Source organism: Dromiciops gliroides, chromosome 1 (assembly GCF_019393635.1).
Source record: "Dromiciops gliroides isolate mDroGli1 chromosome 1, mDroGli1.pri, whole genome shotgun sequence".
NCBI lineage: Eukaryota > Metazoa > Chordata > Mammalia > Microbiotheria > Microbiotheriidae > Dromiciops > Dromiciops gliroides.
The window spans coordinates 286399969-286472057 of record NC_057861.1 but is presented as its reverse complement, the minus strand read 5'-3'; the positions used below and the strand labels follow the sequence as shown (position 1 = coordinate 286472057).

General features: G+C 37.1%; 1 protein-coding gene across 1 annotated transcript; it reads right to left on the bottom strand.

Moving 5' to 3' along the window:
- Positions 1 to 19855: 19855 nt before the first annotated feature.
- On the bottom strand, positions 19856 to 52118 carry GDAP1 (ganglioside induced differentiation associated protein 1). Its single transcript, XM_043976285.1, has 6 exons — positions 49771 to 52118; positions 48738 to 48930; positions 28762 to 28935; positions 26734 to 26828; positions 25144 to 25258; positions 19856 to 23577 (listed from the first exon to the last, which is right to left on the bottom strand). Exons 1-6 carry the CDS (start codon positions 49882 to 49884, stop codon positions 23195 to 23197), a joined length of 1074 nt encoding a protein of 357 aa, XP_043832220.1. The 5' UTR covers positions 49885 to 52118; the 3' UTR covers positions 19856 to 23194.
- Between the last annotated feature and the right edge of the window lie 19971 nt (positions 52119 to 72089).

The following is a 72089-nucleotide window of genomic DNA, read 5'->3' as shown; positions in this document are numbered from 1 at the left end:
ATCAGATTGACTAATATGACAAAAAAGGAAAATATTGGATATTGGAGGGGAAGTGGGAAAACTAGGACACTAATGCATTGTTGGTAAATTGATCCAACCATTCAGAGAACAATTTGGAACTACCCAAGGGGCCATAAAACTGTGCATATGCTTTGATCCAGCAATACCACTGCTAGGTCTCTATCCCAAAGGCATATCAAAAAAGGGAAAAGGACCCATTTTTACAAAAATATTTATAGCTGCTTTTTTGTGGTGGCTAAGGACTGGAAGTCAAAGGGATGTCCTTCAACTGGGGAATGGCTAAACAGGCTGTCATATATGATTGCAATGGAATATTACTGTTCTATAAGAAATGACAAGCAGGATGATTTCAGAAAAACCTGGAAAGATTTACATGAACTGATGCATAGTGAAGTGAACAGAACCAGAAGAATGTTGTACACAGTAACAACAATATTGTTTGTTAATGAATTGTGAATGACTTAGCTATTCTCAGCAATACAATGATCCAAGACAATCCCAAATGACTTATGATGAAGCATACTATCCCCCCTCCAAAGAAACAACTGATATTGATTGAATACAGACTGAAGCATGCTATTTCTCACTTTTTTTTCTTTTATTCAAGTTGGCAAACAGAATTTACTGAGAACTGATTGAATTCTTTTTAGTTTTCTTTCCCCAGACCAATGAATTGCCTGGGGCTTACCAAACTTTGTCAATTCTAGCCTCTGATTACCAGCTTAGTAGGAAAGAAAGAAAAGAAAGGAAAGAAAGAAAAGAAGGAAGGAAGGAAGGAAGGAAGGAAGGAAGGAAGGAAGGAAGGAAGGAAGGAAGGAAGGAAGGAAGGAAGGAAGGAAGGAAGGAAGGAAGGAAGGAAAGAAAGAAAGGTGAAAGAAAACATTTCTGAGGAGGAATAGGTAAAAAGATAGAGTAAATGTCATGGGAAGGGAGTGGGCTGGATGGAAATATTTATGATGATTGATTATAATGACAAAACATATGGCACCTACTTTGCTGGGCTTTTATGAAGAAAATTTTCTGTCAAGCTTAAGGTACTATATACAGGTTATGATGAACAGGACATTGTCAGAAAAACCTGGAAAGACCTACATGAACTGAAGCAGAGTGAAATGTACTGTATACAAAATAACAGTAATACTGGGAGATGATCTTCTGGGAAGCATGTGGTTATTTCTAGCAAAGCAATGATCCAATATAACCCTGAAAGACTTATGAAGATTGCAGCCCATCTGCAGAGAAAGAACTGATAGTATCTGAAAACAGAAGGAGGGGCAGCTAGATGGCGCAGTAGATAGAGCACTGGTCCTGGAGTCAGGAGTACCTGAGTTCAAATCTGGCCTCAGACACTTAACACTTACTAGCTGTGTGACCCTGGGCAAGTCACTTAACCCCAACTGCCTCACTAAAAAAAAAAAAAAACAGATGGAAACACATTTTAAAAGACGTTTTTTCTTTTCCTCTTTGACAATTCCTTAATCTGAAGTTTTGGGGTTTTTGACTATTTTCTCACAACTAGCTAATATGGGATTTTTTCCATGACTACTCATGTATAATTTATTTTTAATTGTTTGAGTTCTTGTGGGTGAGGGGTGCAAATGGAGGGGGGAAAGAGAAGTTAGAACACAAAGTTTTTTTAAAATTGATTTTTAAATTTTGTTTGTACATATATTTTGGAAAATAAAATTCTATTCAAAATAAATAAAATGAAGAATGAAAAATATTTATAGTAAAAACAGTTGTCCAGTTAGCAATGTCTACTTTGAGAAATATTTTGTGCATATCTACTAGATAAAATTTAAACCCTAGCTACTAAGAGAAAAGTTAAAATAAAATAATTTTTAAAGTTATCTCCTCTGCCCCAATTAAAGACCTTAATTTTGTTATATTGATTGCTTTAATAGTTTTCAGATTGACAGTCTTCTTTTATAAAATGACTAATATGGAAATGTTTTATATAATTCACACATGTAGCCTTTATCTGATTGCTTACCATCTCAGGGAGGAAAAGAAGGAGGAGAGGAAAGGGGGGGAAGAGAGGGAATGGAGAAAGAAGGGGAAGGGGGGAAGAAGGGGAAGGGAGTAGAAGGGGAAGGGGGAAAGAAGGGGAAGGTGGAAAAGGGGAAAGGGGGAAGAAGGGACTAAGGAAATTTGGAACTCAAAACTTTAAATTAAAATGTACAAAAGAAAAATTTTTAAATAACGAGAATTTAAAAAGTATTGATTATAATTGCTATTCAGTTGTGTCTTACTTTTTATGACCCCATTTTGGGATTTTCTTGGCAAAGATACTTGAGTAGTTTGCCATTTCCTTCTCTAGCTCATTTTATAGATGAACAAACTGAGGCAGAATTAAGTGACTTGCCCAGGGTCACACAGCTAGTAAGTGCCTGAGACCAGATTTGACACACTTCCCTTATTATATCCAATACTCTAGTTTTTTAAAGTTTCTTTTTCTTATATATTGTAGACTGCTCACAACCATCATGTACCCCTTCATTCCTAATAGTGTGATACTCAGAGACCCTTATGTTCCTTTAATTGTATCCTTTTATCAACACCATTAGAACATTGCTATGTTTTTTAAGATGAGCCTTTGATTCTGAGAGGAGCACAGGGTCATTAAAGGAGTTTTACAATTTCTTAAAGGCAGTCCAGCTCATCCACTTCCTGCCATTTAATTCAATAGTGATTTAAAGTTAATACTGATATTAACTACATGTATTGGTTAATATCCAATGTATTTTAGAACTCACTGCTTACATCCTTAGCTAGCTAATATTAACACCCAACATTTGACTATGGTTAATACTCAAATAATAATCAGAATAAATCTGTTACCACCCTTATTGTTTTTATTAGCTTACTGTTTTATTTCATGAAATTGTTAAAGATAATATTTAGAACATATGTATACATACACATTTATATATCTATATATGTATGCATAATATTTAATAATGCAAAATATCAATACAGCTGTGATCCCATCAATGTAAGTATTCTCTTGACTAGTCTGGCGTATAATCCAACCACATCATCTCACTCTGTGTGATTCCTGTCAATATTATCCTAGTGATTCAGTACAAGGGAATCATCCAATGTGTAGGAGGCTTTCCTCTAGATCTTTCTACATGTTTGGGGCATTAGTGTACTGTTTTGACTCCATTCCCACTCTTGTCACATTACTGACACACAATATTTGATTAGAAAAGAATCATAAATTTCCTTAGCCCTTATATCAGAGGTGTCAAACATCCACCCTGTGGGTCTATGCTAGCAAAACTTGCCAATAAGGCCAGAATCAGATTAAAACCTATTTGTGAAATATTTGATAAAATAAATAAAAAATACAATACAATATAATGTTAATTTGTTGTTTTCTATTTCAATATGTTGCTTACGGATCTGTTTCTATGTGAGTTTGATTCTATTGCCTTACACCACTTCTCGGGTTTAGTCCATAACTAGAAATACGCTATAAGGAGATCACTATGTTTCTGTCCATTGGGTTTGGCTCATTAACAGATTTTTTTTCCCCCACAGAGATTATGGTAGTGGTGATCCAAGATTCCTAACCATAGGATCACTAAGTAAAAATGGGGGAGGAGTAATTGATTAACCAACATTTGGGAATCGTGGAAATCATTCACAGTTTTCTAAATTCCATACTCAGCTCTTTGTACATGTGCAGTACCTACCCCAGGTAAACATATTGCTATACTAACCAATTGGATTTGTCATCCAAATACACATCATAGTCTAGACAATAATTACTTTTTATCCATTTGGGTTTTCCTGGATAGATTGTTAGTCTGATCTCTTTTCAGGAATCATGGCCCTGTAATATTCTAGAATTTGATATAATTTGAATGATATAATTCATAAATAGGAGCTGTGTATTTCTACAAGATCTGGAATGAAAATGCAAAACACGGCATGATCTTTAGTCTATTTGAAGACTCAGGCATAAATTTGTTAAAATAGTATCTAAATATAATATTTAATCTGAGATATATACCTCTGTGTCCACTGTTACTTAGATATTTATAAAGTTTTATTGAATTTTTGTAGTGAAATCTGAAACCAAATGAAACCTTCCTGTTGTGGAGTTTATTTCTAGAGGATTGGGGTTTTGCTGCAAAGCCCATGTGTGGTTCACAGAAAATGTTGGTAAAGCTTAGTCAACTTTTGGAAAACCTGGATTGAATTTCAAACAATTAGAGACACAAGAATGAATGTGTTTTATTTACTCTAGACCAAATTCTGTGGTTTTGAATTTAGACTTGAACAATTGGGGTTTAATTTCCATTTGCCTGGGAAAAACATGACTTCCTGGTGGAAAGAAATGGCCTGAAGGAAACAACTTCCACTTTGGAAAAATATAAAAATTGTCCTGTTTGGAATCTGGATCCAATACAGGAATATTAGAAATGGGACTTAAAGAAATTTAAAGAAAGTATATAATATTATATTTTTACCATTAATCAATGCTGTCCTCATTAATTAACATTCTTAGATTCAAAGGCCATGTCTATATAGACACAATCTGATTTGAAAGAGAGAAATTGATTTAATTCAAACAATTGGCTATTTTGAACCAACTCATTGAATTCAGTTAAACAAAATTATTTCAAAAGCAATCCATTAATAACCAACTGTTTGACTGAATTCAGTGGGTACCTTTTAAAATAAGTAGTTCCTGTGAGATGGAGGATAAATGGAAATATTATCTTCATTTCAAAGAGTTAAAAAGGGAAACTTAATGTTGTATGTCAAATTTATTCATGCTATAATTAAAGGCCAGCTTTACAGTTTTGTACCCCAAGAGGGATGATTCAGATGCCAGATCCAATTAAGAAGTTGGCTAAACAATCAAAGCTAAATAAATCTAATTCAATTCAATTAATGTTTATAGAATGTCTATTTATACAAGAAATTGTACCAAGCACTATGAGATGTAAAAAAAAAAAAAAAGGACTGAGATATGGTTTGGTCTCTCAAAGAGATTACAATCCATCAGGTGAAACAATACAGAAGCAGAAATCACTTCTGGCTGGGAAAACAGTAAAGTTTACATAGAGAAGATGATACTTAGAATGAGTAGGAATTAAGCAAGAGAATATAATCTTTTTGAGATCAAAGGATTCAGGTTCTGTTTTTTATCTTCACATCCATAACATTAAGCACAGTGCTTTATGCAAATTAAATGCTTAATTAGTATTTTGTTAGTTAAATTCAGATAAAGAGGAAAATAATGTCAAAGTTGGGAAAATAGAAAACAGAAGATAGAGGAAAAGAATAGTCACTAATGGGTGGGGGTAGAGAGCTAAGAAAACATGTTGAAATGGAAAAGAGAAGTTTGAAAAAGGAAGAAGCAACTTTTAGTGAAGGTACTTGAGTAGGAAAGTACTTAACATATTCAGGAAATAAGATAGTTCAGTCTATCTGGGCTAAACAAAATGTATAAGGAAATGATTAGCTATTAAGCTAGAAAGGGAGACTGAGGGTCAAACATTGGAGGTCTTGAATGCCATGCTAAAAAAGTTGGTTTTTACTTAGCAGACAATAAGGAAACATCAAAGTTTTTTGTTTTTGTTTTTGTTTTTGTTTTTTTAGTGAAGCAATTGGGGTTAAGTGACTTGCCAGGGTCACACAGCTAGTAAGTGTTAAGTGTCTGAGGCCGGATTTGAACTCAGGTACTCCTGACTCCAGGGCCAGTGCTCTATCCACTGCACCATCTAGCTGCCCCCATCAAAGTTTTTTTAACATTTAAATTTAATCATATTAACTTAAAGACTATTGCTAGGATAGTAAAGACATTATAGGATGAATTGAAGGGAGGAGATACTAGAGAAAGGAAGAAAAATTAGGAAACTGTTAGAGTAGTACCCCAAAAGGTGATAATAGAACTCTTGCGATTGGCAGCAGGAATAAAAAAGAGACACATGAAAGACATTAGCCAATTAGTCTTAATAGAACTGAGTGGATCACTGGAAATGTCAGAGAAGGTTGAAGAAAGAGTGGAAGCAGATGCCAAGATTTCAAGCATGATTACTGACTTATAAGTCAGCTAATGACATAAAGAACTAAAAGAGAAGATTCAGGAGAAGGAGCTCATTTGGGGGAACATATAATAAACTTAATTTGGGGTTGGTTGAATGAGGCAATCATGGAACATACAGATGAATACATCCAACCAGAAGTCTATCAGATATGGCAATTAGGGGATAACTTTTTTTTAAAGTTGCTTCAACATAGTAGTGGATCCAAAGCCAAATTCAAAGATGAAAGAGACAGAAAAGATAATTATGAAACAAAGTCCAGGAGTAACTGGAAAATAACAGAATCAAGGGCACTATTAATTCTCTGTTTTTAACAGAAATTCTCTGAAAGATGAAGAAGAAAGAATTACTCAAATAGGAAAAAAAGTAGAATTTTTAAAATAGAAGAGCCTTCAGAGAGATGACTTTATTATTTCAGTCAAATAGGAGGCAAGGTCATGTACTGAAAGTGAGTAGGGACCGAATGGAGTTGGGAGGCTTGAAAGTGGAAAATGTTTGCAACAGCTGCTATGTGAAATGTGATAAGATGTTACTATCTATATATGTGGAAATTAAAGTTGTGTCGAAATAAAAAATATCAATAGAAAGAAGATATTTTTCAAAGTCAGAACCAGTCAGTATACCTTGAAATGAATTTCTCCAGCAATGTCCAATAGCATAGGTGAAATAAAGACAACAAATAGTGGGGTTACTCCAGACTAAGTATTGGTAGGTATGTCAATGGTCAAGAAGAGGATAGTAGGCTACTATAAAGGGCATTATTGAATTGCCTGAATTGCCAGGTCCAGGCTAGGTGGGGAGAAAAAATGAAAGTCAGAGAGACCTAATTGAATGGGAAAAGATGATTCCAAGAACTAGAGGTTGAGATGAGGACAAAGATCAGATCTGGTAGGAGTTTCAGGGTGTGGGAGTTATGGAAGAATAGGATGTTGTGGTCAGAGGGGTCAATTTTGTAGCTGGAGATCTTGGAGGAGGAATGGAACAGTTCCAAGTGAACTGACATTTTTATTTGTGGGCTCATGTTTTTCTTTTTGGAGTTGTGATGGTTGTCATTGGAAGACTTCATGGAAGAAGTGAGTTTTCAGGAAGAAGTTCTAAGAGGAGAGTAGCTGGTGGACTGGCAGAAAAGAAGAAAAGAAACTATTCCAATCACAAGATACAGTGTAGAAAAAACGGCATAGATAGGTTTGTCACCAGAGGTAATACGTGAATTGATTAAGATCTAGATCTGGGCAAGGTGAAGGAAGAGAATTAGGACAGGAATTAAATGACAAGATTCCCCTCATTGCTCACATAAGACTTTTTTGCTGTAAAAACACATTTTAAAATTAAGGATGGAAATATTTGTAAAAATTCAAAAACAGTTTATTAAACCCAAGCCTTTTGAAATCAATGCTATTCAAAGTACAGCCAGATTCCTCTCTCCCAAGAGAGAAAATGAGATTTTGAGAGATGAGTTTTGGACTAACCTGAATTGCAATTTGAGTAGGATGCATTTGGAATGAGCCCAGTTCAGCTCTCAAGCCAATGTAGTCTGGTTTTTTAATAAACCTGAACTGGGTTAAGGATCGAGATGAAAACCACAAGAAACCTGCAAACAGGTGAAATTCAGCAGTTGGTATTTATTGGAATTGATCTCCAGAATTTAGGTCATGCTTATTAAGGTATTGCAATGAGTCTGTTTAAAAAGAGTTTGTGAACTCCCAGGAAAACAAAATAACATATGTAACAGTGTTCAAATTAATTTGAAAACAATATTGTAAAGAAATTTAGGCTGATTTTAGGTTTAGCAAACTGATCAACAAGTTCTACCAACTTTCTGAATCTAAATTCATTTACAAGGAAATTGAAAGTGAGAGTGTTTTGAATGTTTTTACCCCATTAGAAGCCCATGAATTCTAAGTTTTCTATCAAATATGTGGGTATAAATTCTAGTGCTAGTGCCATGTGTAAAGCTGACTACCTTCTAAAACATAGAAGCTCTAGATAGGATTTCTTAAACTTTTTCTACTCAACCCCTTTTCACCCAAGAAATTTTTACACAACCCCAGGTATATAGGTATATAAAATAGGCATACATAACCTTTTAATATTGCTAAATTTTTGCCACCCCCAAATTCAGTTACACAATCCCACATGGGGTCACAACTCACATTTTAAGAAGCTTTGCTCCAGATTGCACTAGGAGAAAGGGAAAGGGAGAGGTGAAATGAGGTAAAAATATCTCACATAAAAGAAGCAAGAAAATGTTTATGGAGTGGAGGCAAAGATGGGGGAGGAGTGGGACAGTGAATGAGCCTTAAACTCATCAGAATTAGTTCAAAGAGGGAATAACATACACACTCAAGTGGGTATAGTAATATATCTTGCCCTGCAGGGAAGTGGTAGGGGAAGGGGATAAGGGGGGGGGGAGGTGAAGAAAGGGAGGGCAGATGGGGGGGCAGTCAGAAGCAAAACACTTTTGAGGAGGGATAGGGTAAAAGAAGATAGAAAATAGAGTAAATATCATGGGGAGTGAATAGGATGGAGGGAAACAGTTACCAATAGTAACTGAGGGGAAAAAATTTGAAGCGGAGGCAAGAGCAATGTAAAATGAGGATGATGATAAGGATGATGATGAAAGTACTTACTTTGTTGGGCTATCGTGAAGAAAATTCTGTGTCAGGTATAAGGTACTATATAAATGTTAGCTATTATTGTTGTTGCAATAATCAACCTCATGGGAGTTTTGTAAGGAAATCTCCCTTTAAATTATTATCTAAATGTAGTTTACTATTTTTAAAAAATGGTGAGCAGGATGCTATCAGAAAAATCTGGAAAGACTTACATGAGCTGGATGCAAAGTGAAATTTACTGTATACAAAATAACAGCAAAATTGTAAGATGATCTGCTGCAAATGACTTAGTTATTCTCAGCAATGCAATGATCCAAGACAACTCTGAAGGACTTATGAAAAATACAATCCATCTACAGAAAAAGAACTGATGGTATCTGAATACAGATGGAAGTATATTCTTTTGTTGTTAGTTCCTTTTTCTAAAGTTTTTTGTCTGATATGTTTTGCACGACTGCACATGTATAACTTATATTGAATTGCTTGAGTTCTTAAGGAGGGTAGGAAGGGAGAAAGAGAATTTGGAACACAAAGTTTTTTTTTAATTGATGTTACAATTTGTTTTTTGTTTGTACGGTGGGGAAAAATTCTAAATAAATGAATTTTAAAGAAGCAGCTTTGCTTTAGACCAGGGATTCTTAAGGTTTTGGGGGGTTCACAGACCCCTTTTGCAATCCAGTAAAGCTTCTGGACACTTTCTCAAAATGATGTTTTAAATGTATAAAATAAAATATATAGGATTCTGAGGGAAATATGGGTATTAAAACACTTTTAAAATACAAAATTCATAAATGCCAAGTTAAGATCCCCTGCCCATGATAGAGATTCAATTCAGTGGAAAAAACAGAAAATTAATAAACTACAATCAGATAGACATCAAATGTTTGTTGATGATGGAAAAAGAGATGTGACAACCTGTTCTCCTGACAAGTTAACACAATCATAATATTTGTTTGGAAGAATTTTGGAGAATGAAAACGTTGCAATTTCCCATTACTCCCTGGATGGCACTGTGAAACCCATTTTATTTATTTTTTTAATGCTCATACACTCACTTTTTTAAACTGATTTTCTTAAAGTCCTAAGCACACTGCCTCAGTATGATCAGGGTCAAAAAGCAGGTGTCAAGAATCAAATTAGAGTCCCCTACCTTGACAGCAAGGTTAGTATTCAGATGTAAACACTGAAATAAAATGCAAGAATCAATACATTTTATTATTAGGTTGAATTTATTAGTTTCATCCATCCCATAAGCCTCTCGTGAGTCTGGGACTCAGAGCTCCCAGCACAATTATAGGCACGTTAGTTACTTAATAAATAATAAATACTTCTTTATATCTAAAAAATAGGTCTAAAAAGAGGCATGACTCCATAGATCTATTGCATATATTCACCAGGAGAATTAAACATACAGGAAATTAAGTAGACTCCAAAGAGTAGATGCTCAATTTGTTGTTGTCATTTAGGACCATAGGATCAGAGATCTGGACTTAGAAAGGCACTCAGATGCCATTTAAAAAACTGAGGCCCCTTTATGTGGTGGCAAGGAATTGGAAGTTGAGGGGATGCCCATCAATTGGGGAATGGCTGGACAAGTTGTGGTATATGAATACAATGGAATACTATTGTGCTGTAAGAACCGATGAGCAAGAGGAGTTCAGAGAAACCTGGAGTGTCTTGCGTGGGCTGATGATGAGTGAGATGAGCAGAACCAGAAGAACATTGTACACAGTATCATCAACATTGAGTGTTGATCTACTGTGATGGACTATATTCTTCTCACCAATGCAATGGTAAAGAAGAGTTCCAGGGAACTCATGATAGAAGAGGATCTCCAAATCCAGGAAAAAAAAAAAAAAAAGAACTGTGGAGTATAGATGCTGAATGGACCATACTATTTCTTTTTTTTTTTTGGTGCTGATGTTTTTCTATTTTGAGGTTTTTCATCATTGCTCTGATTTTTCTCTTACAACATGACTAATACAGAAATATGTTTAATGTTATTATGTGTATATGTATATAAGCTATATCAGATTACCTGCTGTCTAGGGGAGGGGGCAGGGAGGGGATGGAGGGAGAAAAATCTGAAATTGGAAAGCTTGTATAAATAAAAGTTGAGAACTATCTTTACATGTAACGGGGGGAAAATAAAATACTTTATTAATTAAAAATTAAATAAATAAATGCTAAGAACAAACCAAAAAAAAAACTGAGGCCCAAAGAAAATAATCAATCAATGAACAAGCATTTATTAAGCATCTACCAGGCACTGTGCTGAGCTGGTACTATGAAAACAAAAATTAAACCCTCCCTACCTTCAAGGAACTTACTTTCTAATGAGAGATACAATATATACACCAAAAAACTATAAATAAAATAACTAAATGGATACAAGTCAGTTTTCAGAGGAAGGGTACTAATCACAAAAGAGACTCAGGAGAAGTTCACATAAAAGGTGGAATTTGATCTTAGCATTGAAGGAAATTAGAGATTTCAAGGGATAGTACAAAGGAGAGAGTACATTCCAGGTATGGGGAGGGGAAAGAGCCAGTGCAAAAGCCCAGAGATAGAAGATGAATGGCATGTCAAAGGAACAGCAAATAGGCCAGAATAGCTAGACTGTAGAGTGTATAGAGAGGAATGATGTGTAAGAAGATTGGGTAAGTAGGAAGGGGTCCACTTGTGACGAGCTTTAAATGCCAGTGGACTGTATCCTAAAGGCTGGAGGAATGAATGCTAAAGGCAACTCAGAATCACTAGGAGTTGATTGAGTAAGAGGATGACACAGTCAGACCCGTACGTTAGGAAAATCACCTTTGTGGCAGTGTGGAGGATGAGTAGAGGCTATTTGCAGCAGTCTAGGCAAGAGGTGATAAGGACCTGAACTAGGATAGTGTCTGTGTGTGAGAGATGTTGTGGAGACAGATTTGGTAACTGATTGAATGAGTTGAAGATGATGCCAAAGTCGTAGATCTGGGTAAGAGAAAGGATTGTGATGCTTTTGATCACACCCCCAAATGCTTTCAGTTATTTGACCAAGTTCAAATGGGCAGTAAGTATCGAAGGTGATACTTGAACCAAAGTCCTAGCACCAAGAAAGGTCCACTATACTACTGGTCATAAGAAGAGTCAACAAAAGGATGCACCAAGAGATAGAATAATATTCTAATATCTGTTAATAACTGGACATTTTTTAAAACAATGCAAGCATCATCAGAAAAGAGTTTTAAAGAGCTCACTAGTAATACAGAAATGTTGGTAATGCAAGCATATCTTATTTATATTAAACAGGTTATATGTAAATATACCATCCTTGCCATGTTGCCACAGGTATACGTCAAGCTAAATCTGAGTCAGAAAGGACTTCAGAGGCCATTTAGTGATGTGGCATAAAGAACACTGGGTTTGGAGTCAAGGAATCTGGCTTTTAATCTGGCCTCAGTACTCCCACATGACCCCCAATTCCCTACCTTGACCAATAATTTGTTGAGTGAACAGTTAATTTTTCCTCCATAATAATTCTTCACCTTTCAAACCCTAATAGAACTACAACCAACTCTTATTTGCCCACAAGAGCTCCAAGTCCCTACAAGTACACTGACAGAAGAAAGGGACTTTGAAAAATATATCTATGAAAATACATATGTGAAAAGAACCTATAAGTTCTAGAATGTATACAGCAGCTTTCTTTCTGGTGGTAAAGAACTGGAAATTGTAGGGATGCCCATCAATTGTAGAATGGCTGAACAAGTTGTGGTATATGATTGTGATGGAATGCTGCTATGCTATAAGAAAGGATGAACTCAGTGATTTTTAAAAAACATGGAAATACTTGCATAAAATAATGAAGAGTAAAAAAATAATAATACTAAAATAATGAAGAGTGAAATGAGTAGAACCAAGAGAACACTGTATACAGTAACAATAATATTGTTTTAAGAATGACTTTGAGTGAATAAGTTATTTTGTCTATTATAAATACTCAAATTAACCATAAAGGACATATGAAGAAAGATGTCATCTGCATCCAGAGAAAGAACTTATAAATAGAAGTATGTATTGAATAATTTTATATATATAAATACCTATTTGTATCTAATGAAAACAATCTCTAGGGAAGGGGGAGGAAAGAAAAAATTTACATAATAATTCTGTATATTTGAAAGGAATAGCAAGTTATACATACTAGATTTGCTGTTTCATGTTCAATCATCCTTGATATTCTACTATGTTATGGAAATGCTTGTTTTATTCCATAAATTTAAAATATTTTTTAAATATATATATATCCATATATGTGTGTGTGTACATATATCCATATATGTGTGTGTGTGTGTGTGTGCGCACACGCGTATGTATGCATTTGGGTGTTCAGGGAGGACTAGCACCTCTGGTATAAGGTCTTGGCAAATCCTTTTCAGGGCTGCTCATTCACTTTAGATATACATCTGTCACCCAACTTTCACCTGTGACCCCAAGAAGCTGTAGCATGTGCAGTGACCACACCCTGGTAAAACCATCTGGGCAGCCAGGCTAAACCAGATTGAGGATAACTGACGAGTCCCAAACCCTTCAATGACTTAGGGGGATGTCTACCCCCAAGCATGTGAAGACTTCCCCCAACAGAATGGAAAGATGAGAGCAATTTGTTCCAATAGTCATGAAGTTAGCTTAGAACTTGGTCAGACATTGAAGATGCCGTGATCATCCACTACATCGCAGGCCATCACCAGTCATCTTGCCACTGGACTTTGATGACTCTGGAAGAGAGAGTGAGGCTGACAACATTATGCAACTCTGTCTCACTTAAATCCAATTAATGTGCAAGTCAAAACATTACCCTATGAGGTCATTTGCCCTCTTTTAAATGAGGGACAAACCACAGTATCTTCAACTGTCAGATCAGGGAATTAGACTGAAAGATGTGTATTTTTCCTTTCAGCTCTGATCCTATGATGTCATGTGACATTGTTTAAAAAGTGCTTGGCTACCTCACCACAGTAGACCTGCATGGTGAGCACAGCGGAAAGTAGGACAGCAGAGATCTTTTGATGCTTGTAAAATCATCAGTGAAATGGCTAGATATGGAGAGGTCAGATGCCATGAGACCATAATCCCTGTAGCAAGTACACCTCTAAGGAAAGGAAACTAGTATCAGAAGAAAATATCAGATAAGTCCAATAGATTTTTTTGCCAGTAAACAAAAATGAAGTTTCCTAGCCTATAGTTTACTAACTCCACTCTCTTCTTGTATTTGAAAATCAGGACATTTGTGTTTTCCATTCCTTTCAGTATCTTTACCATTCCACACTGTCTTCAAAGCATTACTGACAGTGGCTCAGCAATCACACCTGCCACTTCTTTCAGTACCCTCATATCTTGGTTTTGTCCCCCTGACCACCTCGCCAATTAGTACAGTAAGTAAATATATAAGTAGCCAGTATTAGGTAACAATAATAGGAAGTAAGAGTGCAAAGGAGAACATAGAAGTCACTTGCAAACTGCCTTATGAATCAGGGGAGCAGAGAAGACACCCACAAACTGCCACATAAATTAACTGAGGCCACATCCTAAGCCAACTACAGCCCAAGGTAATGGCCCCTCAGTCTTACTAACTGCCCTTGGTCTAAAAGCTGCAGATAAGCTCCAGACATGAGCAGTAAAACCAGCAAGATGTTATGTAAATTAAGGAACCCTAAGAGGGTACTAATAACTTTAAAATGATATTAATATGTTAATGAATGTAAGGTGCCCTGGATAAGAGTTTAATCCATCCCGCACCACTGATCCTACACAAATGGGACCCCAAAACCCGACTTGAGCACCCATCCTCCTGCCATAGGTCCTTGCTACCTGATTGCTCCCAGATCTCTGCACAATACTAAATTCACATTTTACAATTTTACTTGTAGTCTACTTTGCTGGAACTTGGAGAGACATTTACATTGACAAGAAATCATTTTGTACAAACAAGATACCTACCAATCATTGCTGCTATACACATCTGTTCTTCCCCATACTTAGTTTATAAGCTGCCTTTTTCATTTAGACAAATGTATTTTTAGTATGCCTAGTAAAAATAACTTTCCTCTGCTCTATTATTTAAAAACAAAACATTTCCGGGGCAACTAGGTGGCACAGCGGATAGAGCACCAGCCCTGGAGTCAGGAGTACCTGAGTTCAAATCCGGCCTCAGACACTTAACACTTACTAGCTGTGTGACCCTGGGCAAGTCACAACCCCAATTGCCTCACTTAAGAAAAAAAAAAAAACATTTCCACAGCCAGGTTTATCTATTTGGGGCCCTGCGGTCCCTTATTTGGCTATGTTTGTAAAACCAAAAGGGAGCTAATCCTTAAAACAAGTTGTAAGAAAATCTATATTTTGGGGGGGTAGGAGGAAGCCAACCACTAATCTGTGATAAGGGGTTTAATTCCCCCCTCAAGTGACTAAGGCCAAGAGAAGCATATTTTTGCATCTACCAGACACTTTTGCACATGGCCGTGCTCAATAAGTTTTGTTGAATGAAAAGGAATATTATGTTAATATATACCTATCCTAAAATAAACCTTTTTTTGGTGAAATTGTATGATTTATCAAAACAAGTGATTGATTTTAATACCCAAAACAATTAGGCCTATAACCCTATAAAAAATCATGTAGGAACAACTGAACAGAAAATTGCGTAACAAAACTTTAAAGATAATCTCAGAAAAATCCATGATTGTGTATACACATATATATGTACATATATATATTATATATATATGATAAAGATGTAAAAGAATGAACACCAATTGATAATCACTGAAAATTTAAATGACTTCTTTTTAAAAAAAATAGTTATATAGGAAAACTTCAGGTAATTTAAAAAACACTAAATGTCAATATATAAGTTTTAATTTATACCAACTTTGTTTCTGCAAAAGAACTCTTTGTTTAGCTATGTACAAAATGTATAAACATAGCGTACACTGATCCACAAGAGGTTAAAAAACTAAAAAAAAACAAAGAATGAAGACATACCTTAGATGATTTCAAAGCATATCTCCATAATAGTATATTAAGTCACAATAGTATAGTAAGTCATTCATCAAAAGGAGTATCCACCTCTTTGCCAGCTAGTTGCCTTAGGAGGCAGTGATTCAGGAGCTGAGTGTCTAGAGCATATGTGCTCTTATAGTAACTCACTGGGTAAAAAATAAGATGCAAGCTTGAGCCTTACACACTTCTTCCAGAGAGCACATGTTAATCCTGGGATCACTGAAGTGCACCCAGAACCCTCTTTCAGAGTTGCAGCAATAGGCATAATAGCATCCTGAACCAAATCCTTTCCCATGGTATGTGATGGTAGCAGACAAATCATAGATAAAGCAACCTGGTCTGACGGCCTTTAAAGACTATCTGGAGGGGCAGCTAGGTGGCGCAGTGGATAGAGCACTGGCCCTGGATTCAGGAGGACCTGAGTTCAAATCCGGCCTCAGACACTTGACACTTACTAGCTGTGTGACCCTGGGCAAGTCACTTAACCCTGATTGCCTCAGTTCCTAATCTATAAAATGAGTTGGACAAGGAAATGGCAAACTACTCCAGTATCTCTGCCAAGAAAACCCCAAATCAGGTCATGAAAAGTCAGACACAAATGAAATGACTAAACAACACATGTATTCATACTTTGTTATTATGCCCTGACCAAAGTTAGCACTGGTCACACACATAAAGTTTTCCTTCTAAAACTTCAGTTTCTATGAAGTTGGCCAATATATCAATAACCAAGTAGGTGTAAAAAAAATTAATTATTAGCTAATCTAATCTGGAAAATTATATGATAGGACTTATATGAAAAATTATAAATAAAAATTATAACTTTAGAAAAATTATTATTGGGCCATAAGTCCTGCCGAGGTCACCATTCAAATGTGAAAATATTTTAGCTAATTTAGGCCTAATTTGGGGGCACTAATCTGACTGGAAGACTAATCTGTGGCCTCTTGACTCACTGGCTATCTGACTGCTATTAACTTAATATGGGTGGTTTAAAAATTTCTCCACAAAAAAACTGTAGAACTCTGGATAAGATATAAACCTACAAATTCAATATTAAAATGTCAAGATGTAAATTTTGGTTGGAGGATGACTCAGGCCCTGGTTGTTCCTGTCCCTACACTCTGCACTCTAGTATCTTTCCATCTGTCAGTTCCTGGATCAAAATGAGGTCGGGGCTCAGCTCTTGTACTTCTTGCAGTAACCCATGGCTGCTAAGGTCTATTCTCTCCTCCTCTCTCTTCACTTTCAGTCAATTAACTCCAACCCAAAATTTAGAAAACTCAGTATGAATTTTCCTCAGTAGATGTGTGTGACCCTTTTCCCTGATTTAACATAGGAAATTTAGAAATATATGTAAGTGTTGCAGTAGATAGAAAAGATCAGGCAACTTTGGTGCCCTTAAATATAAAAAGGAAAGTCTATTTAGAGCCAAATCATACAGCATAGACAAAAACCAATTTGTGAGGATATGTCTGTGCTAGAATCAGCATGGGATGTTCCACATACAGTTGTAAATTATTATTTCATTCTTAATTCAGTAGAAGGGGGAAAAGAATGGTCAAAAACATAGCTAAAAAGAGTACTTGAAATATCTTGAAATCTACCATTTACCCAAAGAGAAAAGTCTATAAAGTACTTTAAAAAGAAAAATACTTCCTACTTAATGTGTTGATATAGAAAGAATACTATGATTAATTAAGGTCATTTGTTTCAGATTTCCTCTTCTCACCTCCTCCTGATCTCACAATGCTTTGACTTCAATGGCTTTACTCCAGTCTCTGATGAGGACATAGCCCTTCACTTCACCAAAGCATGCCATTCTACACATACCTTGATCCCATTTTCTGCAGCAGATCACTCATGCTATAATCATCTCTCTCTCTCTCTCTCTCTCTCTCTCTCTCTCTCTCTCTCTCTCTCTCTCTCTCTCTCTCTCTCTCTCTCTCTCTCTCTCACACACACACACACACACACACACACACACACTTTCAATCCCTCCCCCATTTACTTATTCCTTCTCTACTTCCCACCTACATGCCCAAGTATTCACCATCCTTAAAAAAAGTTTCACTAGAAGGCAGTTAGATGATTCAATAGATAAAGCACCAGCCCTGGATTCAGGAGGACCTGAGTTCGAATCCGGCCTCAGATACCTGACACTTACTAGCTGTGTGAACCTGGCCAAGTCACTTAACCCTCATTGCCCTGCAAAAAAAAAAAAAAGTTTCACTAGATCATATTCCCATCAGCTTACATTCCACATTTCCTCTCCCTTTCTCAACCAAACTCCTTAATAAAGCAATTGGTATTTCTATTTTGGGCAGCTAGGTGATAAAACAAATAGAGTGCTGGACCTGGAGTCAGAAAGAATCATCTTCCTGAATTAAAATCTGGCCTCAGACCCTTGCTAGCTATGTGACCCTGGGCAAGTCACTTAACCCTGTTTGCCTCTATTAAATGAGCTCAAAAAGGAAATTATAAACTTTTCCAGTATCTCTGCCAAGGAAACCAAAATATGGAATCACAAATAGTCAAACATGACTGAAACAACTAAACAGCAGAGTATTTCTACTTTATTGGCTCTCATTCTCTCCTAAACCCTTTATAATTTGGATTCTAATCTCATTACTCAACTGATCCCATTCTTCTTTTCTCTCCACACTTTCTCCCTTCAGTTAAATTATCTCTTTACAAATTGATAGATAATAGATAGATAGATAGATAGATAGATAGATAGATAGATAGATAGATAGATAGATAGATAGATCCATGCATCCATCCATCCATCTTTAGCCTCTTTCCTGACCTCCAGACCCACATCACCAGCTACTTATAGGACATTTCAAAATGGACATCCCATAAGCACCTCACATTTAACACTTCCTAAACAAAGTCCATTGTCTTTCCCACAAAATCCACCCTTCTTCCAAACTTCCCTATTACTGTAAATTACCAACCTTCTTAGGTTCATGTTCTCAACCTGTGTCATCCTCTGTTCTTCATTCTCCATCCAAAGGTCAAACCATTTGCTAAACCTTGTCATTTCTATGTCTACATTTCTCATGCACACCTCCTTTACTTGACTCACATAACTACCACCCTATTTAAGGTCCTTTTCACCTCTTACCTGGCCTTCTGCAATAGTCTCTTAATTGGTTTCCCCTGCCTTGTTTCTCTACACTCTAATCTATCCTCCCCTGGAGTTATCAAAGTGTTTTTATATAGCAAAGATATGACCATGTTCACCTCCTCCTCAACTCAAAATAATCCCAGTGACTCCATATTACCTCTAGGAGAAAGTTCAAACTTCTCCATTTGGTATTCATGCTATCTTTTGAAAATCATTAAATATTACTCCTCTCCACAAACTCTGCAGTCCTGTCAAAATCCTTTACTTGTTGTTCCTTAGACGTGACATTCCATCTCCCATCTCCATCCTTTCTACTGCCTGTTCCCATGCATGGAATACTTTCCCTCATTTCTACTTTTTAGAGTCCTTGGCTTCCTCCAAGTCTCACGTTCCACCTCCTAAAGGAGATGGTCTCCTCAGTTGCTGGTGCTTTCTTTCCCAGTTATCTCGTGTCTATTTTCTGTCATTTATCTATTTTTTTTTGAGGCAATGGGGGTTAAGTGACTTGCCCAGGGTCACACAGCTAGTAAGCGCCAAGTGTCTAAGGCTGGCTTTGAACTCAGGTCCTCCTGAATCCAGGGCCAGTGTTTTATCCACTGCACCACCTAGCTGCCCCTGTCATTTATCTTAACATAGGTACATACCTCCCCTGGTAGAATATAAGCTCCTTGAGGGCAAGATTATTTTGTATCTGTTTTTATATCCCCTAGGCTTTATATAGTGCCTAGTATTAATAGGTGCTTAACAAAATGCTTGTTGATTGATTACTTGACATTAATTTAAACATTTGAAAATTAATAGCCTATAATTTATGCCTATACTAAAACTGTATTACTTTTATGAATTGTGTATCTTTTAATTTTATATTTTAAAAAAATATAGCTCACAACTCAATATCCTGTCCCATTCCCACCACAGTACCTTTCACATAGAAACATAACTAATATTTTAATTGAATCAAATGTTTAATTGCTTTATTTCTTCTGTTTCAATATGCCTTAATTTACAACAAAACAATGAATATACATTTTATTGAGATAGCAAGGTATAATATATAAACAATAGAATTAGAGACAGAAAACAAAGTCCTGACCTTATTACTCATTAACTGTGTGACCTTGGATAAGTCATCTCTCTATGCCTCAGCTTCCTCCCCATTAAATGGAGGTTAAGAGTACTTATATTACTACCTTGTAGGGTTGTTGTAATTATCAAATTAAATGAAGTATCTAAAATAACTTGCTAACAATATATTAATGATAATAATAATGCCATTTTTATAATACTTTAAGATTTGCAAAATACTTAAACAAATATTATCTCATTTTACCCTCACAACAACCCCTGGGTTGTCCCATTTTCCAGATGAAGAAATGGAGCTAGGCAGAGATTAAGTGTCTGAGGTTAAATTTGAACTTAAGTTTTCCTGATTCCAAGTCCCGCATTCTATCCTTTGTGCCACCTAGTTTCTAACCATAAAGCATTCTATATAGATCTGAAAATAATCTACTACAATGACTTTTGCTTTAAAATTTATGTTTATTGGTCAGTTACACTTAAAGGGGTTACATTGAAAATATAACCTTGCATCTCTACTTCTGTTTATATGTTGTGTTCAATCAAGAAGAGATAACAGAAATAAAAATGGCTGATTGTATCTAACCCATAAGTTAGTCGGCACTCAGCATCACCAAAAGTTGTACAAGGACTTCAGAAAATAGTACCAAAATGTGTAACTGCAAAAGAAAATGAGATTATAATGATGAGACTTCAACAACCAATCTAAGATGAAGTTCCTTCCTAGTGCCTTCAATATTTTTCAACTTTTGAGTTTACAGGACTTTTTTTGAAATTGAAGAAAATATTGGTGACTCAGCAGTATACAATGTGGAGCAATTAATATAGGTTCATGATGATGAATAGTAACATGTAAAGAGAGTATCTGGCAAGCAAGAGTGTTCTAATAACAAGTTTGTATAGACAGAAAGTATTGAGTACTGTAGCTGTGCAGTACAACACTAGGCTTTCCAGTGCGGAAGTGCCTTTCTATAGTATGAGAAATGAATAGCACTAGTGGTCATCTAATAGACTGATCTCGTGGAAATGTCCCCTATACTGGCACTAGGGAAACCAGTGCTTCACTTTTGTTTATCCTGAACTACCAGTTGAGTAGTACTGATGAAGAGCGACATCTTGTGGTTCTTTTAAGCCATCAACAAGTTACTATACCACTTGTATCAAGCGACATCCCAGATAGGGTCTGTGGCATCACCTTTGCACATAAAGGACTGCAAGTTTTTCATACAACTTTATTGGTCTTGTCTTTGTCATATTAATAATAAAAACTGGAAGACTACTCTGCTCCAAACTACTGCTCTGTGTCCTAGCCAAGGAATTTTTTTTTCAGTTAAAGTTTCCTCCTGATTTTTATAAAAATGCAATTTTGTTTTTACTATTCTGAAGCTCCACTTTTAACATGACAGTGACCTGAATAGCCAGGAAATACCACAAACAACTTACTAATGCCTGCAATGAGGGTTACATTACAAATACATGCAGTGAGATTTTCCAGAGACAATTCAAGGCAGATACACCACAGCATAATACACTTCAATACAAAGTACAAATATAATCAAAGCTGCCAACATGTTAATATTTTTGGATTAACTTTACTCTGGAGACATTATTCAGTTTGTGTAAATGGAGTACATCCAGTTCATCAAGATCTCCCCAACTGTTGGATCATGCCATGGAATTACAGAAATGTGTTGTTGTTGTTTTTACCATTGACAACAAGTTATTGTTTTCTAGGTATGACTGTTTCCTATTAATGAAAAGGAAGAGAGAGGAATGAGTGCATTCTTTGGCCATTTCTACATGACCAGCCTGAGGCTGACATGAGGCAAATTTTTCATAGAAACTTTGGAGCCAAAAGGGACCATAAGGATCATCTAGTCTCATCCCTTTTTTTTTTTTAAAGATGAGATAACTGAGGCCCAGAGAGGTCAAAAGATTTTCCTAAGTAAATGGAATAGCAAAAACAAAACTTCTAAGTCCAGGCCCACAATTCATTCTATTACACCAAATTGCCCCTTTCTGAATCTTGAAACCTACTTCAGTTTAGGTTTCTTATATTTATTCATGGTACCCAACACAAGAAAAACCAAGAAACTTCCCTAAGCCTTTCTTAGGTTCAAGTTTGGAAAGTAAGACTGCTTTGTTTCATCACTAATGGCAATAGAACCCTTAAACAGGCATGTTCCTCTGTTTTTCTAGGCAAGAAGAGTATATTGTGTTTGGTAATCTTAGCCAAATTTCCAACTGGAAAAGCAATTGACATTATTATAGATTCAAATGTATTTTTTTAAAAAATGAACTAGGTTTGATTGCAATAGTGTGGAGGTAAATTTCAAGCTCTTTTCCAAACCACTACCTATAAAGCACTTTCATCCTTCCTTTCACAGGCCCAAGAGCTCTAGTTAGACATCTGGGTATTACTTAGCAAGGAGACATGCAACTTATGGCCTGGTGGATTAACAATAGTACAAACTACTTGTCCCAACATTCCACATGGTGGCATTTGTATCTTTTTCTTCTCTTTCCCTCTTATTTCTTCCTCTTCTTTTATCCCTCTTATCCTGTTTCTGCCTTAGGGTTACCAGTGACACAAAAGGGTACAAATAAGTATTTGCTAGTATCCCTGATGACCTTCCAAGGTAAGGAAGTGGATACCCACTGGTCTAGAGCACTGGAGTGGATTTCTACCTTGTATGGATAATGTCCATTGATGTCAGGTGATATTGCAAGGACCAGTGAGATCAGGTTCAGAAATCACTTTTGAGATGCTCAGATAAAGGAATGCATGCAAGCATGGGTTACTGCTATTGGCTGCTTACAATAATAAACTCCATAAATAATTCAGCAGCACATCTTTTCATTCATGTAGCAAGGGGGAATCTTGAAACAGTGGTCTAACTTCGTAAGACTTCTTTCATATAAATTCACCTTGTCCATTTTTTTAAAGATGGATTCATTCAACCTTGCAAACAAGTACTCAAAATTTACCAAAGTACGCGTGCATGCAGGTGCACACATGTGCACACACACACACACACACACACACACACACACACACCAAAAAAAAAAAAAAAAACCTATAGCTTGCCCTAACCTGATGAGCTAGACAGAGAGAGTAAAGGAAATGAAATCAGCAAACTTTCCTGCTCACTTGGGATAATTCTTTACCAGCCCTAGGAGAGCAAGCAAGTGTCGATTGGAAAGGCTGCCTCAGTTGCCATAGCCAACACAGCACAAGCCTAGAAATAATTTTGTCTTGCTCTCAGTGCTAAAAACACATTGCCAAATCTCTTTCTGAAAAGCACAAAAGCAAAATATCCTATTCCTGCAAGCAGACCAACCACAAAGGTGGTGCCAAGAACTTTTGGGGCCCTTTTCTTGGCCACCCGGAATGCTGTTGGCAGCACCGCCGAGATTAATATATTGTTGACATGTCCTAAAACCTTGTTAAATGTTTTTCTCTTCAAGACACGCTCGTAATAGGTTTCCAAGTTTGGTCGCTTTCCGTTTCCCCAGTTTCTCCTTGCAAACCCCAGGAACTTCAGTCGATGCAATGTGACAGCAAGCGATACATCTGCCAATGTGAAAGATTCACCACAGAGCCAAGGTTGGCAGCCCTCCTCTAATCAGAGAAAAAGACACGGAGAATTAGGTGCAAACACTATACACAGAGAACCCAGAGGAGATATGTTGCCTGACTACATTATTCCCTCATCTTTAAGAGTGGCTGCAAAACTATCAGCATTTCAAAGTCCTACATTACTCCTAATGATAACACTCTTGGCCAAATTATTTTCTGCTTTAAAAAAAAAAAACCCAGAAAAGGCTAATTTATTCTAAGCTAAAGGGATTTTTGTGGAACAACCGCTAGCTTCCCAGGTCTCTGGGTAATAGCTGAAGCTCCCTGGTACTTAAAACCTGCCTGATGAGACCCCAAGTGGCTTAGGGCCTCTAAGAAGCTGCATGATTCCCCAGGTGCTTCCTGCTCATTTCAGTAAACAGCAGGTGTGCTCAAGGTAACAAGAGTAGGTTCAGCCTGGAACTAGTCAATGCCATTACTGTCTACACTCTGTCACCTAGGGCAAGGAAAGTTTCAGGTGACAGAACTATCATCTAGAGACCCTAGCATGCTGCAAAGGGGACTAACATATATGGGCACATGGGAACTATTTTATTCATAAAGCTCAGCCCACACATGTTCACAACTAGTGCAGAATTTAAATTCTCTATGTTATGTATCTGAAAGGCAGCTCAAGATGTGGAGAACAGAAGGCCAGCCCATGCAGCAGAAAGGCCTGGATTCAATACATGGTAGCCCTATGATCATAGACCAGGCTCTAAAACAGGGATCTACAAACTAGGTCTGGAGGATCAAATCTGGCCCACCCTGTTTTTATACTGCCTAAGCTAAGAACATCTATTTTTTCTTTTTTTTTTTTTTTGGTGAGGCAATTGGGGTTAAGTGACTTGCCCAGGGTCACACAGCTAGTAAGTGTTAAGTGTCTGAGGTCGGATTTGAACTCAGGTCCTCCTGACTCCAGGGCCAGTGCTCTATCCACTGTGCCACCTAGCTGCCCCTATTCTTACATTTTTATATATGATCCAACTTTATTTTAAAATGTAAAAAAACATTCTTAGCTTGCCACCCATACAAAAACTGGCTTCATGCCCTACTCAAAGATTGAATGTTACAGAATAGTTAAGATGCATTGATAGAAAAGATTTCCACACTAGAAGTCCCACACATTGATGAAATCACAGATCCAGATGCCTTCTTTTGCCTTCAAGAAGACATGCACGCTTGCTGATCTATATGGTTTTCTCATTGTAATTTTTAGGGCAGAAGCCATGCCTGAACAAGCAAAATGAAAAACAACATTTAGACAAGGACCAAGATTAATCCCCAAGAGCGAAAAACATTGCAACTAATTTGAAAGGGAAGTATGGGATCTGGATGTTATCAGCTGCCATCACCTTCACTCAAGAACTGTTCCATTCTCATGTTTCTCTCAGGTACCACCTAGGTGACCATTAAGTTGTTAGTTTTGCTGAGCTCATTCCAGTTACCACAATCATAATTAAAATATGAACAGAAAACATAGAGAAAATGTTTGAAATGAAAGCTATCAAGGGGAGCACAATACCATTGACAGGAGTGGGCAGGAGAAACTTCTAAATCAGCACTTACCTGGGGTCTCTTCATTTCTCCTTTGCAACTCAGTTTCAACTTGATCCAGAACCTTCTCAAGCTCATCAAGTATTTTCTTCAAATATTTTACATTGTCATGGTCCAGGAGCTTTGACTAAGCAAACAAACAAAAAACACACTGAACACAGTCAATTTCTGTGAGGGACTTACACAGTGCAGAGTCTACATTTTATGAATCTACAGGTGTTTTCTAGAGGACAGCAAGAAGTAAGATAACTTGGATAAAGTGAAAAACACTGTTAAGAGAAAACATCAGCTCAGAAAAGGCCCCCATAAGTAACTTCCTTTTCTCAGGGACAGTTCCAAGCAGGGTGAAGTAACTACAGCAAAGAAAGAGCTGGCCAATACAGAGAGGCATCAGAACAACCATTATAACCAATTTGAAGGACAATCTACATAGGAATAAAAACCTCTTCAGGCCTAGATGAACTAGTTGGGGGAGTGTATGGTTAATGATGATTCACAGATTCCATTTAGCAAACATTTATCGAATGCTTCATATTTGTAAGGTATTATACTAGGTACTGTGGGAACACAAAAATGAAAAATCACAGTCCTTATTCTCAAAATTCTTATACTTTAACAGATGAAAAACAATATGGGCACAAAATTAGGATGCTATAAAATAGAAAGTGATAAAAATAAAAGGAGAAATTTCCCTCAGGAAAAAAAAAAAGATCGTTTTCACCTGGGGAAACATTTTTATTTTTTTTGTTGTTGTTTGTTTTGTTTTTTTGGTTTTTGTTTTTTTCAGGACAATGAGGCTTAAATGACTTGCCCAGGGTCACACAGCTAGTAAGTGTCAAGTGTCTGAGGCCAGATTTGAACTCAGGTCCTCCTGAATCCAGGGCCAGTGCTTTATCTACTGTGCCACCTAGCTGCCCCCTATATTTGGGGGCATGTTAAGGAAAACTAGGTGCCACAATAAGGCACAGGATTTAGGCAGAAAATGAAAGATTGTTGTGGTGTTGGTGTAAATGTTTTCCCAATAATATAGGATCAAAAAAGAGAAAGGAAAACAAAGAGTGTAAGAGATAAGTCAAAGTAGAAGGGACTAGGGAGGAACTGTTGATCAATCCATCTGATGAGACTCTAGCTCTTGACCTTTGTTGGGCCGAAATATTTTCTGCAGAGCTGGATGTGCACACTTGGCCCTTTGCAGAAAGATAGCACCTTGCTGGGAGGACATAGTGAGGTACTCTAGTCCCCAGTGACTGGGACTGCCTCCTCATGATTAGTGACAGATTTGGGGGGGATGAGAGACTCTTGTTGGAAGACTCCCAAGGAGGAAAAAGAAGAAAGGAGAGGACAGAGGGAGGGAGGAAGAGGAGAGGTTGAAAAAAAAAGATAGGGGCAGCTAGATGGCGCAGTGGATAGAGCATCGGCCCTGGATTCAGGAGTACCTGAGTTAAAATCCGGCCTCAGACACTTAACACTTACTAGCTGTGTGACCCTGGGCAAGTCACTTAACCCCAGTTGCCTCACTAAAAAAAAAAAGAAAGAAAAAAAAAAGATACCTAGTACCATACAACACTAAATGTCAACTGGGAATAACCCCAGTTTACTCACTTTAAGGCGTTTCTGCTTTGCTATGTATGCATCCTGAAGGTCTGGATTTTCTTGAGCAAGTTTCTTCAGTTCAGACTCAGTATTACCTATTTGGCCTAATGTTGGGAACATTTTCCAAAAATAAAACAAAAAAACAAAAATTTTTCTCAAAACACAGAACATGACACAGCATGGTGTACCTGTAAAGGTTTCAATCGAATAGAAGTAAATTTGTTCAATTGAATGAAACTGATAGTTTGCTTTTGAATTCGTTTCCCATTAGATTTTTTTATAAATACAATCATTTAGAAATAATAAAAGTAGAAAGAAAAGAGTAGAAATGTTTTTAAAGCTCTTAGACTATCTCAGACTCTACTGACAGGAATAGTCAATAAGAGAAAGCCTTGGCACAACCAAATCAGTACACTTCCAACAATATTTCCCCTTCTCCCTAGGCCCTCAAACAAGGGAACTATTCTACCCCTAGATAGAAATTCTTTCCTGACTTCACACCACAATGAGAGGCAGGGAAATAAATAATTCTGGAATTACTGTAAAAACTATTAGAGTGCACCTGCTTCTGGCTGTAAACCATAAAACCAGTATTTAATAGTAGCAATTAAGTAATTCTAGAAATCAACATCGTCATAGCTGCACGTCCACAAATATGTAAGGTAAGTAATACCAAGGGTCTGGTAACACATAGACTTCACTAGAAAGGGGTAGGCAGAAAATGGTATGGATAATATCACTATAGTGAATAATGTCAAGGAAATGGTCTAACAATACTCTGCCAATTGTATGGCCAAAGCTTATGAGAGACATCTCTCAGGAGGGATAGAGAATGGACCTGTCATTTCACTGGTATAAAGAACTCCCAGGTAAGGAAATTCCCTCTCCTTTTATAATCTTAGAGAGCTGCCTGGGACACTGAGAGACTAAATAACTGCCCAGGATCTCACAGTACTATGTGTCCGAAGCAAGATTTGAGCCCAGGTGTTTCTGGCTTTAAGGCCACCTATCTACCCACTACACCCTATTGCTTCTCAAAGCATGAGCAAAACTTTATAATTTTATTATGCCCAAGCAAACCAACATTTCTTTTTTTTCTTCTTCTTCTTCTTCTTTTTTTTTTTTTGGTGAGGCAATTGGGGTTAAGTGACTTGCCCAAGGTCACACAGCTAGTAAGTCTCAAGTGTCTGAGGCCGGATTTGAACTCAGGTCCTCCTGACTCCAGGACCAGTGCTCTATCCACTATGCCACCTAGCTGCCCCTCCAACATTTCTTTTTAATCTTAGAAAAACAGAATCAAAGAATGAGGTCAAATGAGGGGAGATACAGTATTGGAGAGACTAGAGCAAGAAGTTAATGGAAAAATTCAATGGAAAAATTCAAATTAATGAACAAAATCAAAGGAGAACCACTGGCTTAGCATTCTCCTCCAGAGAATATGGGAAAAGATAAATATCAATATCTAACAGATTATTATAAAAATTACAGAAAAATAGCCTTTCATTTTCCTATCTAATGACAGCAAGGTTTCCATTAATTTCTTTAGATTAGCATTACCAAGTATGACCATAGGCCTTGGTTGTAATACCAAGCTCTATTGAAAGATAATAGAATAAGTCAAGCATTCAGTCCTCATTCCTATACTTGAGATCATGAGGAGGTTGCAGAACAGGCCTGATATCCCATAGCTAATCAGTGGAAAAACCAGGACAGGAACACAGGTCATCACATTATTTGTCCAATCCCTTTTCTGCTATGGCAACCTTCCTTTCCACAAAAGACACCTATTTTATGATATATGTAGCCTTGATCTACAAAATGAAAGTGGGAGTTGGACTAAGTAAAAAATAAACATTTACTTAATATAAGGCACATATTAATAAATTTGAAGCATTTGTTTTCTATGATGATCTTGGGGATATCTGTGAAACAAATCGAAAAGCCCTACCCATGACCATAAGAAATGATACAAATCAGACAAATGAGTTACAAAAGGAATGTGAGACAAATCCTAAGAGCCCTGAACTCTTTACATACTTCGAATCCTTGTCGTTGCATAAGCAGGAATCATGGAGTCCACTGTTAGTTCTGGGTGTAAGATGCAGCCATGTGTATAGGCATCCATGGGCAAGGAGTCAAGGAGTTCTCTGTAGTGCTGGACTCGTGGGTAATACATACTTTCTTTCTCAGGTATTAACCTGGGTGTCTTTTCTAAGATATTCATTCATAAAGAAAAAAATTAAATTAGGTAGCATGATAAAAAAGAAACACATTATAATAAAAATTATCAATATGATCTTAGTAGAATTTAAATGATAATCATATATTAGGAAGTAAGGATTATACTTGTAAATCATGGGTTTTAAACTAGGCAACTAAAAATGTAAAGTGACATTACACACAAGGACATTGATAGAAACATAAAGTCAGATGACAGGTGCTCCAATAGAGAGGGTTTTTTTAATGTAAATTCATTATGCTTAATGTTGGACTTCAGAGAGCAGAAAAGGTCTTGCCTCACAGAAGCTGCTTTTTTCCCAGGAATGGTCCAAAAATCCAAATATGAGAATTTGATTCACCATAAATTCTTTTTGTCTGTGCAGTGCTCCTTTGAATCTACCTAACCCTCCACCATTCTGCTATTCTTTACAGTGGACACCTGACTGAGGGTGGCAACAGGAACTAAAGATATGCGACCCACATGCAAAAAGGGATCCAATTCAAGGTTCATTTCAGAAAATTATACCAAGATAAGCAATGGCAATAGCAGGCTGAAAGGGTCTGACCTCCCTGCTAACTATCAGCCAGACAGGACTGAGAAAATTACCCATCATAGAAGCTTCTGTATAATCCTAAATCCACCCAGCTCCAGAGTCTATCTTCCATGTGATGAATCACAATCCAGAGTTCCTTGGGGGTTCTCTGTTGGCATTAAAAGGACATCCCAGCTGGATGTGTGAATTTAAGTCTATCTTATCTTCCTTTGCCCACTTGCAAGGGCATAGACACAGGAAAGCAAATTCAAACTGTGCATGTCCTAGAACTCCTAGAATGTCAAAGAAACTCCTGTACTCTCTGGGGGCTCCCAAAGTTTCAGAAAGCTGTGGTATAACAACTCCTTGGTAGATTGTCATAGTTTTATGCATTATGTGTTAGCTATTATTTGGCTTTAGAGTCTATGCTGATTAAAATCCACTGCACACAGTATCTAAGCATATCTATTGATACCACCCCCACCAACACCATTATGCCAAAATCGTGTGACTAGAACTCTCTGAAGCATATTAAATTCAAGAAGGAGCTGCAGTTTCCCGATACATTGGGGTTTCAAGAACTAGTTTTGGATTGGGTAAATCTGTGAATCCATATATTCCTTGACAGTAAATTGGTACTTCCCCAGAGAGAGAGAGAGAGGCAAAGCCAGAAGAGAAAAGATAGCTGACTTTCTGAGAGAGATGGAGAATATTCCTACCTTGTGGGGCTAGCCAGCCAACTGCCAGAGAGCGTATCAGACTTCCCAAAGCTTCAAAACTTAATAGGATCAGTGATTGGTTGTCATTGTTTACATGGTGGCAAGCTAAATACAGCTAAAGTTTGTATTTTTCTCAATTAGACATTAATCATTTCATTAAATTTTAGTGTTTGAGACATTAGGCCTTATTGAATCTTATTGTTTTGTTTTACAGATGAAGAAACAGAAACTCAGAATGATTAAATTGTCAAAGCAGTCACCTCCAAAGGTGGCATAGCTAGTTAGTGGTAAAGACAGAACTTCCAATTTCTAGGTCATACCCTTTCAACCACACAACAACGCCTCCCCTGAGATGGTTTTTCAAAGGGTACAAATTCCAGAGATCACTCAAGTAGAAGGAAATAGGAATAGGAACTGTGTAACTTCATAGTTAACAATGAGTCCCTACAAGAGTCACAAAAAAGGAGAGAATGAGTAAATAAAGCACTGGATCTCCTTAGCCAACTCCATAATTATTCCTGTTTCAACTAACCTGCTTAACCACTCCTTTATCACTTGAACGAATAACAAAGTTCTTCATTCCACTCCAGGCTGCAGTTCTGACACTCCAGACTTTCTCTACCATGCCCCTACCAGCACACTTCTCCCCTTTTCAATTTCCTTTTATGTGCTGTCTTCCCCAATTAGAATGTAAATTACTTGAGGGCAGGATTATTATTCTTCCTGCTGGTATGAGTATTCACAAAGCAAACCATAGTGCCTAGCACATTGTAAATGCTCAATAAATGTTAGTTGCTTGTTGATTTGACAACTCCTTCATTAACTAATGTCAATAACATTCAAAAAAAACACTTCAATACACATGTATTAAGCACTTACAATTTATTATTTACTTAGCTGAGATTTTGAAAGTCTCACATTGGTTCAGAAAGTGTTGAAAATCCAGTATTGGACAATTTCCATAAAACAACAAGGCAAAGTTTCCCCCATGCCAGGTCAAAAAGCAAAATGTCCAAAGGGCAATAAGCTGTTTATATTCTTCCTTTCTCCTCCCACATCTACAAAAATGCAGGCTCCTACACAAAATACTAGAAAAATGCTTAACTCTCCCTCCAAAATTGGCTGCCAGCATAATTTTACCAAGAAGGAAACTTCCAATGCACAACACTCTCCAACAAACATTGATACAAGATGCAGTAAGACACATTTCTTCATTCTTGATATTACCCTATGGGAAAAAGGGGAAAATGAAGAGTCTAAGCTCAACTTCCAGGTGACTCATTTGCAAAACTTTATGGCCACATTTCAACATTCAGCCTTGACTCTCTCTACTGTGGTAAAAAGTGAAAGCTTTTAGAGTTGGTTAGCGATAACTGAAGGATGCTAGTTTTTGAAGGACCATCCTTTCAGGGAGGAGACCGTGAGGAACAGCAGTGCGTCTGCTAAGCATTCCACTTCCGGGGTGCAAGCTTAAAGGAAAGGAGAGAATGGAAGTGGTGCCTTTTTCTCTCCTTGCTCTCTCACTCAGAGGTGGCTTTGGGATTTGTTGAGTTCTATACGGAATGTAGACTAAGCTTAGATCTAAGACTATTTATTTGTATTTCTACTTTCCTATTTCTCTAATCAGCATCACCTTGTTTGTTGGCTAATTAATTCCCAAACAATAAAAGCTAAGTAATCCATTTCTAACTAAAGCTCAGAGGTTTCTTTCTCTTACTGGTCTGGGAGATATATAAGGGGAGTTTAAAGCTCTTATATCCAATTTTAAATTTTAAATATTTTAAATCTCACACTACAAACCAACTAGTACTTCCAACATCAGGACAAAATTTTCTTCTAGCCTCAATGATAAAAAAAATGGCACTAAGTAAAGAAATCTCTACTTGATCTTTCTCCTTGCCTCTAATTTCTCTCCATTCCAATACATCTCCCACACAGCTGCCAAAGTGATTTTCCCATCACCTTCCACATTTCTCAGTAAACTCAGGTGGCTTCCTATGACCTCTGATAGTGAATCTGAACTACTCTGTTGGCACTTACAGCTTTTCACAACCTGGCCTTTTCCCATCTTTCCAACTTCTTACACATGAAATCTACTATTCAGCCACACTGGTTTAGTTGCCTCTTAGGTCTTACTTGTTTCACACATAATACTCTATAGCCCATATCTGTGCCTTTGCACTGACTATCCCCATGCCTTGTGTGCTTTCCTTCATCTTACCTCCTTCTCTTAGAAGCCCTGACTTCTGTCCAGATTCAGTTGAATATCACCCTTTCCAGGAGGCCTTTCTTGGTTCCCCACTCTCTCCTCAAATACCTCCTGAAACAAATCATTCCATTTGTGGGGGGGGGGGCAGGGCAATGAGGGTTAAGTGACTTGCCCAGGGTCACACAGCTAGTAAGTGTCAAGTGTCTGAGGCTGGACTTGAAGTCAGGTTCTCATGGACTCAAGGGCTGGTGCTTTATCTACTGCAAAGCATTCCATTTTTGTAGGAAGCTTTTCATAAGAAGTCTAAATTAATCCCTTTACAACTTCCACCCACTACACCTAATCCTCCTCTCTGGGGCTAGGAAGAACAAATATAACTTCTTTCCCATCTACACATTTCATATTATATTTTCATATTATATTAAATGTATGCTTTTATATTATATTAAATTTCATCTTCTTAAATTAAGCAAAAGTTCTAGCCTGTAGAGAACTTTTAAAATCCTGATACTGTCATTCTTTATGTTAGATAACCCTCCTGACTTTTTATCAGCTAGAGATCTGATTAGCATTTTATTTATACCCTTATCCAAATCACTGACAAAAATCACAGAGAGAGAGGAGAGGAGAGAAGAGGAGAGGAAGAGGGAGAGGAAGAGGGAGAGAGAGAGAGAGAGAGAGAGAGAGAGAGAGAGAGAGAGAGAGAGAGAGAGAGAGAGAGAGAGAGAATGTTAGTTCTAAGCACAGATCTCTGGGTCACACCAACACCACTGGAGACTTTCTTCCCAAATAACATCAAACCTTGATTATTCTTTGTGTGGCCATTCAACCAATTCCAAATACTTTTAATTGGGCTGTAGTCTAAAATGCATCTCTTCTTCTTTACTACAAAAATACCAGGGGGGGGGGGGGTTTGCAGCTAGGTGTCCCAGTAGATAAAGCACCAGCCCTAGATTCAAGAGTACCTAAGTTCAAAACCAGCCTCAGACACTTGACACTTACTAGCTGTGTGATCCTGGGCAATTCACTTAACACTCACTGCCCCACCAAAAGAAGGAGGAGGAGGAGAAAGAGAGAGAGAGAGATGGACAGAGCTATAAACTGAGAGGGTTACACCAGATAGCTTCTGAGGGTCTCTCCTAACTCATGATTTATGATTCTATGATTGATGATACTATGGCTAACCAACTCTTCTCTGTTTCCTTTTCATCACCTTTAGGTGAGCCTATCTATCTCTGGAACCTTCTATCCCATCTAACAACATACCAACCCCATAGATCTTCCACTTGGGCAATTCAACCCAATGAAGTAGGTCATCTGGATAAAGTAACTTGAATTCATCAAAGGAAACTACTTGTTCTCTTACCTTTTTTACCTTGGGTATTAATTTACGACTAGTCATTTTTGTTCTGCTTTTGTTGCAAAGGCCATTTTTCTTGGCATAGAAAATAGAAGTAAACAACTCTGCCCTCTCTATATGATCAGTTACCATTGTGGCGTGCACCTTAAACAGCAGTCTCTAGCTTTTCCTTGATCCTCTTTTCCCCAGTTTGGTAATGTTAGTAAATATAGCCACCTTCCAACTCAAACATAGGTCTTCCAAACAAAACTCTCCCAGGATCAAGGCACCCTAGGTGTCCACATCCAATCAAAATGAGAGGTTATGACCCTACACCAATGTTTAGCATTTATAAAAAACAAAAAACAAAAACAGAGGACACGATATGATCAAGTCAGCCAATCAGTCAATAAGTATTAAGCACCTATGCGCCAAATGCTGTGGCAATCATAGACATTTAATGAAATAGGATGATAAGGATATATATATATATATATATATATATATATATATATATATATATATATATGTGGGTGTGGGTGTGTACAAGGTATATGTATGGAGGAACAATTCCTGCCTCTCACACTTCAGGGTCATTGATATCATCTGGTGATGGCATCATGTTTTTCCCATTGGGTCTTTTCCCTGCTGTTCTCATATAACATGCAAGCTGATGCTTGTAACTATTCTTTACCTCTTGAGGGGAGAGAGGGGAGAAACAGTTTTTCAACTATAGCTACAAGATTCTTCTGGTCTCCTGTGCAAAGTAATTAGGAAAAGGCATAAGAAGAAAGATAAGCCAAAGAAGCAAACTAATTGTCTTTCTCCTAACTATATATAACCATATATGTGTGTGTGTGTGTGTATATATATATATATATATATATATATATATACACACACACACACACTAATTAAATATAACCATATATATGTATTTATGTGGATGTGGATGTGGATGTGGATAGATAGATAGATAGAAAGATAGATAGATAGATAGATAGATAGATAGATAGATAGATAGATAGATAGATAGATAGATAGGTAGGTAGGTGGGTGGGTGGGTAGGTAGGTAGGTAGATAGATAGATAGATAGATAGATAGATAGATAGATAGATAGATAGATAGATAGATAGATAGATAGATGATAGATGGATGTACATATGTGGATAGATGGATGGATGTGCATATGTGGCTAGCCTCATCCTTTTCAGACTTTGATTGCCATACACTACACTATTCTTTTTTTAAAAAAGTTTTATAAATTTATTTTCTTTTTATATCATCATAGCTTTCCCCAATATCCCTCTCCACCCCATCTCAGAAAGTTATTCCCATATAACAAATAGTATTATTTTTCAAAGACAAAAAAAAAGAGGCAAAATAACTGAAGAATACATCAAAAAGTCTGAAAATATGCACAATGTACAACATGCATGGGCCTCCCACCTCTGCAAAGGGGTGGGGTGAGAGTATCTTTTCATATATCTTCTTTTGAGGCATGCTCATTCTTTATAATTTTGCACATTAATTTTTTCTACTAGTTGTTCTTTCTATTTACATTGTTGTAATCATTGTGTATATTGTTTTCTTGGTTCTGCTTACTTTACTATGCATCAGTTCAAATAGATCTTTTCATACATCTCTATTCATAACATTCATCCTTTCTCATAGCACAGTAATATTCCATTATATCCATGTATCACAATTTGTTTAACCATTCTCCAACTGATGAGCATCTATTTGTTTCCAATTCTTTGCCAACACAAAAAGTGATGCTATAGAAATGTTTTGTATATAGAGGAAATTTCTTCTTATTGATAGATTCACTATGGTATGTGTATGTAATTTATCTCTGATTTAAAGAGTATTGTCATTTTATACACTTTATTTGCATAATTCAAAATTGCTTTCCAAAATGGTTATACTAATTCTCAGCTCTACCAACAATGCACTAGTGTATCTATCACTCCACAATCCCTTCAACATTGTTGCCATTTTATCATCTTTGCCAATGTGCAGGATGTGAGGGGAAACCTCAGAACTGTTGTTATTTGCATTCTCCTACTATATTGATTTATAGCATTTTCATGTGCTAATTAATTGTAATTCTTTTGAGAATTGTTTATTCACATCCTTTGACAATTTATCGATTGACAAATAGATATACATTTATATATGCACATATATAAATTATCTGTTAGTTGTTTGTATATTTTGGATACCAAACCCTTATCAGATAAATCTGATGTAATTTTCCCCATTTGACATCTTCTGTTCTTATCCAGCAGACATTAATTTTTCTGTGCAAAAGATTTCAATTTCATTTAATTATAGTTATTTACTTTATCTTTTGTAATTGCCCCTATCTCTGTTTGGCTAAGAATACAATTTCTACACATAACAGAGAGAGGTATATGAACTACTTCTACTCCAATTTTTTAGATCTTTAATATTAATATAATCTGATCTTTAATATTAAGGATACATATCCATTTAGAATGTACTGTGTAATATTGTATGACAATACAAAGAAGGAAAATTATAGATCAATTTCCCTAATGAATATTGATGCAAAAATCTTAAAATATTAGCAAGGAAATTATAGCAATTTCTCGCCAGGATAATACTCTATGACCAGATAGGATTTATACAAGGAATGCAGGGCTGGTTCAATATTAGGAAAACTATCAGCATAATTGACCACATCAATAACAAAACCAACAGAAATCATATGATTATCTCAATAGATGCAGAAAAAGCTTTTGACAAAATAAAGCACCTATTCCTATTAAAAACACTAGAGAACGTAGGAATAAATGGAGCTTTCCTTAAAACGATAAATAGGATCTATCTAAAAGCATCAACAAGCATTAAATGTAATACGGATGAGCTAGAAGTCTTCCCAATAAGATCAGGGTGAAACAAGGATGTTCATTAGCACCACTATTATCCAGTATTGTACTAGAAATGTTAACTTTAGCAATAAGAGAAAAAAAAGAAATTGAAAGAATTAGAATAGACAATGAGGAAACAAAACTATCACACTTTGCAGATGATATGATGGTATACTTAGAGAATCAACTAAAAACTATTTGAAATAATTAACAATTTTAGCAAAGTTGCAGGATATAAAATAAACCCACATAAATCATTAGCATTTCTATGTATTACCAACAAAGCCCAGGAGCAAGAGCTAGAAAGAGATATTCCATTTAAAATAACTGTAGACAAGATAAAATATTTGGGAGTCTACTTGCCAAGACAAACCCAGGAACTACATGAACACAATTACAAAATACTGTTCACACAAATAAGGACAGATCTAAACAATTGGGGAAATATCAATCATCCGTGGGTAGTCTAAGCTAATATAGTAAAAATGACAATCCTACCTAAATTAATTTATTTATTCAATGCCATACCAATCAAACTACAAAAATAAAATATTTTATAGAGCTAGAGAAAATAACAAAATTCATCTGGAAGACCAAAAGGTCAAGAATATCAGGGATTGAAAAAAGCAAAGAGGAGTGGTTTAGCAATATCACATTTGAAACTATTATGAAGTGGAAATCATCAAAACCATTTGGTATTGGCTAAGAAATAGAGTGGTAGATCTGTAGAATAGATTAGGGACACAAGGCATGGTGGTAAATGATGATAGTAATCTACTGTTTGATAAACACAATGACTCCAGCTTCTGGGAAATAACTCACTATTTGACAAAAATGTCTAGGAAAGCTGGAAAACAGTATGGCAGAAACTAACAATAGATTTATCTCCTCTTTACCTATCTTTATTCCTTAAATGTCTTTTTCTTGTCTTATTGCTATTGCTAGAATTTCCAAAGCTAAACAAAATGACCATGGGTAAAATAAGCATCCTTGCTTTACTCCTGTTTTTATTGGAGAAAGTGCTCGTGTATGTCCATTGCATATGAGGCTTGCTTTTCATTTTAGAAAGATACTTTTTCTAATATTTGAAAGGTCCCTTTATGTCTAGACTTTGTAGAGGTTTTAGCATAAATAAATGTTGTGCTTTGTCAAAGCTGATCCCTGAATTTTTTTAAATAATCATATAAGTTGGGATGTTTTTGTTTTTAATATGATTCTGTTGATTATTTTTCTAATATTGAATAACTCTTACTTCCCTGCTATAAAGTCAATTTGGTCATGATGAATGATTTTTTAGAAGAATCCCTGTAATTTGGTAGTATTTTATTTAAAACTTTTAAATTAATACTAATGATATTTGTCTATAACTCTTTTTATGTGCTTTATCCTTGCCTGGTTTAGATGATATTTGTCTAATAAATTGATTCTAGCAGGATGTGTTCTTTCTCAATTTTTTTAAAAATAATTTGTGTAGTATGGATCTTATTGGTTCTTAAAAGTTTGCAAAAATTCTCCTGTTAATGCATCAAGAACAAGAGTTGGTTTTTTTTTTCCCCTTTAGTCGTTCCTTTATACCTAGTTCTATTTACTTTTCTGAGATTGGATTACTTAAGATCTTTATTTGGTGTTATGTTTGCTTGGCTATTTTATATTTCTGAAAGTGTCTATTTCTTTTGTGTTCTGTTTTCTTAGCATATGACTGCATCACAGGTTCTAATTATTCTTTTTATTTCTTTGGGCTTTATTATTATTTCTCCTTGTTTATTTGCTAATTTTTTATTTGATTTTTCTGCCCTTTCATTTTTTATCAGATTGGCTAAAAGGTTTATCAAGTTCATCAATCATTTCAAAGAAAGAGATTTTAGTTTGTCATTTCAATAGTCTTTTTGGTTTACAGTTTATTTCTTCTCTAATTTTTAATATCTCCTCTTTTGTGCTTATTTTAGATTTGTCTATTTGTTATATTCCTAATTCATATTCAGTTCATCAATCCTCTTTTTCTATTTTATTAATGTATGTAGGGATAAGATTTTTCCCCTGAAAACTAGCTATCCCAGAAATTCGAATATGTTGTTTCATCATTATCATTTTCCTTTACATAATTATTAATTGTATCTATTATTTATTCATTGGTTCACTCATTATTTAGATTTCATTTCTAAGTTTTATGGGCCCAGAGCACCCCAGAAGTTCTCTGGGATAAATCAAGGAACCTTCTCCTTGAAAAGCTAAACCAAAGGACAGACACACCTAAAGAGATAAGTAGAATCAGATCGGACTGAGCTAGCTTCCGGACCTCCACCCTTCTTTGTAGTCTCCCTCAACCCAGGGGAGATAAGATGAGGTGTGGCTGCTGCCTTTGTGTCCTGAGGAGATAGCTTGAGAGATCTGCATCTACCCTTTACCCAATTCCTCCAGCCACCACCAGTGGGGAATGGTCCTCCCTCACTAAGGGAACTTTCCACAGTCAGATGATCACCCCCATCAGTCCTCTATAAAAGTACCTGCCAGTCTCCTGCTCAAGGAGATTGGTATCTCAGAGCCACGCTCTGTGCCATGCCTTTCTCCCCATGAGAAGTCCAATGATTTCTCTCTTGGTTTCCCTTCCCTTCCCCTTCCTCTAAATAAACTACTATCTTATTCTAACTGCTTTTGTGTGCAAGAGAGTATAATTCTTTCTTTTTTTTTTTTTCGGGGCAATGGGGGTTAAGTGACTTGCCCAGGGTCACACAGCTAGTAAGTGTCAAGTGTCTATAGTCAGATTTGAACTCAGGTACTCCCCAATCCAGGGCTGGTGCTTTATCCACTGCCCCACCTAGCTGCCCCGAGGGTGTAATTCTTTAAAGAGGAATTCCTAAGGACCCCAAACCCCTACCCCTATCCCAAACCCCCTACTCTATTTTCCCCACAACATAAGTCTTCATTTACATCTTTGTCTTTTGTTTGTGGTTCTTGAACTGATTATTTTTATTGCATTGTCATCTGTAAAGTCTGTATTTATTAATCTTGCCTTTTTACATTTGTTGGCAATGTCTTTGTGCCTGAATAAATTGACATTTTTGTAAAAGTTACATATGAGGGGGGCAGCTAGGTGGCGCAGTGGATAAAGCACCGGCCCTGGATTCAGGAGTACCTGAGTTCAAATTCGGCCTCAGACACTTGACACTTACTAGCTGTGTGACCCTGGGCAAGTCACTTAACCCCCATTGCCCCGCAAAATAAATAAATAAATATTTTTTTTAAAAAAGTTACATATGATTCTAAGAAATACATAGGTTCTTTCACAGTCCCATTTAGAAGACATACATCTTTTAGCTTGAGTCTCTCCCACAACTTTGTGTATGTTATAATTCAGTCCTATAGTTTTTCTTTTACTTACCTTTCTATTTTCATCTATATCTTGTGTGGCACTAGCTCACTTCCCCTCACACTGCCTCCCTCTTGTTTATTACCCCTCTCCCTAATTTGGGGGGTTTGTTTGTTAGTTCCATTTCTTTCTTGCTTTTATCTAGTAATTTAATTCTTCCCCTCTTTTATTCTCTCTCTTAAATAGTCAAATAGTCAAGTAGAATTCCCATTCCTTTCCTCCCCTTCAACTTGTTTGGTTCATTTGGGTTTTTTAATTTAATTTTCTGTGCTTTTTTCTAAAAAGGGTTTTCTTTTATTATCTTCTTTATCCCCTCCCTCTCCCTCTCCCTCCCTCTCCTTCCCTCCCTCTCTCTGTCTCTCTCTGTCTCTCTTTTTCTCTCTGTCTCTGTCTCTGTCTCTCTCTCTTTGTCTCTCACCCTCCCTCTAGTTTTTATTCTTTGATTCATGTCCCAGATACTTATTAAGGCTTTCCTTAGTCTCCAAATTTCTCCTGCAATTAAAGCTTCTAAGGTATCTATGTGATGTTCCTCCTTCTAAAAAATTTCTAAGATCTTGTACATCTACACCTGCCCTCCTTGGCCCTCTTCTTTCTTTTAAGCCTCATTCTTATAAATAATAGTTCCTGCAAGTGACAAGTACCCCCAAAGTGTCCCTGATTATGTCCTTCATAATTGGCCTTTGCTGCCCTTCTGGTGTCAGTTGCCACCAGGAGTTCTGATTCTCTGTCCCCTGAGGAAAGATGTGTGGTCTCTCTTAGTGCCAAATCCGTATCAATTATACCAGTTGTAAAGTCCTCAACTTCCCTTATAGATTATGTCTTTTCCCATGTTTCTTTTCCTTCCTTCTTAATGGTCTCATTTTTATTTTATTGTTGTTCTTGGTTGCTGTATTTCTTTTACTTTCTCCTATTTCTGTTGTCTGGGGTGTTTCAGAAGCAAATAATTTCTTCAGACCTGGCTTTCTTTATAGGAATGTTTTTAATTTTTCTTTTATACTGAATATCCCTCTTTTTTCATTAATGGTTAGACTCAGACATGCAGGGTAGGTCACCTTGGTCATCTTGAGTTCCTTTGCTCTTCAGAAAAATTCCATTTCCTCCTAAGTTTTTTGGGGAAGGGTAGGTGGGGAGTACAGAATAGTCATGTTATTTGAATTTCCTTTCATTCATTCATATATATATATATATATATATATATAAATGGGGGGCAATGAGGGCCAAGTGACTTGCCCAGGGTCACACTAACTAGCTGTCTTTCATTTCTATTTCTATTTTATATTATTATTTCTATTTAAAGATCTCTTGGGGGGGGGCAGCTAGGTGGTGTAATGGATAAAGTACCTGCCCTGGATTCAGGAGGACCTGAGTTCAAATCCGGCCTCAGACACTTGACGCTTACTAGCTGTGTGACCCTGGGCAAGTCCCTTAACCCTCATTGCCCCACCCATAAAAGAAAAAAGAAAAGAAAAAAGAAAGATCTCTTTCCTAGTTACTAGTATAATTTGTTATTTATCAACAGAATTGTTAAATTTAACTACTATTTGTCTTGGAATTTGCAGCATAGGGGTTTTTTTCTGGGGATGATCTGTGGATTCTTTGAATTGATACTGTTTTCTGTGTTCAGAAGTTTAGGGAAGTGTTTTTTGTATCATATCTTATGCTGTTCGGAGTTTATGACTTGTGTTCTTTTCAGGGTGCTATAATCCTTAAGTTGTCTCTAAGCATCTTACCTTTGAGATCAATATGTTTTGTCTAAAATTTATTCTAAATGGAATTATTTTAATGCAATTTCCTTTCTTTCTCTCTCTCCAGATTAAACTTCACTTCTATGTTCTTGCATTCCCAATTACTCTCTCATTTATTTCTTTAGAGAGATTTGTCAAAATGAGTTCAAGTTTTTCTGTTCTGCCAATTGTGTTTTCTGGGTAGGACATAAATCCTGCATTCACAGTTCTTATTTCCCTTTTAAGTCATTCAAGAGCATGCTGCAGTGGTTCTATCCTCTCTTCAGAATATAAATGGTCCTCTGCCTCATCAGATGTTAATTTTTCTTTGTCTTGTAATATTTTTTATTGATGCCTGAATTATTTTCACTGATCTGGAGGCCATTTTCCCTTCTCTTAGTATTATCTTCTCAATTGGTTTATCTGCTTATGTTGAAAGTTTTTATTATTCTTCCTCAAATTCCTCCTGAGATCTTTGATGGTTTCAGACTTTTTTCTTTATTTTCTCCTATTCCTTTTTCTGAGGATGGGCAGTTTCTCTAGGGTTAGATCTCAAAATTGTCTCAGTCTCCTCCTATGCTGGGGAATTTATGGTTCACCAGCCCAATTCTCTGTGCCAAGTGACTTCTGGGGAGACAATACTTTTCCCAGATAGATGCTGGGTTCTTTTCTTTGCACTTAGTGAAGCCTTGATACACACACACACACACACACACACACACACACACACACACACACACACACACACACACACACAAACACACACACACCATATTCTGCCCCAGTTCCCTCTGAACCAAGTTCTTTTATGGCACAGAGCACTACCTACCTCTCCTTGCTGCCGTCATGTACCTCACTCATATTGCAACCTAAGCAAATTTCTATGTATCTTTGTGGCACTTGGGGGACTTTCCAGAAGGGAGTATAGAGATTGAATTCTGTTGCAAGCATGAGTCAGTTTCTGCAGCCCTGCTGCTGGCAGCTTGGTGGGCAGTGCTGGAGGGGGTGCTGAATGAGTGTGGGAGAGGTTAGGAATTAGCCTTCTCTGCTCTTAGTTACTTGAGTTTTTACATTAAGTTCTTGGTGTCCTAAACTATATAGACAACTGAAATTTCTTTTTCTGTGGTGCATAATTTCAATCTTAGGAAAGTTTAAGAAAGCATGAGAATCAAAGAAAACATCTAATCCTCCCACTTGGTCATCTCACTGGTCACATGAACCAGAGGTCACCCTACACTATTCTTAACAGACTGTGCCATGCTTTGACATTCATCCTTCATACCATTGTTTTCATATTCTGCACCTTCCTCAGTTTTTAATTCAATATTGATTAGCAACTTCTCTGTATCAATCTCATTAGAAAATGACTCTTGATTTAATTTTTCTTGGTGTCTTCAGAATTTCATTCTTGAGATCTTCTGATTCCTCCTGGACAAACTTCCCCTATAATTTTTTTGGGTGGGGCAATAAGGATTAAGTGACTTGCCACATAGCTAGTAAGTGTCAAGTGTCTGAAGCTGGATTTGAACTCAGGTACTCCTGAATCCAGGACTGGTACTTTATCCACTGTACCACTTAGCTGCCCCGCCCCATAATTTTTTTTTTTGCTGGGCAATGAGGGTTAAGTGATTTGCCCAGGGTCACACAGCTCATAAGTGTCAAGTGTCCAAGGCTGGATTTGAACTCAGGTCCTCCTGAATCTAGGGCCAGTGCTTTATACACTGTGCCACCTAGCTGCACCCCCCCCATAAAATTTTTAATACAAGATATCCTTTCTATCCTTTCTCTGAATTCTTTAAAAATCTCCTTCACTAAAATCTGGGATATTCAAATTTTACTGTCCTATATCCCAAATTCAAAAATGAATTTGTCACTGCTCCCAAAGGTTCCCATAGTTTTCACATAGCCAACTAATACTTCACTGCAAAATGAAACTCAAAGTCAACTTTTTCTTGTTTAATTGCTTCTCCTTCCCATTTGAAAGATGAAATTATTATTAAGGCAAGTCAAGTGTTCATTAGCTGCTCTGCCTTTCAGAAGAAGATAACTATAGACTTTGTTGGGATAATTAAAATATATCATCTTTGTTATCTGTTGGTCATCTGTTTTGCAAACTCTGTATGTAGTTCCTATTTTGAACATGTATTCTTTAGTATAATGCTATTATGATATTGCCTTTATTTCTGTTTCCATTGATTTCCTCCCAGATGTTCTTTGCCATGCTTCCTGGCTTTGGTTCCTGAATTTTCTCATGTGTCTGTTTTTAATATATAATGCCACATAGTGCTACTCCAACCCATTTTTACCTATCCTGTTTCTTTTGAATAAGGTATTTGCTTTCAGAAGTATATTCCAGTCCTATGTCTCATTTTACCATATCAAAGTGACATATGAGCTCAAATTTGTCTCTTCAAATTAGAATATTTCGTTCAACTTGCTTGTTACACATACGTTGTGAATCTGTATAAAGATATTTGAGACCATGAGTTTTTTTTTAATTTTATTATTGGCTCCTTCTTGCATTTTGTCTTCAGTAGACTTCTGGATGTCTCTATTGTTACTTCTTGCATTTTGTCTTCAGTAGACTTCTGGATGTCTCTATTGTTACTATTATTCTTACATTGTAGCTCTTCTCCATGTGTTTGGCTTGGTAGGTAGATGTAGTTTTCCCTTCCCCCTCTCTCTTTTCAATTTAAAACTTTTTTTTCAGTGAGGCAATTGGGGTTAAGTGACTTGCCTAAGGTCTCACAGCTAGTAAGTGTTAAGTGTCTAAGGCCAGATTTGAACTCAGGTCCTCCTGACTCCAGGGCCGGTGCTCTATCCACTGCATCACCTAGCTGCCCCTCAATTTAAAACTTTTGATTAGATTTTTAAGGGTTGGGGCAGTTAGGTAGTACAATGGATAAAGCACCAGCCCTGGATTCAGGAAGACCTGAGTTCAGATTTGGTCTCAGGCACTTGACATTTACTAGTTGTGTGATCCTAGGCAAGTCACTTAACCCTCATTGCCCCACCAAAAACAAACAAACAAACAAAAAGACTCAAGGCAAATATTTCCTTGCCAGTCCTTATTAGATCTACTTTATCCCTGGTCAGTAACCTGTTATTCTTATATTTAAGCCATAATTCAGAACTATAAATCTTATTCTCAGACCTCATCTTAAATAGTTAATTATTTTGCAAATACATCTTTCTTTTCTGAATCCCTTGCCTTCAGAGGAAAGTAGCTATTTACACAGTCAAGGCCTTCATTTTCTCGTCTAATATTTCAAAATATTTCTGGATAATTTTGATTAATGATTGATGAGTTTAAAATTGGTGTAGATGTCTTTTTCCAGTATCACTGTGCCCATATGAATCACCAAAAGTGGGGAGTATTCATAATGAAGTTACTGAAGTAAATAGTGGTTACAAAGACATTCAGAGGAATGGCTCTTGTCCATTAAAGAACTATAGGTACAAGGCAAAACCCCATTATCACAGTAATTTAGATATCAAGAAAGTAATAAATGAGAGGACTCAGGGACAAGAAACTAATTATCAAAAGTAAGGTATGTGGGGCAGCTAGGTGGCACAGTGGATAAAGCACTGGCCTAAGTTCAAATCCAGCCTCAGACATTTGACACTTACAGGTGGAAAGTATTTCATCCCAGATTCAAAATTTAGAGGGATAAAAAGGCAAGGATTGAAGCAAATCATTGTGACATTTTTATTCAGAGGTCTGAAGATCTCAAGCATCTATAACATTATTATAAACTCAGAAATAAATGAGACTGTGAAGAAACTAACTCTGAACAAAATAATTCTCACAAAGTCCACAAACTTGACTAGAAGCCGCTGGGTGGTACAATAGATAGAGTGCTGGAACTGAATTTCCATTCAGTCTCAGACTAGCTATGTCACCTTAGACAAGTCTCTTAATCTCTATCTGCTTCAATTTTCTCATCTGCAAAATTATGATGATAATAACACCTACCTCACAGGATTGTTATGAGGATTAAATTCGATATTATGTGTAAAGTGTTTAGCATAATTACTGACACTTAATAGGTGCCACATAAGGTCTAACATTATTATTATTATTATTATTATTATTATTATTATTATTATTATTATTATTATTATTATTATTATATTGAAAGCCACCCTCAGTTTATCACCCAGACACCTGTGTAAAATATGGCAGAAAATTTGATGTTGAAAGGATATACTGAAAACAGGAAGAAGTGATGCAACAATCAAAGCTAGAACAACTATGAAAAGACAGGAAAATTCTATTATATAAATCAAAAGCCCTACACACATTGTTACTCCTACTTCTGTGCCCAAGCATAAAGTTCAATCCCTATTTCATGTGAACTTTCAAGTATTCTGATACCACCAAATCTCACCTTAGTTTGCTCTTCCCCAAATTAAATATTACCAATTCATTCAGCCATTCCTCATATGACATTAATTGAAAGCACTTCCCCATCCATATTGCCATCCTCTGTATACTCTCTACTTTATCAGTGTTCTCACCAAAGTGTAGTGCCCAGATAGGAAAACAATGCTTGAGGTATAGCCTGACCTTGCCAAGATACAATGCAACTATACTATCCAATATTGCATCTGTTGAATTGTTAAGCTTGTAGTCCACTAAAATCCTTAGATCTTTTAAAAAAAAAAAAAAATATATATATATATAAATTGCTATCTAGCCATACATTGCCTATCTTATACATTTGAAATTTATTTTTTTAAATCCACATGTACTTTACTTCTATTTCTATTAAATTTCATCTTATTGGGGCGGCTAGGTGGCGCAGTGGATAAAGCACCGGTCCTGGATTCAGGAGCTCCTGAGTTCAAATCCGGCCTCAGACACTTGACACTGACTAGCTGTGTGACCCTGGGCAAGTCACTTGACCCCATTTCCCCATAAAAAAAAAATTTCATCTTATTAGATTCAGTCCACTGTTATATTTTTAGAATATTTCTCTACCAAACAAAACATTAGCAAAATCTCCTTGCCCCATTATCATCTGAAACTGTGATCAGCATACACTATACTTTCATTCAAGTAAGTGATAAAAATGTAAAACAGTCCAGAACCAAGAACAGATACCTGAGACACTTTAATAGAGATTTCATTTATATTACCCCACTAATGACTACTCTTTAGATCCACTCATTCAGTAAGTTCTAAACCCACATAACTGTCCCATTGTCTAGCTAACATTTCCCTCAAGAAATTCAAATTGTTCAATGTGATTTAGCCTTATCTAGCAACAAGCACCAAATTTTTCTGAATCAAAGAAAAATTAAGAAATTCTCTTCAGATCATATCAGTAAGAATACTAGAATCCATTTCTAGTCTGGATCCTCAGATTTTATGTTTATAATGAATGATCAATGAACTCAAGTATAAAAGTTCACAACTGTTCTGGGCTAGGTCTGACTCAAGCCAGTCCTCTGGTAATTTAGGTTTAATATAGGAACAAAAGAAGATACCTGAAAACTATCCAACAGTTAACAAAAAGCTATATAGTTAGCCACAAGGAAGGCATCAAGGACATGTTTATTTAATTGAGAGAAGTTCCCTTGTCTGGATTGACCATAGTTTTCAACCATCCAATCAGAGAACTCCTTGAGTTCCTTGTGGCTGCTTTGTACTAAGGTGACATAGAAATGTTTTTCACATTCTGAGATTTTAGTCCCCTAATTCAATCAAGTCTCAGGGATGGTTTCAATATCTTACAAGGAAAAATTATCTTACTTTGTACCATAGGATATGGTTAGGATATTGTTCCTACCATAGCCACATTCCTTCTTTTAATTCATTTGGAAGAAGGCTGATTTTAAAAGTAGCCTCCCATTAGAGAAATGAAGAATTGAGAAATGACTAAAGAAACTGTACTTATATGTAATGAAACATTACTGTACCATAAGAACTAACCTATAAATGAAGAACTCCGAGAAGCCAAAGAAAATATATGAACTGATGCATAGCAAAGTAAGCAGACTTAGGGAAAGTATATAGATGACCATGTGAAAGTATAGAAGGGACAAAATTAAACTGAATGCTATGTAATTATGATGACCAAGTTTGGGTCCAGAAAAAGTTGAGAAAATAAATGTCTCTCCCTTCATTACATAAATGGGAGGACTATATAATTATAGACTGACATACGATTAGACACAATGAATGTTATTCAGTTTTGCTGAATTGTTTTTTCATCTTTCTTGTCAACCTTTATTACAGAGAACAGATTTCTAGGTAAGAGAAGAAATATATATATATATATATATATATATATATATATATATATATTTGAAAATAAATGAGATGTAAAAATAAAGTCATCAATAAAAAATGAGATAATAAATTTTAAATGAGGAATTTTTTTAAAGAAAAAAGAGAGGTAGTCTCGAAGTCCTCTAGCCAATTACCTTATAAAATTTTGAGGACAATATATAGTGATATCTGACTCCTCAAAGCATTCTTATGTTAACTTCAGAAAAAGATGGTTTTGTGTTGTCTTCTGAAAAGAAGGGGATAAAAACCCATGCTTTCCAGAACTAACAATGTTTCCAACTTTAAAAGCTGAATATATCTGAAAATTTGGTCTCCCCCTATAGCCTTTTCTTTCTACTATGACACACCTTCTTGGGATATATTGCCTAGGTTAATAATCACCACTTCACTGGAAATGAGGTTGATTTTTTTTTACTCTGATTCCCTTCCAAAAATTTCTATAATTTGAAGTTTGTCAAAATGGATTTAAATGGAAAGATATTAAATGAAAAGTAACTGGCATGTAGCAAGTGCTTAATAAGTGTTTGTTGAATGATTGATATTCAGGGGCTTAATTTATATGGATAAAACAAAATAAAGTTACATTGGTTGAGATAAAGCTTATGGTATTTGTTGCTGAATCTATTGGTATATACTTATGGAAATGGGAAATATGCTACTTCTACTAAAATCAAAACTAAAAAAATCACAAATAACCTTAACATTACCATCCACAAAAGTCTGTTCAAGATAATCAATGATCTGAGTTGCCTCACAAAGAATGTTTTCTCCATGGATGAGGACAGGCACTTCTCCTGAAGAGTTCAAACGCATAAACCACGGTTCGTTGTGTTCACTCAAGGGAAGACTTACATCATGTTCCTCACACTTCAGTTTCTTTTCAGCAATTACTAAGCGTACCTGAAAGAGTTTGCATTGGTTACAAAACTGTGTTTATTCTAGATTAAATTCTCTCAATTCTACTAATTCTGAATTCCTTGATGAGTCATGTCCTTTTAACTGCTACCTATGCATCCAAGGACTGTGGGGAAAGTACTAACAAAGTCTACATTTCTTGTTTCTATAACCTACCAAGGCTGTTTTTCATAAAATTAGTCTTCTTATTCTAAAGTGCTATTTTATACTATAATTCAATGCAATGGACTTCTATGAATGGACATATACGAAGCACTGAGCTAGGCTCTCAGAATCAAAAACAAAAATGAAAACTAGTTACTGTCCTCAAGGACTTTATGTAATCTCACCCTACCAAAATCCCTGTCTGATTCCATTTGGACACTGCCAAGAACCTGAAACTAAGGTAAATAATGTAGAGGGGGGCGGGGGGAGTTGGAGGAGAATGAGGAGAAAAAGTAAAGTGGGAGGAAGTGACATTTACTAGTTGGTGTTCCAGAAAGACTATAATTAGTTTAATGGAGAAATGAAGTTACTTCTTTGGCCCTTTTCTCCCAACTCTCTACCTTATTTTTATGGTTGCTGCTTCTGGAAAAGGCCAGGCTTTTAGGGCCTACAAACCTGAGCTGCCTTTGTCGCATTCTGGTTATGACTAAATAGGGGACACTCACTTCCTTCCTTAGGTTGTTTTTTCCTCTCTCCTCTCCATGGGACCAATAAAAGCCCAAGCTGGAATAGCAGAGGCGGGTGAAAGCCGCCTCTTCCAGCCAAGGTGGACTTGTATAAATGAGCAACCCAAGGGAGCTGTCCCGGTGCTGAAACCCATGGCCTCCCCAAACGATTTACCTTTTGGGAACTAAAAGAATGAGTCCAGTGGTAGAGAACGAGCTTAACCTCCGAGTCAGACTCCCCTTTAGTCGGCAGCACATCCCCTCCTTGCTCATCTCTCTTCAGAGCCATTTCTGAGTGTGTTTATCTCTCCTCTTCCACCCACACTGCTCCGCGCTTTGTCCTTTTTTATTGATTCCTCCCTAGGAAGAGAAAAGTGAGTTCTTGTTTTCGAATAGGCTACTGGGAGTTGTAGTTTTTGCCTGTGGATATGCAAAGGCTACCTGTTGCTGTAAACCTAGAGAAGCAGAGTACTACCTAGGCAGGTTAGGAGCTGACAATTCTGCTACTGAACAGTTTACCGAGTTTAGTTGAATCTGTAGTTTTTCAAATGTGAATGTGCGCATGGAAACCAAAAGGTTAACACTAATTGCAAATTTCCCATCAGTGAAGAAAATACTGCTCAAGCAAAAGTTTTCCTCTTGGCTTGGGGCTACTGCTAATTGGTGAGTTTCTGTTCACTGGTAAAGCAAGTAGCTGAAAAGAAGTGAAAGATTGAAGTTTCATCTTGGTCTGGGCACTAGGAAGCTCTAGTATTTTTTTTTTTACCTGTGGAAAATCTATTTTTAAACAAAGAGTATCTGTAATTTACAGATGAAGCTATTTTGATTACATGGCATTCATTATTATACAATGTTTACTGTCAAAATGCAATTGGAGCAATGGTAAAGTATCATTTTGCCTGAAACTCTACCTTGTTGTCTTAGGCTTGGTTTTTATTTTCTTTGGGCGGTTTTGTTCTGTTTTGCAACATTGCTTCATAGTTTTCACAAACATTTTGCTAATTATTTTCTTCTAATCTTTATAAATGAACATAACATTGAAGAAATGTTTTATAGTTTTGTTATTTTACTTAAGAGAAATACAGGCATTATCTAGTCTCTGATTTGTATATGCCATCTAATAATCTGTTATGTATATAGGCAAAAACCAAATTGATTTTATTTACAAATGTAATAGTTAAGTTCTCCTGGCCTTCATTTTTCCATCCATGATAAGACCAGTAAGTCATAGATAGAGATAGCTCCATTGTAATAAATTGCTAACAAATTTGAATTTGTCCTTTCTAGATATTTCTTTATCATCTAACTTTTTTTTAGAACTTTTAACAATATATTGCCTTGAATGTTAGTGTTAGTATAGCTTTCTTCTGAAATGAAAGGCATGAGAGACAGCATGGACAGAGCCAGCTACAAGGCCAGGAAAATGTTTTCTACAGTCCTGACTCTGAAAGTTATTGGCTTTGTGACTCTGAGTAAGTCATTTAATAACTTCTCCATGCCCCCAAGTAACTCTCTAAAACTACAAGTTGCAAAACACGTGTTCTTTTTGTTATATGGGGAGTTTCCTCATTGTAAATCCCCTATATCAGCTAGCACTTTAAGGTTTGAAAAGCACCTCACACATATTACATCATTTGATTCTCATCACAACTCTGTGAAGCAGATACTAATATCCCAATTTTACAGATAAGGAAACTGAGGCCCAGAGTTGCAAGCCAATAAGTGACAAAGGCATGAATTGTGCTCAAGTCTTCCTGAATACATCCAACACACTACTCACCATGCTATCTTAGGTATGAAATAACAAATCTTAATCAAAAGAAAAATATTTTTTCACATGTGGTCTAATGATTTTATCCCATTTCATTTGCTTTTATCAATCTCTTTTATTTTACCATCAGTTTATATTTTAATATTGTTTGATCATTAACTCATTGATACAACAAATATTTGTTAAATAATAAGTGACATGAATTTGGACATATTTTTTTAAGTTCACTTCCAGCTCTACAATCTTACACCATAAGTATTTGCTATTTGCTAATCTTATGCCCAGGCACCTTGTTAGATTATAAATTTAATATTAGCAAACCACTCCAGCATATTTGTCAAGAAATGACTGAACAAGAAATAATCTTGACAGGAATCATGTTTTACTCATCCTTGTATCCACCCATTGTAACTAGCACAGCGATTTAAATAAAATATCATTGATGAATTAAATTTAATAGATCATCAATAAATTGATGTCTGATATACACTTCAAACCCACTGAGGAGGCAACTATCACTTTCTTCCACAATAATTCCTTTGGTATGCCTATCAGACACAGATTACAAAATTGTACGATTAGTTCAAGCTAACATAAAAAATGCCTATGTTCTTATATAGTTCAAAAACAGATACCATAATTTCTGTGCCATGATATATAGGCATTTTTCTAAAGAGAATCAAACCTGAAACTTATCTTTTAAATTGTTCCATTGTTTGTACTGGTCCATGATGTACTTTTGTAAATGACCACCAGACGGCGCTATTTTCCTAAAAATAAAGCAAAGTTCTTTGCTTGAAAGAAATTTAAAAATCAGATGCTGATTTTTGAGTTATAAATTTAAACAACCTTTTAGTTGGAGATATAACAATTCTTATCTTAACTAATTTGATTATTTTCAAAACCAAATTTTCCAAACTAAAAGAAAACATCTTGCATGCTGTTAGGAAATATAATATCCATTCACCTCTGAGTTCCAGTTTTCTCATCTATAAAATGGAATAATACCTGTAGTATCTACTTCATAGGACTATTGTGAGTCTTAAATGAAATTATATATGTAATTTGCTTTTCAGAGTTTAAAGATAAATGTTGGGCAGCTAGGTGGTGCAGTAGATAAAGTGGGAACTTTAGGTGAGTTCAAATCCAGCCTCAGACACTTCACTAGCTGTGTGACCCTGGGCAAGTCACTTAACCCGCATTGCCCCATCCAAAAAAAAAAAAAAAGATAAATGTTTATCACCATCATCCTTTTTTCTTGATTAAAAGGAAACTTTTTTATATGATCCTCAAACTGATTGCCAAAATGTCATGACTAACCCCATCAGCCTGCTCTCTGTACATCAGGTGAGATTTAAGATGGGCCTCTACAAAAAAAAAAAAAAGCCCATTTTTGTATAAATTAAAATTGAGACTATTTCTCTTGAATCTGAAGAATTTCTTAAATCTAGCTATCTCAAGCATAAACTGCTCCATAAATACTTGTCCGTTCAATCTAGAAGGACCCAGGGCACCAAGGACCTTGATTTAGTAAAGAAAGTAGCATGGCTTTAGTTGAAAGACAAAGACTAGGGTTTCTAGGTATTAGAATCTTCTTTTGATTTGTTGCTTGATCATATGTCACTTCAATTCCATGACTTCCGTTACTTCACCTGTGCAATGTGCTCACTCTGCAGAAATATAATCAAATACTTTATAAAAGTTGAGAAAACTTGGCTAGGAAAATCTCTGGGGGGGAAATTATACAGCCTCCACAAAGCAGGCTCAGTAAATTCCCATGATGCCAGGTTACTAAGGAGAGTTTCCAGGTGAGGCAGACCACTACTACACCTTACTCCCCTAGGAAAAGTATAGATTATCTCAGAGACATTTGAGACAATACTAAAATGCCTTTTGGGGTACTTTATCCAGGTTTCTGGAACTTTCTAATGTAGTCCATGGTGTTTCATTCAACCATTGATAAAGAATCAAATACACATTAGCATAAAGCAAACACTATAGAGTAATGGATTAAAGGGTAACCTTGAGGCAAGACCCAAGTTCAGATCCTGCCTCTAACATACTATTTGTGTGACCCTTGGCAGCAACAACAACAAAAAGAGAAATCACCTAAAGTTCTCACTATTATCCCAAGCAGCATATTAAAACAGGGGCTCCAAACCTGGGATCAAAAATTATAGTTATTTATTTTTAATATTTAATTTATATTTAACATACATTTTCTAATATTTAAATATTATATATGTGTGTATATGTATAAAACTACATTCAATATAATTGGTTTCCTTTGTCATCGTGTGTATTTTGTTCTATGCTTTTAAAAACATTCTGAGAAAAGATCTATCAACTTTACCAGATTGCCAATGATATCCAAGACACTTATAGTCCTACTCCAGGACTATAACTTTCAAAATATCAAAGCCATCAAGTCCAACTCTCTCATTTTAGAGATGAGGAAAATGAAGCACAGAAATATTAAATGACTTACCCCGGGGCCATAAAGATTGTAAGTATCTGAGGCTGTACTTTAACCTAGGCTTTCCTGACTCGAGTCAAAACTGGGGGGGCAGGTAAGGACACACGTTAGATTTTAAACATCACAGAGCTATTTTCATCAGTAGTAGATTTTCATTTATCCATTTTACTACAATTCCAATATAACCAACAATATTAATAATGTCTTACATTTAGATAATACTTTAAGAGACAATCCATGAGCAGTTAGGTGGTGTAGTAGATAAAGTACCAGCCCTGGATTCAGGAAGACTTGAATTCAAGTCCAGCCTCAGACACGACACTTACTAGCTATGTGACTCTGGGCAAGTCACTTAACCCTCATTGCCCCACAAAAAAGAAAGACAGACAGACAGACAATACAACATGGCACAGTGGATAAAGAGACTACCATGTGCCAGGCACTACTCTTAAGTACCAAGGATGAAAAAAAAGTTTTATAAAAAACTTTCCCTTCTCTCAAGGAACTCACAATTTAATGGGGGAGACAACATGAAAGTAACTATATTGATCATGATTTGAGTTCTCCCTCTGACACAGTGACAATGTAACCCCAAGTGGATCATTTAACCTGTTCATTCTCTAGGCAACTCTCTACAATTATAAGTAATGGATAAAACACCAACCTGTGTTGATAAAAGGAGTTTCCTATAATAATAAAATCACAGGTTCTGTCTCTATCCTCATCTCTATCATTCAATCTCCTAACAACCCTGTGAGTTATGTAGTAAGGATAAGTTTTAAGGACATTGAACCTCGGTTTCCTCATTCATACATAAGCCTGGTTTATCAGGGAAATTCCTGGTCAATTGCATGAATTTCTGGACCAATTTGACAAGATTACAGAGACCTTTGACCAAAGGGTATCTCCCATGTCTATGTTCTTTATCAACTTGTTGAAAGGAAGCACAGAATTCTTCTGAGCTCTATAAGTGAGGGTGCATCCAAGAAAATTTACAACTGAAAGTAAATGGGAATAAACTCATAGGAAGAGCTGTCTTTTCCTCCAGCCTCCAAAAGGGTTTTGAAAAGGCTAATCCTTTCTTTTCTGTGCCATGGCTAAGTGGTGCGTGGGGCAGTGGATAAACATTTGGATCTTACCAACTCTGCTTTTGCTGTGAATTGTCCCAGTGGCATAGAATGAGAACAAATTGGAAATATTTACGTAGTAGTCCTATATAATGGTTTTACCTTCCAGGGGAATGGAATGGGTTATCTGGGAGCTTTAGGTTTTCATATTTTTAAAGGTTCCTATTAGTCTTTTGCAGCTTATATATTTTCTGTGATGGGAGAACTAAAGCCTATTCAATACCCAATCCCATATTGTACATTTAGTGCCTTGTCTAAGTATTAAAAGAAACCTAGACACCAACAATACCTGAACTTTACTTGGGAGATTTTTACTACAGTGGAACTCCACAGTAGGCTAAAAATCAAAGAGATAAACTATATCTCTTTGATCAAACCCCCAGAAACAAAGCCAATCTGTATGAGCACAGAGATTCTGAGGAGGCACTGAGCCATAGGGTATCTGTAAAATAAATACAAAAATATTTGTAGTACCTACTTTATGGGGTTGTTCAGAAGCTAATGAGATAATTATATAAAGTGCCCAGAAAATGTTAAAGTGCAACATAACTGTCATTTAATATGATGACAGTAGTGATAGTGATGGCAAGCTTACCCATATGCATAAACAGTTCAATGAACTCAGACTAAAATACAAGTTATAATAATTTTTTAAAAGGCATGTTCAGGGGCAGCTAGGTAGCGCAGTGGATAAAAGCACTGGCCCTGGATTCAGAAGGACCTAAGTTCAAATCCAGCCTCAGACACTTGACACTTACTAGCTGTGTGACCCTGGGCAAGTCACTTAACCCCCATTGCCCTGCAAAAAAAAAAAGGCATGTTCATTGTTAGGAAATAGAGTCATAAGGTTGAAGTCACAGATAAATCTATTTGTAGTTTAAGCAATTTGTGCTAGTTATTTAGCTCAGAAAAAAAGTTTAGGAAATGATTAAATAAAGTGTAGGATATCTTCTACTGTGTAAATCGAGGAGGAATGACTAGTGTAGCACTGTCTTGGTCATGTCTCCTGAAGGTGTCGCCAAGCAAGTCAAGCAAGTAGAGATGAATGTCTACAAGTTTGGATAGAAATTCCAAGAATCACTCTTCCTTTATCCTCAATCTCCAGTTTTGTACTGACTGAGGTTATGGGAAGGGCCTACTTTGACTCACAAGTTCATCCCTCCCACCTTTAGATTTAGAGAAAGAAGAAAAGAAGCCTTGAGAGCCAGAAGGGCAGAAGTTACTGGCCCACAGAAAGTGAAGGCAGGCACTTCAGAGCCAAGGAGTTGTGGATGAATCTCTTTAGAAACATGAGTCAGCAATAGTGGCTGAGCAGCTAAGTGACTGAGCTAAGCAATGAGGCGGGCATCTGCCCGAACATTCCTTGTGCATGATTCATCTACACCATCTTGGCTCTGGAGCACTTGTGTCCAGTCCTCATGGCAACTGCCCCCTCTACAAATTCAGCCTCTCTGGCTCCTGAGGCTTCTTCTCTTCTTCTTCCCACAAGTCCAAGTGTGAGAAGGGTGAATGTGTGAATCAAAGTGTCTCTATCAGCCCCAAGGTCAGGAAAAACTGGTGGAAAAAAAGGAGAACAAGGAAAATTTCTGCCTAAATCATCAATAATACTACTCTAGTATTTTAATCTCCTTAATGATGCCTGCATGGTCAGGATGTAATCCAATCTATTGACTACATGGTCTATCTTTATGTCACCTGCACATTTTATAAGCAAGACATCTATGCTTTTATCCAAGTCATTGATAAATATTCTTATCATTGCAGGACCAAGAAGATGTCCCTGAGGCCCTTCAAAACTACTGATGCCTTCTTTTTGGCATCTGGACACTCAACTAGTTCTGGATTCATTTGAGTAATTGTCCAGTCCATGTCTTGACTTCTTTTCCTTAAGAATACCACATGAGGGGCAGCTAGGTGGCGCAGTGGATAGAGCACCGCCCCGGAGTCAGGAGGACCTGAGTTCAAATCCGGCCTCAGACACTTAACACTTAACTAGCTGTGTTACCCTAGGCAAGTCACTTAACCCCAATTGTCTCACCAAAAAAAAAAAAAAAAGAATACCACATGAAACTGTCAAAATGCTTGCTTGAAAATCTGCTCTCCAAAAATCTGTCAACCAATAAATCCACAAGAATTTATTAAAAACCTACTATGTGCCTGGTACTATGCTAGGTGCTAGGTAAACAAGGGCAAAAGCAAAAGAGCCCCTGTCTTCAAGGGGTTTATACTTTTATAGGGGATTTAGCAAACACATGTATAGGGACGTACAAAATACAAACCAAGCAGATACAAGACTACTTTAGGGAAGAAATCATTAGTAATTGGGGGACCAGAAAAGGTCTGAGAACATGGTGCTCAAAGAGTATCTTGAACAAATCCAGGGATTCCAGTAGGTAGAGGGAAGGAGAAAGAACATCATAAGTAAGAGAAATATCCAGCACAAAGACAAATGTATAGGAGATGGAGTGTCTTGGGTAAGGAATAACAAGACCCTAGAGTAGTACTATAACAGAGTTCATGGAATGAAATAATATGTAATAAGGCTGAAAACATTTTTCAAAGCTTCAAATGTCAATCAGAAGAGTTTATACTTGATCCTAAAGATACAAAGAACCAAAGGAGTTTATGAAAGGGGCTGGAGGTGTGGACAATGAAAACAATGACATGGTCGTACCTGAACTTGAGGAAAATCACTTTGATGGCTGTATGGCATATGAATTGGAAGGGGAAGAAATTTATTCAGGTATACTAATTAGGAAGAGATTACAATATTCTAGGTGGCTATACATATATACACAGAGAAGAACATATGCAAAAGGTTCTGTGGAGGTTAAAATTTAGCAATTAATTAGACATGTGAGGAAAGATGTCAAAAAGAACACAGGTTTTGAATCTAGATGACTGATAAGTTGGAAGTTTACTCAACAGAAATAGGGAAGTTCAGGATAAAAATGAAATTTAAGGGGTAGATGATGAGTTTTATTTTTGGACATATTGAGTTTGAGGTGTCTATGGACAATCAACTTGAAATATCCAATAGGCAGAGTTTAGAGAGAAAAGGAAAAGGAAACAAGCATTTACTCATTACCCACTATGTGGCAGGTAGTAGTCTCCCATCAGTTGTGGACGCCCATGATCAGCACCTTAAAGAGCCATAGGCCACAGTGTGGCTGTGAAGTCCGATACAGGATCTGCAGCTCCTGCCACAATGAGGACATCAGAAAACTTCACTCTCTCTTGCCCCTCGGTTCCTGCATCTCATTCGTTTTTCTTCCTCCAGAGCTTGGAGGCCCATCTCAGCTGTACGCAAGCGGGTGCAGTCCTTGGCCATCCAGATGCCAGTGTCTATTCCCAGAGCCCTCAAGTTTCACTTGCATATATCTCTGTAGCAAAGCTGGGGGCATCCAGCAGGTCTTTGGCCTGAGGCTAACTCACCATAGAGTAGTAGGTCTTTAGGAATGTGCCTATCTTCCATGTGGTGCACATGGCCGACCGAGCCAATGCAGCCATCTTTGTTTCAGTAGCACATAGATGCTCAGAAGTTGTGCATGTTGGAGCACTTCTGTGTTGGTGATCCTATCTGACCAAGATATGCCAAGGATGCCCCGAAGGCAGCACATGTGGAAGCTGTTAAGCTTCTTCTCTTGTCTAGTATATGTAGTCCATGTTACACTGCCACACAGTAAGGTGCTCAGGATGCATGCTCTATAGATGGCAAATTTGGTTTGTCTTATCAGTTTACTGTTTGCCCAGAGTACTCCACTAATAGTATCTCATTTGATCCTCCCAACTCTGTAAGATTGGTGCTATTATTGTTCCCATTTTACAACTGAGGGAACTGAGGAAAAAAGGTTAAACAACTTGCCCAAAGTCACATAACTAGTGTCTGAGGCTGGATTTGAACTCAGGTCTTCCTGACTCCAGGCTCCATGTGTTATCTACTGTACCACTGTAGCAGCTTCTAGAAAAAAAGGAAGATTACGACAGATCTTTAGGGTATACACACCATTAATGGGTATGACATAGATGATGATTCAGAAAAGAATAATAGTGTATCACATGCTCTGGGTGACCTTTCCAACTCCCATTCACACAGATCAGGTCTCCAGATCATGGCTATCATATCCCTTCTAAGGGTCTATGGAAATCTCTTGAGGGATTACATACAGTATCAAGTCAACTTTGAGAGTCTCTGAGATTTGAATTCCATTTGACTACACTTCTGTTCAGTCTCAATTTCAGTGACAGTCACTTCTCCTTCCTGGTTCCTCAGTTTCCTCCTCTATAAAATCACAGCATTAGATTAGACAATCCCTAGGGTCAGCTCCAGTTCTGATATAATAGTTTCAGGGTTTGAGTGAAAGATGGCTTCAAATCCTATTTTAATTCTCAAAGAGGACCATGACAGATATCATGACTTTCACTGAATTGTCTCCTCCAAAGCCATCTGGGTCCAGTGGCAAAATATATCATCAGGATTACTGGAAATGGCCTTGGATGTTTAAGGCAATTGGAGTTAAGTGACTTGCCCAGGATCACAGAGCTAGTGTCTGAGGTGAGATTTGAACTCAGATTCTCCCAACTTTAGGGTCAATGTTCTAATCCTGTCCCAAGGTGGTACAGTGGATAGAGCACTGGCCCTGAAGTTGGAAGGACCTGAGTTCAAATCTCGCTTCAGATACCTATTAGCTGTGTGACCCTGGGCAAGTCATTTAACCTCCCTTTGCCTTAAAAAACATTCCGGGGTCATCTCCAGTCATCCTGATATATATCTTGCCACTGAACCCAGATGGCTCTAGAGGAGAGAGTGAAGCTGTTGATTTTGCATAGCACTACCTCCCATTTGCTGAAAAGGTTATTGCTAAAGCACCAATCCCCAGGAATCAGGGTTCTTCAGTGCAAAGAGTGAAGAAAAATTACTGTTGATAACTAGGTGCTAAGGTTGGTTTAAATAGGAAGCTACTGGCCAAGATGGCAAAGAGAAGCTAGGAACTTTCCTGAGCTTTCCCATATTTCCCTCAAAAACAACATTAAATCAAGCCTCTAAACAGATTCTGGAACTACAGAACCTACAAAAAGAGAGACAAAATACTGCTATGTGAGATAATTTAGAAGACTTCAGAAAAGGTCTGTCTCACCTGGGTAAAAGGGGAGGGCGGCTCAGCACTATTCATCCCAGCTGGCAGCTCACCTCAGCAAAGCTCAGCTTAGTGGGAAGCTCTCTCAGAATAGATCGGCTCAGTGGGCAGCTCAACAGAGCTGAGAGCGGGGCAGCCGAGAGCAGTAAGAAGCTTGCAACTGTGAACCCTGTGCCCCAGGAGCAGACTTCAACTTGATAAGCTTAAAAATAGCCTACAACATGAGCAAGAAACAAAAAAGGACCCTTACCACTGACAACTTCTATGGTGAAAGGGAAGACCAAAACTCAAACACAGATGAATTGGTCAAAACACCCACAAGTGAAGACTCAAGAGGGAAGATGAACTTGTCTCAAGTCCAAAAAGCCTACTTTGAAGAGCTCAAAAAGGCATTTAAAAACCAAATAAGAGAGGTAGAAGAAAAAACGGAAAAAGAAATAAGAGAAATGAGAGTTACACTGCAAAAAGAAGCACAAAAAATGACTGAGGAAAACAATTCCTTAAAAAATACAATTGGCCAAATGAGAGAAACAATTAGCCAAACAGAAAAAGAAGTGCAAAAGCTTACTGTGGACAATAAGACCTTAAAAATTAAAATTGAGCAGATGGAAGCTGATAACTCCATGAGACAACAAGAATCTGACAAGCAGAATCAAAAGACTGAAAAAATAGAAGAAAATGTGAAATACCTCATTGGAAAAACAACTGACCTGGAAAATAGGTCCAGGAAATATAATCTGAGAATTATTGGACTACCTGAAAGCCATGATCAAGAAAAGAGTCTAGACACCATATTCCAGGAAATTATTAAGGAGAACTGCCCTGAAATTGTAGAATCAGAGGATAAAATCATCATTGAAAGAATCCACCCAAACACCTCCTGAAAGAGACCCCAAAAGGAACACTTCAAGGAATATTGTAGTCAAACTCCAGAATTATCAGGTGAAGGAGAAAATACTCCAAGCATCCAGAAAGAAACCATTTAAATACTATGGAGCCACAGTCAGGATTGCACAGGACCTGGCAGCTTCAACATTAAAGGATTGAAGGGCTTGGAATATGATATACAAGAAGGCAAAGGAGCTTGGATTACAACCCAGGATCAACTACCCAGCAAAACTGATAATTCTCTTTCAGATGAAAAGATGGACATTCAATAAACTAGGGGACTTCCAAGGCTTCCTGAGAAAAAGACCAGAAATGAACAGAAAATTTGATCTCCAAATACAAGACTAGAGAAATATAAAGAGGTAAACAAGGGGGATAAAAGGGTTGTTCAATGATGTTAAACTTCATGAGTCCATATGAGGGAGGATAATACTTTTAACTCTTGAGATCTGTATCTCTGTAAAGGTATTGTTATTAAATCAACTTTGACATGATGATGTAAGGAAATTTAAGGGGCACAATAAAAGAAGACTAGGGGGAGGAGAGGAAGGGAGAGGTAGAATGGGGTTAATTATATCAAAGGAAGAGGCACAAAAATAACCCATTAAAACAGAGGGAAAGAAGGGAGGGGTGGGCATTGTTGCAACCTTACTCTTATCAGACTTGGTTCAGGGAGGGAATAAAATACACTCCCGTTTGTATAAAGAAACTTAGCTTACTCTGTAAGGAAACAAAAGGGGAAGGAGGAAAAGGGTGGTATTGATAGAAGGGAGGGCACAAGTGGGGGAAAAAGGGGCAAGAAAAAGAAAGGTAGCTGATAAAAGGGAGGGCAGATTGAGGGAGGCAGTGGTCAGAAGCAAAGCACTGGTCAAGTGGAATGGGGGAAAGAAGGGGAAAAAAGAGTACAAAGGGGAAAAGAAGATGGAGGGAAATAAACAGTTAATAATTTTAACTGTGAATGGGAATGGGATGAACTCTCCCATAAAAGGGAAGCAAATTGCAGAGTGGATTAAATAGGAAACTACCTAATGATCCCCTCCCTAAGGTATAGATATGGCCTTATGGAATCTTCCCCACAGGGTGATATTCACCCTCCCTACTCTAATTACGGTACTTTTTGCATTGTTATTCCAAATGCAAAATGTTCTAGTTACAACTCTGCATAGTGCCTGACTTAGGCTAAGTACTTAATAAATGTTTATTGACTGATAATCTTAATATTCACTATGGGTCAGCAAGGTGGTGCAGTGGATAGAGTGTTGGTCCTGGAGTCAGGAGAACCTGATTTCAAATTTGACCTCAGATACTTACTAGCTATACTACCCTGGGCAAGTCACTTAACCTTGTTTGCCTCAGTTTCCTCATCTGTAAAATGAACTGGAGAAGTCAATGGCAAACCACTCCAGTATTTGCCAAAAATAACCCAAATGGGGTTACAAAGCATAGGACATGGCTAAAAATGACTAAACAACATCAAAACCTAAGGTTTTAAGTCATGGTCAAGAAATACAAATCACATTTTCAGATACAATCTTCTTAACAAGTTGTTCATTTCTTAAATCTTTTTTTCCCCCACTGAAACATTTGACAGGAAGCAGTGATGAAAATACCACCATGCCCCTAAAGTCTACAACATTCCTCAGGATTTCATCATCCTGTTTTACCCATATGAACCACCAGAAATCAGTAGTACTGATCAGATTTGATAAGTCTTTAGAAATGTTTCATCCCACCCTGGAATACCCCAGGAAGGCTCCAGATCTCTCTATATTAAGCAATTAATAATTTGAAAAACTGTGTTAGGTTCCAAGAATACAAAGATGAAAATTTACAAAGTTTCTGTCCTCTAGGACCTTACAGTAGAATATGGAGGCTATGAAAAGTATAGTCACAACTATGAAACAAGACAAGGTATATGATAGGGGCAAAAAATAAATCTAAACAAGGACTCCAGGAAAAATGCAGGAGAGAGGCCATTTTGGATGAGACAGTATATGAGTTGGACCTAGAAGAAGGATTTCAACAGATAGCTATGTGAATGGAGTATAATCCAGATAAAGGAGAGCCTACATAAATGCATAGTGATGAGAGAAGGCAGAAGACCAGAGAAAACCTAGTATTCAAGTTTGAATAGAACATAGAGTTTGTGGAAGAGTAAAATAAGCCTGGAAAAACAGATTAGAACCAGATTTCAGAAAATATGCACTTATGTAACACCTACTGTATGTCAGGCAGTGTGGTAAGAAGCACTTTTTACAAATATTATTTCATTTATTCCTCAGAACAACCCTAAAAGTAGGTGCTATTATTATCCCTATTTTAAAGTAGAGGACAGGGGCACCAGCCCTGGATTCCAGGAGGACGCGAGTTCAAATCTGGCCTTGGACATGTGATACTAGCTGTGTGACCCTGGGCAAGTCACTTAACCCTCATTGCCCCGCAAAAAAATAAAGTAGAGAAGATTGAGGCAAACAGAGGTTAAGTGACTTGACCAAGATCTCACAGCTTGTAAATGTCTGAAGTTAGATTTGAACTGGTCATCCTAATTCCAGGCCCAGCATTCTGTCCACTATGCCACCAGCTGCCTTTAAAGGGTTTGCAGAACAACAACAACAACAAAAAATGTTGGGAACTATTGCTCTGATACATACAAGCTATATGACCTTGGACAAGTCACTTAACCTCTCAGAATCCCCAGGTAATTCTCTAAGATTGGGATCTGCATTGGGATAAGAAATTTCTACAGTGGAAATTCCTTACACCAATTAAAAGCATGAATCTCGAATCTCCTCCCACCTAAAAAAAAAGTATAAGTAATGGAAAGCCATTGAATTTTTTTGGATCAGGGAACTAATCATATCTATGCATTAGGAAAATAATTGGCAGCTCTATATAAAGGATTGTTTGTAGAAGGGAGAGACTGGAAATAGGAAGACAAGTCAGAGGACAATTACAATAGTACTAGCAAATGGTGATAAGATAAGGTAGTGTTTGTTGTGAGTACACAGGAAGAAACATGTGAATGTTATTGCCAAGGTAAAATAAATAGCCTTGTTCATAGATAGGATGGAAGAGGGGGCAGAGTAAGGAAGTGTAGTAAAAGGTGACTCCAAGGTATTGAGCCTGGATTAATCGAATTATGGTACATAAACAGGAAAATTAAGAAGTTTTGGTAAGAAGATGATGAGTTCAGTTTTGCACAGGAAGAGTTTGGGGTGCCAATGAAATATGGAGGTGGAAATAACCATCAGGCATTTGGAAATGTCTGACTAAAACTCAGGGGAGTGATACAGATTTAAGAATCATCTTTATAGAGCTTTTAATTGAAATCGTAGACATAGGGAGAGATTGTAGAAGGAGAAGAGCTAATTGGAGTAGAAGAATGAACAAACTAACAAAGAGGAGTCAGAGACAATGGAAGAAAAACAAGTTCAATCAATGTCCCTAAAGTCAGCAGAGAATATCCAAAAAGAAAGAGAAGAAAAGGAGGTTTATTGAGCAGTGTCAGATACTGCAAAAAGGTCAAAGATTATAAGGACTGAAAAAAACTGAAAATAATTTGATGAATAGGAAATTATTTGGTGACCTCACAGAAAGCAAAATCAGTAAATTTGTCACTTCAGGAACCAGATTGCAGGAGACTGCAGAAAGAGAAAAAAAGCAAAATGAGGACATAAAATTATGACTGGGAAGATTCTATCTTGCCACCTCCCACCCAAGCCTGGAAATACCTCCTTATTCAGTTTGCTGGTGAAATGATTCTTAGATGGTTTCACCCTGGGCCTTCTAGAGCCCATTCCTGCTTGGGGGACAAGGCAGCTTGAGTTGCCAGTGACTCAGGATCCCAGCAGGTGGAAGAAGAGGAGGAGGAGGTAGTGCTGCCAGCTGGTGCTAAAAACCAAGAGAGTAAGTACTCATATACCGCACAATCAGTGCAGTCTCTAACTGGCTTCAAAGCAATAACACCTTCCTCCCTACTTACAAGCATGGGCACATACACCCTGGGGCTATGCACCCTCACTTCTCCTTTTCTCTTTCAAGGACACCCTTCTTCATGTTAATCAAATTTCACCTTTAGAAAAGCATTGACTGTTGATCATGAATGTTTCCCTTTTCCTCTGTGTTTTCTTACAAAACAGGACTCTAGTAAGTAGCTACCTAGCTAAGAGACATGTTAATTCATGCTAAACTATTAGTGATAAACAGAACTTTAGCCTTCCTAGTCAAAACATTTGCATTTCAACGGGGACTTTCTGAAAATAATCCTTTAACCCAAAAGAATAGGAAAAACAGTAGGAAGTTTAGGCCCTGAGACAAGCTAATGATGGCATTTTGACATAGATTTCTAACTCACAGGCACTCCTTATCTTATGTCCCATTGGTACACTCAACCTATGTATAATGCCAACACCAAAGCCCTCTCTTTGTTAGTGACCACAACCAAATCAATCTCCTATCTTAATGTTCCAGAATTATGTAATAATTTGATACTCAGTTTCCTGCTATGTATAATGTGTAAGTAAGACTAGGGCTCTTCCACCTTTTTGGTCCTGTATTTTCCAGTCTAAAACTTAGTGTGATCCTACTATGTGCCCTTAAAGTTATTCAGTCTTCCCAGAATTTGATCATCCCCTTTTAGCCCATCACATAGGAGCTATATTGGTACTCTGATGTTACTCTCTTGCCCAACAGAATGCTAGACTCAGTGCATTATGCAAATTCATTTTGGGTGAATTTGCTATTTAATATGAACTACATTCCAGGACTTATCTACTAAGACAGCATTATATAGTGGAATGAGCAATGAATCTGTCAGAAATGCTAGGTTCAAATCCTACCTGTGTGAACTTAGTAAAGTCATTTAATCTCTTTGGGTTTCAGTGACATCTATAAAACAAGGGATTTGCAAAGAGGTCAATGTCAACAGGAAAAAATACATTATAGAAGTGTGTGTATGTGTATGTGTGTGTGTGTGTGTGTGTGTGTGTGTGTATGTATGTGTGTATGCCCAAATAGTTTAATATCCGTTTTTGTTGTAGCAAAGAATTAGAAACAAAGTGGGAGTTAATTAATTAGGGAATGAACAAAATATGGCATATGAATATAATGGAATATTATTATATCATAAGAAATTGGTGAATGAAAAAGCATGTATTAAATACTGTGTCCCTAAGCACTGAATATACAACACGTATAAGTTTGGAACTATCTGGTTCCAGGAAAGATAACATGAAAGCTCACCTATCAGGGCCCAGGACCCTAAAGGCAGGAATCCAAGTTCTAGTGGGAAGAGAAGGAGGGCCAAAGTGGTGGCAATATGGATATAGATTCCGGAAGGAAGATTTGTATGAATTGATTCAGAGTAAAGTGAGGAGAATCAGCATAAGAATTTATATAATGATGGCAATAATGTAAGAGGGAACAATTTTGAAAGACTTAAGAACTATAATTCATACAATAATTAAGATATCAGGAGAATAATGATGAAACATATTTTCTACCTCTTAGTAGAGAGGTGAAGCATTAGAAATACAAGAATGAGACCTTCATTTTCAGACACAAATACAGACATTGTTGTCCAGAATAATTTTGCTTATATGTTCTAAGAAAGGATTTCTATGTCAGGGGAAGGTAAAGTTCTTGGGTAGTAATAGTAGTGAGGAACAAGAGGAGGAAATCAAAAGAAGAATCAGGAGGAGGAAGAGGAAGAAAAAAAAAGAAAGCATCAATGAAACATTTTAAAATACACAGAAAAAAGCAAAAGGAAGTTCAAAAGCAGAATAGTTTTAGTATCATGCCATATTTACTATATATATTTTTTTAATTGTATGGAAGAGGGGGCAGCAAGGTGGTGCAGTGGATAGAGCACCGGCCCTGGAGTCAGGAGTACCGGAGTTCAAATCCAGAATCAGACACTTGACACTTAACTAGCTGTGTCACCCTGGGCAAGTCACTTAACCCTCACTGCCCTACCAAAAAAAAAAAGGGGGGGAATCGATTAACCACTGGGGCTGAGTGAATGGGATACTTTAGCAAAATATACGTATTTCAACCAAATCAGGTAAGAAAAATCTCCCTGATCTTCTTCCCTCTTCCAACGTTGTGTATTTCATGTAGTGTACCTCCTTCCTGAATACCTCTGCCAAGTGGAATTCTTTTCTCCTTTCAAGGTCAAGGTTAGCATCCAATTCTTCAGTGAAGCCATGCCAGGCCATGTTGCCATTTAATCTGTCATCCCTGTTCTGTTTTTTCTCATCAGATCCAGCATCCTCTGGACTCAACCTCCAGAATCTGTGCCCTCAGTCTCTACAGAAGCCATTTATTCACCTTTAAAATTCAAATCCTGAAGCTGAGCCATCTTGTCTGTTAACTAAATGAGTGAAAACTTATCTAGCCCCTTATCTCTAGTTGGCCACAGACCATAAGACCATGCTTCACATCCTATCCAGCCACCTACCCAGACCACTTTGCCATTTGCCCTGCCTGCTCGAGTATATCATCCTATCCCATTCCTACTTTTCCTTTCTGACCATATTAACATCAAATAATATTGTAGAACTGTTCCCACAGCTTTCCAAACCAAAGTTCTCCTCTCTAGTCACCACTTCCCTTTATGTGTTGTCTCTCCATAATAGGATTAGAATGTAAGCTTCCTGTTTCTCTTTTTTGTATTTATATTCCTAGTACTTAGGAAAGTGCCTGACACATAGTAAGACTTTAATAAATGAGTGTTCATTTATATATTCCCTAGTACCCTCAGATTGAAAATAATCTCTTCATCCTGATTTTTGTAGTACTTTTTAAAATCCCTCCTGCATCCTTATCACATTCTATGAAGTATACCCTCTATTAAATCAACTTGGGCTAATGGATGGTCCTATTTTTACCATTCTATCCCCCTCTCCTCCATCACCATAAGATTGTTGTTGTTCAGTCATTTTTTTCAGTGACATCTGACTCTTCATGACCTCATTTAGGGTTTTCTTGGCAAAGAAACTGGAATATTTTGCCATTTCCTTCTCCATATAATTTTACAGATAAGGAAACTGAGGCAAACAAGGATAAATGACTTGCCCAGGGTCATACAGCTATAGTCAGTGTCTGAGGCCAGATGTGAACTCAGGAACATGAGTCTTCCTGATTCTAGGCCCAGCACTACCTAGCTACTCTGTAGAATACAACCCTTGCATTACAAAAGCTTTGCAATACACCTAAATATTGATGCTGCAGAAGTCAAACAATTGCTTTGTGAGAAATGCAGTCTAGGCTCTTGTCTATTGGAAGGATAATGCCTCAGTCAACAGAGTGGTATCAAACGTAAGTCAAGCTAACAAAGTTGCCTGGGAAGGAAAACAAAACACATAATCACCTAGCTGTCTTCCCCAGACAGCATAATGGGAAACATACAATCAGTCAGTCAACAAACATTTATTACAGGCCTATTATGTACCAGTCACTGCTAAATGCTGAAGATGTTTTTTTAAAAAGGCAAAAGCCAACCCCTGCCTTCAAAAAGCTCACAACCTAATGGGGGAGACAACAAGCAAACAAACATGGACGTGATATATCTATTTCAAGGAAATTTGGTTTGAATCCCTCTTCATACACAATCCAATGTGCCTAAAGCCTCCACAATTGTGACTGGCCTCATCACTTTTGGCATCAAACACCTTTCTTTCTCTTCTTTCAATACAGTTACCCCACACTTCCATAACAGCCTGGCAGAGCTCAGTTAGGCCTACCTCTGCCACTTTCAATAACAAGCTGATCAAAGTAGCCAAAGTAGGCCCCCAAGTTATCTGTGGCCGTGGTGCTGATTCCTGCTTAGAACAATCAGTTCTACTATAATGTGATGTGCACTCCCAAAAGCACCAAAATATGCAAAATCGCACAATTAAAACCACAAGGCTTATGGGGAAAATGGGGTTGGGGCACAAAACTCAAAAACTTTATCACCAACACCTGAAAAAAGACAAGAACCTATTTTTTTTAATGGCAGCACAGTTTTATACATGTTAAATGGTTAAGAAATGCATGAATACTGTATTGGTTTAGTGGAGGGCCTTTAGAAGGTTTATAATAAGTGTGTGTTAAAATTAATTGAATGTATGCAAGTGAGGAAGTTTCTGATGTGTGGTAAAGGCTTAACTGTCATTAAAGAAAATTTGAAAGAAGCACAATATGGAGAAGATACTTCATTTGTTTATTACAGTCAGGGAGTCACCAAGCATTTATTAAGCACTTTTATATGCCACACATGGTGCTAAGTACTGAGAGTACAAATAGAAAGAAAGACAGTCCTTAAGAACTTAACATTCTAATGGAAGGAAATACCTAAAAGGGAGTTAAAAAGTGGTGAGAAAAAGTACCCATGATAGGGCATGTTGAGAAAGAAGATTAGAGAGTTAGTCATGGAACCTAGAGAGAAATAAAGGAATGATCATGGCTGACCTGGGCATTTTCCTTAAAATGGAGGTTCTAGGAGTAACTGATCAATCAGATGAAGAGACCACAGGGATGGAGTGAGAAGACCACAAAAGCAGAGTATTGCAGTATTCAGTAATTTTGCTTTCTATAGTTAAAATCATACTTACTAATTTTGAAATATCCTGATATGGAATTTAAAGGGCTTTAGAAACATTACGAAATATGTTGTTTCACTGTCTTTTGAAGGTGGTGGGTGGCAAGGAGTAATACAGACCTATGACTTCACAAGGACACTTCTTATGCCAAAGCAGATCATAAACTATTCTGTAATTTATCATCTTAGAGAATTGTCAGACACCAAGAGGTTAAGTGACTTCCCAATGGTCATGAAGTCAATACGTGTCAGATGCAAGATTTGAACCTGTCTCCCTGACTCCAAGACCATCGGTGACTTACAGTTACAATTTTGTTCTAGCCATTCTCTCAGTGAAAGATTATTCAATTAGGAGTTCAAGACAGTTGATTTTATTCTGCTTTGGAAATCTGAGGGCTTTAAGATTCAGAATTTTATCCATCTTTGTAATTTAGATTAGAACATATTTAATATTGCAATGGTGTTTCCTTTTCAGATTTCCTTGTCTTTGTGATCAACTTATTGATTCTCTGAGTAATGAATCCAGAAATTAATTTGCATTTGTATCCTCTGTTGCCCACTTGAGGAAAAATGCAGAACTCAACAGCATGAAATTTTAGGAAAGAAAATGTTAATGTTGCAAGTACAGCTCTAAAAAGGAATTTGGTTTGTGAATGTATAAATAGGACAAGATAAGGTTCTGGGCAACAGCAGCAGCAGATACTGGGCACTGAATCACTGTCTATGTTCCCTTGGCACTGGCTTTCAAACACTGATGTGACTTTTTCTTAACTACCCAACGTCACTGAGGAGGAATAGGGAACAAACAGCAGAGTTGGTAGCACGAAAAGATATTTCTTTTATCATGTTGTTCTTAATAAGATTCTAAAGAAGAAAAACATAGGGATGACAATGGAACAAACTGCTGGATTTTTTTCTTTTTATTCAGGAAGACAAAAGTATAAGAAGATATCAGCTTTATTTTTTTTTAACAGACATCATCTGGAAGCAGAATTGGGACCCACAGAGAGGATGAATTTAAATCCTGTGCATGTAACTGATACAAATGAAAGCATGAAGTTGACTCTGTGCCCTGTTAAAGATTGCATGGGAGAGTGACGTGGGTGATGGTATGTGTCTGAAATAACAAACCCCCTTCCAAAGCAATTCTTTGAGTGGAATCAAGACTAGGCAGGAGAAGCAAGAAAACCACAAAGAAAGAAAGAATGAGCTCAATTCAGCTCAGTAAGACAGGATACAAACTTATAGAAGTGAGGAAGGGCTATAAAAAAGAAAAAGAAAAAGGATGTGGTTTATGGTACATGGGGACTCTAGGTATCTTTGGCATGATAATTAAGTTTATTATAAATTGATTGGGGGAGGAAGGAGCTCACTCTGGCTTCTATTAGACCTAGAAAAAGCACCTACAAATATTGGTATATAGGATTTCTACCAAAAACAAGCAGGCAGCATTAGTAGGGGTCCACAAAGAACTACATGGCACTCAAAAGAGAGTAGATGGCCCAGCCCCTGCTATCAAGGACAGGGGGATGGATACAAGACACAGGCAAGTGAGGGAGGGATTTATAGATTATATAACCATAGCAACTGAACAGCATGTAAGCATGTGTGCTAAGAATTTGGGAAATTGAGAAAAGAGTGAAGGATGAAACATGGTAAGGCTTGTTGAAATGACTGGTTCCAGGTGAATTTAGTCTGGTAAAAACAAATATTTCTTTAAGTGGTTTGAGGGTAGGGAGAGATAAGTCCTTTCCTCCAAGAGCTCTGGGAGTAAAATGTGCTGATTCAGCAGAACGAAGTGGTTGAAATCTGATGGGACCTCTTTAAATAACCAGATAGAGAGAGCCCTCTTTTGCACTTTTGTCATTACGCATGTGCCTTGATGGCTGTGTCAGCTGCAGATAAGAGCGAGTTCCCAGGCAGACGTGCTGGGAAGTTCTCAGCTCAGCTCTCAAGAGCCCTGAGCCAGCTGTCTTAGAAGCTGATTTAGAACCTGGTTCTCTGCTACCATAAGGGTGCAGGGCCCCTTTGGCCTTGTCATTGTGTGTCTTCCTCCTTTCAGCTTTATGTCAAAGCAGTATGTTTTCGAATCAAATCTCTCCAAAACACAACATTTGTCCAGTTTTGATCTAAGTCCCCAGGGACCTGGTAGCCAATGGAACAGTTAGGTTCTGTGAATGTGATCTGTGTCTGTCACCCGTGTCTCAGCAGAGGAGAAACATGACCATATTTACTGCTGTTGCTATTCTGGGGTCCATGTGACGTTCTTCTCCCCTTGTAGCAAAGCACTGCCTGTTCATCTTTCACCACTCACTCCAAGGATAAACTCAGTTAAACAAATATCAGGAGGAAATCTAACATAAGGAATACTGAGAAACTTTCAAACATAGTCTGCTCTGTACCCTTAAATCATTAAAATCTGACAGGTCTGTATTTTATGTATGTGGATTCAGCAGTGAAATGGGAACAAACTACCACAGTTGTAATCCTGCTGAAAAAAAAAAAAGAAAAAA

Coding starts and splice junctions, on each gene's coding strand:
- GDAP1 (XM_043976285.1), bottom strand. CDS start 49,884: ATGGCTCTGAAGAGAGATGAGCAAGGAGGGGATGTGCTGCCGACTAAA. Junction 48,931..49,770: donor ATTCTTTTAGTTCCCAAAAG/GTAAATCGTTTG, acceptor AAACTCTTTCAG/GTACGCTTAGTAATTGCTGA. Junction 28,936..48,737: donor TGAACAGACTTTTGTGGATG/GTAATGTTAAGG, acceptor TGAATATCTTAG/AAAAGACACCCAGGTTAATA.